The following is a 72,089-nucleotide window of genomic DNA, read 5'->3' as shown; positions in this document are numbered from 1 at the left end:
CAAAAATTAATATAAGATCCGGTATTACATTATTTATATCATATCATATCATATCATATCATATCATATCATATCATATCATATCATATCATATTGAGACCCGGTCTTATATTATAGTAAAATAAGACCGGGTCTTATATAAATTTTTGCTCCAAAAATGCATTAGAGCGGATGGTCCGGCTAGCTCTTATTTTCAGGGAAACATGGTAGGAATCTACTTAAGATAAATGAAAACGTATGCCTACACAGACTTGAACACCAATGTTCATAACAGCACTATTCTTAATAGCCAAAAAGTGGAAACAATCTAAATGTCTATCAACTGGTGAATGGATTAACAGACTATGGTATGTCTTTACAGTGGAATACTATTCAGCAATGAAAACCAACAAACTATCGATACATGCTACAACATGGATGAATCTCAAAAACTTCTTATGTGGAAGAATTCAGATACCAGAAAACTACATATTATAGGAGCATAAGGGAATTTTCTGGGGTGATGGAAATGTTCTAGATCTTGTTTGAGATGACGGATACATGGGTATATAAAATAATCAAAACTTGTGAAACTGAACACTCGAGATTTGGGCATTTTATTAAATATAGATTATACCTAAATAAACAAACAAACAAACAAATAAATAAATAAAACCATGTTTGATTCTACTATAAAAATCCGAAGTGGGAAATGCTTGGCCTTCAATGTTTATATTAGAAAGAAGAAAGGCTAAAAGAAAATTAATGAGTTAAGTACTTAGTAAAAATTAACACAATAAACCCAAAGAAAGTAGAAGAAAGGGAATAGTAAAGGTAAGAAAAAAAATCAATGAAATAAACAATAGAGACACAACAAAGCCCAGAATTTGTCTTTTGAAAAGACTAATATTTTGGAAAAAATAGGCCATGAGTCATAACAGTAGTTGATGAGAAACTTTGAGACAAACCAAAGATTGATGAATTAGTGCTTTGGAGGATGCAAACCACTCTACTAACCAGTTTTGTTGCATTTTTACAACCCTTTTGAGAAGGTTGAAGATGATTTACAGATCATAAGGTCCCTAGGACTTAATTTGCAAAGGATAAAGTTCTTAGATTAACTCTTTTGAAGTATAATACCTAAAGTTGTGATTCATGCTAACTCTTTATGTTTCTTGTTCGAAATGTATTTCTCACTGTATGTTTGTGATAGGAAATTGTATTTGATAGAAAGTATTTATTGTAGAAATATAGATTGTAATGGATATACCAGCCCAATAGTGATACACTTTAATGTATAATTTCACTGCGTTGTAAATGGCATGAATTCACTTGTTGGTCTTGGCTTTCTCCCTATAAACATGTTTGAGAAAATAAACTTGTGATTCCAACAGATTCCATGCTAGTAACGCTGACATGGAGTTAGTTCCTTTGACACTCCTCTATTCTTTTTGAGGTGAGAAACAAAAAATACTGTATTATTAATTCTCAAGGCACTTTAAATCAAATAAATTAGTTCCTCTCAGGGATTTTCATAAAATATTTTCAGGATCAATATTTTCACCTTTAATTTAACCAGGGCTGAATCAAAGATGGCTTATAGTTTTATTTCATGATAGAATGTACCACAAAATGTACTTAATCATTCTCTTTTGACTAACATTTAGGTATCTTACAATTGTTGCTATAATAAACAATGCTGGAATAAACATCCTTCTACGTAGATTTTTGTGAACATGAACAAATATTTCTTTATGATACATTCCCAGATATGGAATTCTGGGTTAAAAGGTGATAGACATAATCAAACTGTCCTCTTTAAAGAATGACCAGTTTAGGCCGGCCCGGTGGCTCAAGTGGTTGGAGCTCCGAGCTCCTAACTCCGAAGGCTGCCGGTTCGATTCCCACATGGGTCAGTGGGCTCTCAACCACAAGGTTGCCAGTTCAATTCATCGACTGATGGGCTACGCCCCCTGCAACTAGCAATGGGCAACTGGACCTGGAGCTGAGCTGCGCCCTCCACAACTAAGACTGAAAGGACAAAAACTTGAAGCTGAATGGCACCCTCCACAACTAAGATTGAAGGGACAACTTGACTTGGAAAAAAAAGTTCTGGAAGTACACACTGTTCCCCAATAAAGTCCTGTTCCCCCTCCCCAATAAAATCTTAAAAAAAAAAAAAAAAAAAAGAATGACCAGTTTAACTATTTGCAATAACATGGACGGATCTAGAGAGTATTGTTAAGTGAAATAAGTCTGATAAAGACAAATACCATATGATCTCACTTATATGTGGAATCTGAAAAACAAAATAAATGAACAAACAAAACAGAAACAGACTCAGAGATACAGAGAACAAACTAATGGTTGCCAGATGGGAGGGTGGTTGATGGATAGGTGAGTAAGGTGAAGGGATTAAGAAGTATAAATTGGTAGTTACAAAGTAGTCATGGGGGTGTAAAGTACAGCACAGGAGATACAGTAGATAATACTGTAATAGCTATGCATGGTGTGTGGGGGGGTACTAGACTTATTGGAGGATCACTTCTTAAGATATGTCTAACCACTATGCTGTACACCTGAAACTAATATAATATTGAATGTCAACTTTAATGAAAAATAAAAAAAATTAAAGAATGTACCAGTTTATACTTCTCACCAACAATATATCCTCACCAACACTGACTGCTATAAATTATTTTAATTTTTGCCAATTTTAATGAGTGAAAATGAATCACATTGCTAGTTTTCACTTTCCTTATTACTAGATAGGCTGAGCACTTTACAAATATGTATTGGGTGTTTGTATTTCTTCTACAAATACACTATATATACTTGTGAGATGGATTTTCCCTGTTGCCCAGAAGCTGAAGTCAGACATTGTTCAATAATGGTGTCTTATCCTGCAGAATACAGAATGATTACTCTGATGTCAAATGTTTGTAAACATTCCCTTAAGTTCAACCATTAAAAGGAGTATTTGTGTAAATTCTTCCTGAACGGTGATATAATCCAAGTATAAAAGTACAATGGCCCAGCACAAAACCAGTTTCCTTGATCCAGTAAGACTCTACCTGTTGTAGAGTCTGAGACAAAGAAAACTCCACGGAGATGAGATGCCGCACCTACTCCTGGCTGTAGGACTTCATGGCCAGTAACTTGTCTTTGCCCAAATCAAATCACTGGCATTTGGTGTGCTCTTCCTGCCAGTCTTTAGCCACCTAAAGTGATGCAATATATACTTTGCCCCATTTCTATTTCTTTTCTCTTACTGATTTGTACTAGAAATATTAATTTTTCATGTCATGCAAGTTTTGTGTATTTTTTTCACAATCTATCATCTTTTAAATCTGTAATATCTTTGGATGTGTTGAACTTTTATGTGTTAGATGTGCCAACTTTTCCTTCATGGCTTTTGGGTTTGTTTTGCCTTCCTCATCTGAATTATTAAAATAATCCCCTATATATTTTTAGCTCATAATTTTGTCTCAATGAAATCTTAAGATTTTAAATAAGAGATCTTTTATCCCCAAATGGCTAGCCATTTGGACTAAAAATAGTCATTTTCTTCACTGACATAAAATACTACAGATAGCATGTATTATTAAAATTTTATATCTGGTTGTAGTTTCTTCCAATTATTGATCTATTTCTGCATTAATACCATACTTCTTATATTGTGGCTTTATATGTTCTAAAACGTAGTATGTCAACTCTCCCATCATAATTTTTAAGTTTACTCTTGTGAATTTTCTTTTCCAAATCTTTATTATCAACTGGACAAATTCTTTAAAGTCTTATTGAAATTTTTATTCAGATTGCACTGACTATAGAAAAAAATGGCAGTCACATGTGTAATATTGAGTATTCCAAGAATATTGCTTAGTTTCTCATTCCCCTTTTTTCTTTCAGCAAATGTTAGTTTTATTCATATATACCTTGCAGTCTTGTTCAGTTTATACCTGGATACTTTACACGCATTTCATTTTTTGATTTGTGTATTTGTGTGTTGTAAACTGATTAGTAAATCAGTTAACTAGTAATTTTGCATGCTTATCTTGAACTCTGTCACTTCACTGAACTCTCCTAGCAGTTCAAGTTTTATAGTTTCTGGGTTTTCAGCAGACAATCTTATACCTTGTAAATAACGTTCTGTTGCTTCCATTCCCAATATTTCTCTCATGTGCTAAGCCCCAGAAAACCATGTTGTAGAACTGAAGTGGAAGCTGACATTCTTGACTCATTCCAGACCTTAATGAGAATACAGAAACCAAACAATATGAATTCTGGTGTAATGCAATTGATAACTGTTTTGCACCCTCTGAATTTCATCCTTTTTATTAACCTCACAACCACCCATTTTACCCAACTGAAACTTTTTACCCCACCTATGGCGGTGTGGACGTTACTGTGCTCCGATGTTTCATTAAAAACGATTCTGATAGTTTTCTAAGTACACTACTAATAGTTTCCTTCTCTACATTACCTGTTTTTAAAATTTTGAATTGCATCAAATACACCTTCAAGGTATGCTTTTTTCTCTCAATCTATAAAACATCTATGTGTACACAAGAATGCATTATTCCTTTAATGTATTGCTGAACTTAATTTACTTTTAGTATGGATTTTGTAACTTTGTGAGAATTGTCTCTAGCGGGGTTTTTTTGGTAGTCTTCTCTCCAGGTTTGGGCAATATATGCTTTTGAACAATTAGTATGTCTCTTTTTCCGTCCCTTTGCATTTCCTAATTTTCTGGAACAATTTAAGTAACAGAATCACCTATTTCTTGAAATTTAGAAGAATGTGTATTGTGAGTTTGTGAAAACGTACACAGAGTAATTGTTTAACCTGTTTTTAATTATCAGTAAAGGTATCTGCTTAGTTTTTGGTAAAATTTTTTAATGTATTTCCAGAAAAGCATCCATTTCACTGGAAGCTTCACCATATTGTTTTTTCTGGAAATGGGATTTCATAAGTTTTATGAATACAGCTATTTGCACTCTTATTAGATAAGTTTCTTCCTCTGCAAAAACCACACACACACACATCATCTTTGGAGTTTACATACAGTGAGATAGTGAACTTTCTAGGTCAGCCCGGAAATCATTTGGATGATGTCACAGCTAAACTGTCCTTATGCTCCCCATTTCTGTGAGACTAACTTAACAATTTATTATCAGAGTTGTACACAGCATTGCCTTACAAAAAGGATAATTCTGGCTATGTTGACAACAGACTGCAGTGGTTCAAGTATGGAAGCAGGGAGTTACAGGGTTATTGCCACTGGTGGCTTTGACTAGGATGGTAGGAGTGGAGATTGTAAGAACTGGCCCGATTCTGAAAATATCTTAATAGGAGAGCCAATAGGATTTACATATGCACTGTACTTTCATCAGCAACATTACATTCTAGGCAGATTCTGAACCAGATACATCTCTGGCTGACAATCACTGCACTGACTTCAAGTTCTATGAAAATAAGGCCCATTGTTTTATTTGTGTATTCCCATTTACACTAAGCAGTGCTCTGCAAATTTGTTGAAATTCATGTGGATGTTTGAAATAGACAAGAGACTTGTGGTTTCAGTTTTGACATGAGATTAATTGCAATAAATTAATCAACTATTACAAAACTCTGGGTCTTATGTTATTCCAGAATTTCTGCTAGAAGGTGCTTATAAAACACATGGGGACATGTTAAATATAAAATTGTTTGGATTAGAACCTAGCTTTATTTAAATGTGTTCCGCATGCTGTAACACAACCCTTCAAAGTCAATCAAGTATGTAACATTAATGTTTCCTCAAAATTTACATACTTATAACTCATAGCTACAGCTTCTAAATTTTTACAAGGCAGCAGCTTTAATCCCCAAAAGAGCACACTATTATGACTATGGCATCAAGTTCCACATTAAATGCAAATTTAAGAAAAGCAAACTAGAGAGTGTTAGCCGACTACCAAAGCTCAGTAAGATTCTGTTATCTGATATACCTACTTTTCAACTCTAAACTTGTTTCTCAACCCTGGGGAGTTTTTAAAAATATCAAGGGCTGGGCTCCACCCCAAGCCAATTAAATCATAATCTCTGTGGGGCATCTACTTTTTTTTTTTAAAGCTTCTCCAGCAATTCTAATGTCAGTGAGTTGAGAACCACTGCTCCCACAGAATCTTATGAAATAAGTAAAAATAAAAAAGCACAGGAAAAGTGTAGGAACACGGAGAATAAGTAAAAAATCAAAGGGCTCATCCTTTGCTTTCTCTTTTACCTCTTTAAAGGTCCAAAGATTACTAATATTAGAATTTACATATGCTTGTCAATTAAACAGTTAAGGAAAAAAAAACATAAAGCCTGGACAGGTCTGTTACTTATCTAGGATCATCTGGTGTAACAGTATTTTCCAACAGGGGAAGGCTGTTGGATTTCAGGTGTAAACCAACGCAGAAACAACTGCAGGGCATCACAGGGAGAGGATGAGAACTTCTGGCTCTCGTTTCCCATGTTCCAGAACAGGAAAAGAGGGGCAGAAAAAGGTATGTTAATGGAAACAAGCACTCATGCTCTTAAGTAGGGGTGTCCAAACTTTTTTCAACGTTTTTTACCAAGGGCCATATGCGGTAAAATACACAAACAGCCAGGCGACTCACTCAGGTGAAGTACGTATTGCCTCTGGTTTATTTAAGTAAACTATTTTTGGAATTTGCTGCGAGCCAATTAAAAATGGATTGCGGGCCGCAGTTTGGACACCCCTGCTCTAAAGGATAATTTTATTTGAACCTATTCATTTCTTTTCACTCAAATTGCAAAGATAAAGCAACACAAGATAGGCAAAAAGAAGCTGGTCTTCAAGTATTTGTTTTCTGACCGATCACTGCACTGTACACCTGAAGCTGAACAATAATGAATGTCAACTATAATTTTATATATATATATATATATATATATATATATATATATATATATATATATATTTACAAGAAGTGGAGTACAGCATTAGGAATAGAGACAGTGGAAATGAAATGGTTGTATGTGATGTCAGAGGCATAGTGGATGGGGGAGGGGGTTGTCACTGTGTGAGGGACATAAATGATAAATGTCTAGCTATTACATTGTTTTGTGCACCTGAAACTAATAAAAAGTTAAAAAAAAAGAATTTGTTTTCAAGTTTTTACTGGTATAACAATCCTTTCAAGCCTAGAGCTACTGAAAGATGAAGCATGAAAATAAGAAAAACTTTATTTCAAATAGGTTTGGTAGTATGTGTGCTATAGCAAAGGCTGGCTGTGGCGAAGAGTTTCATTTCAAACCTACATTAATACATAAATTAGACATTACTTGGGAATGGTTAATTTCTGGTAAAATGTAGACTCCATCCAACATTATGCCAATTTTTAATTTTATTGTAGACTCTATTTTAGTACCAGAGGTTAAATTTTCATCACCAAAAAATGACAATAACAGCTACTACTAAGGTAATGAGCTGTGAAATTCATTCTCCAGTATTGCTTTGAAAATACACCCCTAGGTGGTTAAGAGAAAAATCTGACTTTATCCAAATGCATTATTTAACTGGAATTCTTCAGTCATCATCTACTGTTGGCTTGATTGTCACACCTCTTCTTATTTGACCCCAACCAATTAAACTGCAAAATGAAAACAAAAGAAACTGTGAATTTCATGTCCATTTTATTATCATTACTACATAATCATTTGACATAACTAGTTTTACTTACCTATCTGCTGTATCTGAATTTGTTTCCAAAACCTGCTCCTGCACAAAGAAAGCTCACACTATCTTCTTAGAGTCTCAGGCCCAGAGAGATGGGCTCCAGCCAAAATGAATGACAGGAAAGCAAAACAATGTTGCTACTATAAAATGCTCATCTTCACTCTGTTAAAATATACCTACCCCTTCAGAACTGCCAAATAGCCTTCCCATCCACCTAAGGAACCATGCGATACAAAACCATCTCAGTCTGATTTGTTTCAAAAATCTCATTCTCTATCCTTTTCTCCTTGACAAAGTGCTTCTTTTTAAACCTTTTACAGCACCTACACACATCACAATGACCTCAGCTGGTAAAGGAAACTAAATACGAAAGGACTAGTCTACAGGCAGTTTACTCTCAACAGCAGAGGCACCTCTGCTCATACTTCCAATGTCTGCTCTAATCAGTGAACACCAGGCTGGAATGCTATCCCAACTGTAGCTTCTAGAACAAAACCTACCTAAACATGGATTAAAACCACAATTGTAAAGAATGTAAGGATCTTTCAGATGCTCTCATTTCTTTTAACAATTTTAACATACTTGCTAATTTTTAAGCAAAGTCCTCTCTTATTAGTGGAAAGACAAAACAAACCAACCAACTCTGTTTTAAAATCTGTTCTAATCTAGGAAATGTACCATTCTAAGTGAGAATAATATATTCCATGTTGAGTTTTTGAAAGTGTATTACTTAAGCCTATTTTAAAATACACTGCAAATCAGTATGTCTATAAATGGCAAATAGCATAATTATACAAAAGAGTAAAATCAAGTGGACATAAATCACCACAAAGCAGGATTACTTACTTAAAAGACAACAAAAAATTTAATTCTGTCTAAAGTAGAGTAATAATTCAGATCTTCTGAACAATAAGTGATGACAGACCATCATGGGGCAGAGTATCAGAGAAGGCTTAATAAGGGAGGTTAGGTAGTGAGGAAAAAAACAAAGAGCTAAGGGCGATTTGAATAATTATAGGGACAATCAGGACACGGAATCATTAGAGGGTTTATGTGAGACAAAGCAAGAGGAAACGTAAAATGTATTGAAGCAAGCTTCCAGAAAGGTCCTAAATATCAGAAAGCAGTGAGAAGCTACTAAAAATTATTGAGCAGGGCATAATAAAAATGGTTGACTCAGCTGTTACGTATCAAAGAGGCAAACTAGGAACCTTCTGCAATACCTTTCAAGTGTGGAGTGATGGTAGTACGGGCTATGAAGTCATCACACCGAATAGAAAAGAAAGGGTAGATTCAGTAACTAACCAGGGAAAGAGCAAAGTCAGGAGCCAAAAACTGTAGGTTTCCTAGCTCTAGCCACTAAAAGGGCCCAGAAGTAACAACATCTTAAATGATGAGCACACCTAGTGCCCAGATCTTCATTTCTAAATAACATTTCCCTCTAAAAGGAACCAGGGTTCCTCAGAGAAATGGCCAATTCTAAATTGGAGCAAGGGAGGTACAAGATGACTCTGGAACATCTTATGCCAGAAAGTAAGGAACTCTCCAAAAGAACTGATGGGGACATGTCAAAAGGACACACAGGAGCCAGCTTGAAGGGTGTCTGTTGGATAAATCCTGGACAATTTGGGCATTAAAATAATAAAAACAGTAAAGAATCATAACCTATTGAATAAAATAGGACTCCATGAGTCCATATAATAACTAGATAAGTAAATAATGGGGAAGAAAGAATGTCCACTGATAAATAAGGAGTGGTGGAGTTGGGGGTGGGGTGATCACCATTTTACAATCACTAGAGTCAAGCTCAATTTAGACAAGAATCATCCATGGATGCTAAATTCAGCGGGGTGGGATATATTGAGGAGCAAGCTATCTGCATAGTCTGAGTCTCCCCACAGAATGCTTAGTAGTTGCAAAGGTTAAAAGGAGTTAACTATAGAGTGGGGAAACTGGACAACACCTTGAATGCATGATCAAAATTAACCTCATGTGCCTCTGGCTGTGATTCCCTGAGGAGACATCCCCACCTATGTAAATATTCCAGCCAAGAATATAAAACCAGAATCTAAACTTGGGAAACATTAGATAAGCCCAAATTGAGGAACAATCTATAAAGAAACTAGCTTATGTTCTTCAAAGCTGTCAATCTCAAGACAAAGAAAGGCTGAGAAAGTTCCAGATTAGAGAGCAAAGAGACATGAAAACTAAATTCAATACATGACCCTAGACTGGAGGGATAAAGAGGACATTATGGGATGAGGGATAAAACTAGAATACAGACTGTAGATTTCAGTAGTTTTATCCATGTTAAACTTCTTTAAGTGGTTATGTAAGAGAACATCCTTGTTTTTAGGAAATATACACTGAAGTATTAAAAGATCAAAGGGCATGATATATATAACCTACACTTCAAATGGTTCAAAAAAATTTATTACATATAAAAAAGTATATATACACACACAAATAAATTGTGTATCTGGGAAAAGGGAATACAGGTCTGTGTGTAATTCTTGTAATTTTCCTGTTAAGCTTGAAATTATTTCCAAATAAAAAGTTTAATAAAGCCAAAAACAAGGGAAATACTGAACCAAATACATTGGTTTTTGCAGAGGTGTGTCTATCACAAATCAGGGCTAGAAACAGATTTCAAAGTTATCCAAGGAAAAGTGTGTGTGTATGTGTGTGTGTGTGTGTACACCACCAAGAACTTAAGGAAACTGACTGTGTCTTCTTTATCAGACCGTGACAAAGGCTAATAAACTTACCGCCAGTGTTTTTCAACTCTTCGGCTAAGGGCAATTTTTTCTCCTACTTCTGTGCACACAGGATTAGTCAAAACGATTTTGCCCAAATCGGCCTTGACTGCACTAACTCTTCCTCCTGTAGACAGGGATCCTATGTTCACCATGAGCACTTCATTCTTAGACAACTTTTGCACCTAGGGAAATAAATTGGGGAAAAAGAAACCTCCAAATTAAGAAAATGCTTTCCACAAAATGGCTGCTTATCTTCCTACATCCTTGCCAACAGATGTCAGCAATTTTCCATCTCTGCCAACCTGATCTTACTGAGACGTTTTTTAAAAAATCATATAAATAATAGGAATATCATGTCATTGTCACATGTGATATTTTTCCCTGTTTCGTTTCACTTTAAACTGATTGCCACATGGAAGTTCTCAATTTTCAGAAAGTCAAATGTATTCACCTTTTCTTTTTTCTTAATCCCATGTTCACTATAAAAGAATGAACCTCAAAATTAGTCTTAACATCACTGTCACTGTTTCTGAAACAGGAGTTACAGAAAGCACTTACCTTTGCTGCTTTCTTGTCTCCTTCAGTGCGTACACCTAGCAGCCGTCTAAGCAGGAAATAGGAGATTTCCAATTCTGTGAAGATCTCAGGTAAAGCTCCAACTGCACCGAGTACCTGCCCCACCATTCTGTCAGCCCGGCACAAAGTGGGGTCAATTTTGGTTCCAACTCCTAATGTAAAATAAGACATACATATATAGAGAGTCCAACTTTTTCCCCCCATAAAGCTGTTTACCCCAAAATTTAGTCAAACAAGGACAGCATATACCTATACATTTTAATACATACTTAAATTTTCAGAGTCATGCAACAGCTACATAGGTGTGACAAGATACCTGTTTTATCTGAAGAAAAAGAATCGTAAACTCATGGGTTAGTTGGGTATTTGACAACAGAAAGACTCTCTTGATTTAAATTCTAAACAAAGGGCAAACAGAGATAATATCCTAATTCAAAACTAAGTCTGAATATCCTTAATGAAGATTGAAGAGATACAAAATTCATGAGTAGTTTGCAGAATATTTGCCTGCCATTTCTCTCATGGAGGCTGATCAAAATGATAGCTTAAAGATTCCATATATGATTCCTGGGATCCACTTCAAAATATTTTAGCAGTGTGTCTTTTGAGGAGGACAGGGAAGAAGATATAAAGATGAAGACTGGGAAAGTATTGATAATTGTTGAAGCTGGGTGGTGGCTACACAAGAGTTATTACATCATTCTCTCTACTTTTATGTGTGAAAAGTTCCATAGGCTAAATTGTAAAAAACTTGTTTATATATAAAAAAATCACACACAGTAAATTCCTAATTACAGGAAAAAGTAAAAAAATGAATTACATAGCCAAACACCAGAGAAGGGAACGACAAAATCCTTCACCAAACATTTTCTTCTTTAATCCAAAGGCACAACACCTCTAATTCTGAATTTTGACTTCTTATGGATATCTGGCAATATACTAAATTGTAAGGGACCAGAAAATCCATAAATTATCTCAGTAATTACTACACAATTATCTTTTTTTATTTCCACCTCAGTAAATATGATCTGACATGATTCAACTGACATTTGTGGGTAACTTTCCATTTGTAAAACATACATAAAAATCAACTCTCTACCCCTCAAATCTGTGTAGAACAACAAAAAGTATAGCAAGGTATTTTAAACACTAGGTCATAAAATTTTTTTTGTTATTGCTAAAAAGGAGCTACTTTATATACTAAAGTGTATTTTTCTTTACGTTTAAAAATAATTTTTACAAACACATGAAACCATCTCATGACCTAAAATCAACAGCTTAACCACATGTATATTGCCCTACCCCATTCAATTATTAAAATATCCAATTAAAAATCTCTATCTTTTTAGATAATCCATCTCCCATGAAAAGCACTATAATATACACAAATGAAAAGACAGGGATAAGAGGAAAATCCTTACCAATAAGACCTCCTGGAGCAGCATACTGAAGATCATTATGTTCAGCAAACAGTGATACAATTTTGGAAAAGATTGGTTTACACATGAGTTTTCCTTCACTATCTTTGGAAACAATACCAGGTCTGACTTCTATCTCTTGGCCCACCTGTAAAAATATAAATTAGTAATTAGAATTACTACGGCACAACACAATTTCCATTTACATATAAAAATACTAACAGGAAAACCACAAAACTGAAAAGGCAATCCTTTCTCTAGTTCAAAGATCACTATTTTAAAAAAAAAGAGAGATGTGAAAGAAAGCTTCAACACCAGAACCATCCAACTGTTTCTAACCACCTACCACACAGGTCTATCCCCATATAAAATGTGCTCCAGACGCATGAGGAGTGTATAAAGTTAGAGGTCAGACACATAAAAGTATACAAAGACATCCATACTGAGTACTAGACACCATGAAAACAAATTTATTTTTCAATTTGGAGTATCCGTACTATTTTCCTGATTAAGACAATGGAAAAACAAAACAAAAACACAACCACTACTAGACTTTGGGTGGTGAGCACACAATGAGAATACAGATGTTGCATTATAAAGTTGTACATCTGAAATTTACATGTTATTAACCAATGTTAACCCCAATTAGGGTTTCCGGGTGGGAATTCCCACCTGTTCTCAGGAATTTTTTCCGCTTTCCCATTCCCGAATCCTGAGATGTAAACTGTTTTCTGTTCTCTATGATGAGTTGTTTCCACAAAGTGACGGCCGATACTACCAACCACCTGGGTTCAAGGAGCCAATTTTCCTGATTTCCCGACCAACTTTTCTTGGGATTCAGGAATGGGAAAGCGAAAAATATTCACGAGAACAGGTGGGAATTCCCACCTGGAAACCCTAACCCCAATTAAAACAAGAAAACCACAATAACCAAAACCCAGTTTACCTTTAACACTCCTTTCAGAATACTACCACCAGCTACACCCCCCTTAAGGTCATCAACTTCACAGCCAGGTTTGTTGACATCAAAGGACCTAATAACTAAAAGAAAGCAAAACCAATTAAAGGCCATTCTGTTCATTTTTACTTTCAAAGAAATATTATTTTCTAAGTTAACTTTCCTAAAATAGTAGACACAAGATTTACACCATAGGGATGACTTTGTGCCAAAAACCTAATTTGCTTACGATAGAAAAGTGGAAATAAAAATAGTAGATACAAGATTTATACCACACAGGTGACTTTGTGACAAAAATCTAATTTACTTATGATAGAAAAGTAGAAAAAACTTAAAACTTCATTGATAGGAGGCATATTATGGTACATCAATACTACGGAATATTAGTCAGCTATTAAAAAAGAAATGTTAGAGCCATATGTAATGATCTGGAAGGATAACCCTCACATACTGTTAAGGAAAAAAAAGGTACCAAAATAACATGCATAGTATGATCCCACTTCCAGAAGAAAAACTAAAACAAAAACATGTATATGTTTATACATGATGATATGAAAAAAGAGAGGCATGAGGATAATACATAACAATTGCGAACTTTGGTTACTTCAGGGCTAAAGGGCTAAACGTGGGAGGTACCTCTTTATATACCTCTGTATTATGTGACTTCTGAAATAAAAATTTAGTTTTAAAACTACAAGACAACTCTAGGACTACGTGACCTGCACTTAGGTTCTGAGAACAGGGACCCTTAACAAGGGGTACCCATCACAATCACCCAAGAGAACACTTCCCACAACACACAGGGGGACGCTGGGTGAGGGCCCAGAGGGGCTCACATTTCTGTTCTGAAAAGGCACCTACATCTCTGTGTAGGAACCACAAGCTCAGATGATCAAATTATACCAATATTGGTACTCTGAACTTAAAGTGAAAAGGATATGAAAATCATCATTAATGGTACAAGGAAATCATTGGTATGGAAGTTCTAATATCCTGTTCCTGACTAAACCATTATCATTCCTTAGAGAATACTGTATTAACTCCATCTTGATCACATAACGTACCATATACTAAGCACAAAAAGGCTAAAAGTTCCTTCTGTATTCAGGACTCTGTCCCTTACCAAGTAATGCAATTTAGCATTGCCAATACAATCTCAGAATTCACTGATCTCAAAAAAAATTTTATGGAGCTTATAATTTATTCACACCTCTGCAGAAAGTGGAAATAGTAATAAACCCCCTTAAGGGGGAATCACCAATGTGGAAAAGATCTAATTAAGACTTAAAGAAAAATCCTATCACTTACCAATAAGTCGGGGTTCTGAAGTAAAGTCTCTTGGGGGTACTGGAATTTTCTTTACTATGTACTCACAGACAACCTCAATATTATATTTCAGCTGAGCAGAAATTGGAATAATAGGAGCTCCTTCTGCTACTGTACCTATGACAAAATTCAGAAAAATCAAAATTCTTCCGTTTTACAAACTTGTTCTACACATTACTAGTTAAGATTACTGAAACAGATGCCTAAACATCCCCACACAAATGTCAGCAACCGGTAGAAAGTGATGATTTTGTTTAGAAAGGTGGCAGTATTCTATGTTTGCTTTTACTCCTGAAAATGAACACTATTCCCTTTAAGGAAAAAATGTTAAAATATATTAATAGATATATTTAATACACTAAAATGATAAAACTGTTTAAAGGAATAAAATACTAATACTCCTGGGAAAGAGCGTTTTACTAGTTGAAAGATTTCTAATAACATGTAATTAACCTCCCAATAAATGTCAAGATAAAATTACAGACTCTGCTAATCAAAGACTGCTGCACATATAATATTTGCTTCTTATTAATTATATGTCAAACAGACTGGTCAAAGAAGTAAAACAAAATAATTAGATTTTAATCAATATAACTTATTCTTTTTCGTTATGATAGAACTGGGTTCATGAGAAGTCAGCCTAACGAGAAAAACAAGGCTGAGAGAGAATCAAATGCAACAATAAGATGCATCACGTTTTCCCTGAGAGTAAAAACACTACGCTGTTAGAGGAAAAGACTATAAAAATTAAATAAATGATTGTCAGTTCCAATTCTCAAAGTAGCTACTCAGTGAGAATAAATAGTATAAGACTTGTTTTTTTTTTTTTAAATTCTTTTGCTCATTTTACTATTACTGAGGTGTTTTGTTTTTTTTAAAATCTGATAGTTTCCAGAATACAACTTCAGTTCTAACTTTCAGTCAGCAAAAAAGTCTATACAATTCAGAAACACAGATTTCACTAGTTCTAGCAGGTAACTAACAAGTACATAGGTAGAGAAAAATAAGGCCTAAGATCTGTACGTTTACTCTGTTTTAATCTATAGTTATTCTAACATCTGGTATCTGGATTAAATGCCTCTCAAAGTGATTCATATATGTATCAGATATTACGGCTTCTTACCTTGTACAAATGCAAGGATCTGTTCATACTGTTCTTTAGCCTGGCTTTCTTTTACCAAATCAATTTTATTTTGTAGAATCAAAATATGCTTCAGTTTCATGATTTCTATAGCAGCCAGGTGTTCAGAAGTCTGAGGCTGAGGACAAGACTCATTACCAGCTAGATGATGAAGATGGAAAAAGATGCATGAGAATCAGCTAGAAATATCTGCCAAAGGAGGCAAATCCGTCATAGACAGAAAGCAGATTAAGGTTGCCAAGGGCATGGAAAGGGGGAATAGAGTGACTGCTTAATAGAGTGAAAGGATTTCCTTTTGGGGTAATAAAGATGGTCTGGAACTAGAATGGTGATGCTTGTCCAACACTGTCAATGTACTTAATGTCACTGAATGGTACACTTTAAATGGGTCAAGTGGCAAAATTTGTTATGTGTATTTTACTACCAAAAAAAAATTAGCTGGCATCCAATAAAAGAAATGTTTGAATGCCCTAGCCCTATTCAAGGCAAAAGTCCTGGACAGCACCGCCAAGTGTCCACCATTTGCCCCTGCTTTCCCTCTGTGCGTGCATTCCCTGAGGCCTCCCGATCATTTGGCTCCCATTGCCGATCCTGCTAAGCAAGAAGCTTGGAATCAACAAGTGTGGCATCTTGGGGTCTGCCCTCAGCTTTTGCTCAGGCATAAGGCTCTATCCAGTATTAGAGATTTGCAAGGCCATCAAGCTCCTGAGAGGCAGCTGAGCAAGAGGGGAAGACACTTAATACAGTTTATGAATTTCAACTACTATCCGAGCCTACACCCTAACAAAGGGAAGGAACACTAAACGTGAAGATAACCAACAGTGTATTATAAAGAAATAGGAAAGGTATGTTGGGTACTCCCCAAGCAGTGAGGTTCAGGTATCCTATACCTGGCATACTTAAAAAATTATATCCCATAGCAACGAAATCTCTTGACAGCTCACAGGAAGGCAGCACAACGCTAGCTTTGAAAACCGCAATTCAGGTCTAGATTTCAGCACTGATTATGAATGAGATTTGCATCTAAATAAAAACATTAGGTTGGTGCAAAAATTGCAGTTTTTGCAATTTTTAACTTTTTAAACCGCAATTACTTTTGCACCAACTTAATATATGTGTTGCAGTGGACAGGTCAGAGACCAAAAAAAACAACAAAAAAAAAACGTATTTTTACAAATAAATTTAAAATTAAATCAAATCACTTCATGTCATCTAAGCAGGAAAAAGGCTATATTTACTTTTTAAAATATATACTACAATAAGAATTCTCACAAGACATCTCCTCAAGGTCTATCTTGTTTAGTATTTTCTGATAGCTGGTAGGCAGGGATGTCATCCTGGATGACATGTTAGTTTCCATTCATGTCACCCCTAGGTAATGGATATGGCCCTTAAAGGCCTTAGTTCCTCTTTAAATATTCCATCTTGGATTTGTTGCACGCTGATTTGTCCAAACCAATTCTAATGTATTTACCTATCAACAGAAGAGCTGCATCCATCACTGCTGCACCGTTCAGCATAGTAGCCATCAAAATATCGTGGCCAGGACAGTCAACAAAGGAAACATGTCTAACAATGGAGAAATAACAATCGGTCCTAAGATCAATCAATACTTTAAGATACAACTTACAGATTTCCTAAAATTAAATCACTTTAGATGTGGGATATGTTACATATGAATATGGAATAAAAATATGAAAATAATTCTTATTGCTAGAAAGTCAAGTGGTTACAGGACTTGGTGTTTCTAGACCTTGGAAATAAGATTACCTACTGGCTGAGAGTCCAAACACTGCATAGTATTATACAGCAAATGAAATTAGCTATGTATAGAAATAAATGAAGAGCCAGACACTCCCAGATTCAATGAAACTGAATAAGGTACAGAGTGTATATTGGGAACATCATCGATTTGAGAGCTAAAAGTGTTGACAAAATGGGCAACGCCATCTGAAAAAAATAATTCGCCAAAAATTTCTCTAGCACCTTGAAAAGCTGAAATTAGCTATCTGAAATGTAGAAGGCAGCACTATTTTAACAAAACCATGCTACTCATTGATAATCATTATGTTTAAAAGTGTATGCTCACACTGTCATGATCTAAAACGGGTCAGCAAACTATAGCCCTTAGGTCAAATGTGGCCCACTGCCATACCCACTCATGCACATACTGTCTATAGACATACAAGATGCCTTTCAGCATACAAGAGCAGAGTAGCTAGAAGAGGGAATCCGTGGCCTGCAAAGCCAAAAATATTTACTATCTGGCTCTTTATAGAAAGTTTGCTGATCTCTGATCAGGGCCACAACTAAGGTGAGGCAAATGAAACACTTGCTTTGGGTGCAAAATATAAGGAGGCACCAAGAAACTCAGTAATAAAGATAAATAATATTTAGATTTAATATTTTAAAAAGCCAAAATTAATGCAAAAAAAATCCAGGATAAACATCAACATTTTAAATGAAAAAAGGATCACTAACATTGTCATGCTGAGCCAAAAACAGCCAGAAAAAAAAGTGATATTGAAGCAAGAGGAAAAAAAACCCACCAGTAATTTCGAGCCTGTCTTTATTATAAAAATGATATTCTGTGTATTACAATTTCTTTGCCTTAATTTCCAAAAACGTTGCCTAAAATGCTACTTACCTTAACTACTGAGGGTTTTTTTGGCACCCATCCCCACCCCCTTAAATTTTGGGCTGAAGGCAGAGGGCTCATTCATCTCTCCCTAGTCCTACCCCTGCTCCTGATTTAAAATTTCCTTGTGAAGTATTCCCAACCCCTCTACACATCACTAGGTGGGTATCAGTTCTCTCTGATAAAGAACCAGGATATGCAATTCTATTTGGAAAATAGATGGATAACAAGCCCATTTACTTAAGAGAAGTAATTAAGAATGGCTTTGTTCCTCCCCTATCTAAGAAACAGAAAAAATACTGTTCAAAAGCAATTAGGAAGCCTGCCAAAAAGAATCCTTTAAACCCAATGAGCTGTGTTTCCCTCCATTCCATTATGCTTATGTGATACTTTTCCTTTGGAGAACTTGCATGTTAGTATCCTAACTTAGGTTTAAACACTTAACTCTTCAAATTACTGTCACTATAGACAATAAATACAAAATAATGGAAAAACAACAAAACCGTTCAGCAATTAGGTTCATTGTTTAATATTTCAGTTAAGCATTTCAAAAAGCACCAATCACAACACAATAAATATGAAGTATGAAGTGTTTGTCAGCACAAAAGAGATCACCTGACTAATTTGAAGTTCCCTTTGGTCCCTGGAATGTCTGTAGGAAACTCATCAGGTGTACTACTTCCACAGGATCTGTAACATTCTGGCCGAGGACAACTTGGGTCATCAAGTTTATAAATCTAAAGGTTTTAAAGAAAAAAAGATTTGGATTTGTTATCTGCATATTCCAATTAAAGTTAGTTTCTAGGTCCACAGTACACAGCTCACCTTAGCATTAGCATATCCAAGCTTGATTGTAATATTTCTTTCTAGTTCGTTTTTGAACCTGACAGTGTGAACTCCAGAAATAGCTTTTACAACTGTGGATTTCCCATGAGCTACATGACCAATTGTACCTACAGACAAAGAACAAAAATTGAATTCACGTGCACTCCAATTACACCAAATATTTTTTCAAATAATGTTAGAGTAGAAAACCCAAAGCCATAACTCACTATAAATATCAACATAAAACCAACAGTGACTTCAATTTTTGCTCCTATTCTTTTCTACCAAAAACTTATTCTGATAGGGAACCGAAGAGTACTTTCCATGTAACTGACAACCTTGTTCAAAAACCATACTTAGTATACTAAAAGCTATTCATCTTATGATTTTCATCACAGAAAAGACTGCCTTCACTTAAAATAAACACTCAATAAAAAATAAATATCTTGTATATTAAGAAATTTTCCAGCATAAAAGATATGATGAGCCCTGACCCAACCAAAAGGAATACATGAAAATAAGAAAACCCAGGTTTAATTACAGTAATGCTGTCAAGAGTAACATATCTTATAACTTTTTAATAGGTCTGATGGTAGAGCCTTACTTTTAACTAGGTTTTACTGTGCTGTTTATACAGACTCTCTCAAATACCGAAAATTTACACTCAGTCAACATAACTTCTCCTCTCAAGTTCTAGGTGTCAATTAAGAAAAAAATAGTCTACTTAATAATAGCTTATATATCAAATAAAACTTTCAAAAAGTCTGCCCTTGCAATAACCCTGTTTGGCAAATACAGCCGCATTTTTACCTCTTCCTTAAAGTGCTACATGACTACATATCACCTTATGCTATTAAACTTCTCATATGTCTGTATCTCTTCTCACCTATTCTGTAAGCCAGGGCTCAACGTCTATTTCTTTTTTTTTTAACTTTTATTTATTTAAACGTCTTTTTCCAGGACCCATCATCTCCAAGTCAAGTAGTTAGTTGTTTCAATCTAGTTGTGGAGGGTGCAGCTCACAGTGGCCCAGGTGGGGATAAAACGGGGAACTGGCAACCTTGTTAAGAGCACCGGCTCTAACCAACTGAGCTAACCGGCCGCCCCCTCAACGTGTACTTCTTGAATATTTGCAACCTCATATAGTTCAGGTAATCACACAAAGGTGATTAAAACTACTTGCTAGAGCTCAAGAAGTCAGGTCTCCAAGAAGTTATTCTTATCTTACCTATATTAATTGTGGCTTGTCTGCTGATAACTTCGTGTGAAAGTGGCGTCAATTTGGTAACATCCTGAAATTAAACATTTTATTTTTATTTTAAATCGCTGCACATAAGGCAAATCACAACTTTTCTTTGACTTTACATTTGACCTACAGCTCGCCGCCATGTGAAAAGCTCTCTCATACTTCTAAAGCGCTTTTCCTGTATAAGCAATCTTGTACTTTAATGACTGGGAAGCCCTAGAGTCCTTCATCATTACACAAGACTACACTTCCGATCTCTATGGGAGACGTGGAGGCCCGAGGCCACCCAACCTTGACAGCATTAGCACTGAGGAGAGTGTAGACACTCCCTTCCCAGATCTTCAAAAGTGAAAATCTTAATGACATTTAACATAATTTCGAGGTCCCACGATCTCACACCCCGCTGCCCAGCTCGCGGAGTTGCCGAGGTACAGACGGCGGCGGCGCGGCTTAAGGCGCTCGGCTCCGGAGCTAACCATGCTCTCGACAACCCAGCACTGCCTCGTCTCAACTCCTCCCGGGAGGCCCTGTCATTCCCACTCCTGAGCTCACTCCGCATCTTCTCAGAGCGAAACCTTACCAAGGTGGCGAGATCCTGACGAGAAAGATGCGGTTGTCCCAGAGTCACACCAGCCTCACCCCCCGCCATCTTGCTTGGAGAGGAAGGAAGACGCCCCAGCAACTGCCTGACAGTACGCAGGCTCCCGGTGCGTGGGAGGGGGGAGGGACGAAGGCGGGAAGGCCGACTAGAGCCCAGGCCTGGGAAAGAAGGATGACCGGTACAACAGGGCCTCACTGCTTGCACTTCTTTCCGCTTGGGTTTATATCGTACCTGCCAGCAAGCTGACTAGAAAACACGAGGCAAAGTTTCGGGATCTCTTCGTCGCACACCTGTTGGTTATTTGTGCAGGCAACGCTGAGGGCAGCCCCAGAAAAGACCCCCTGCTTTCTAGGCGCGTGAAACTCACATCGCGCGCGCTGGCGCGGGAGAAGTCATTTCCGGTTCCCGCGGTGATGGCCGGAAGGGTTTCCCAGAACCTGGGAATTTTACCTAGGGTGTGAGGGACAGACAGTGGGAATGTCCTTTTTCACTGAGTTTCCTAATTTAATAAGGCGAAGTCGGCTCGGGGTCCGGCCCACCTGTGACGGGGCTCGTGGCCGGGAGGGGGCCATGCGCTGAGCTGGCCACGTTCTCGGCGCCCCGCGTCACTTGGCGGCGGACGGCGGGGAGGGCGCCCTCGCGCGGAGGCTCGGCGGCCCAAGCATGGCAAAAGCGAAGTCTAATTTGTTCTGGGCGAGGACAGATTTCTAAAGCCCAGGAGGTGGTAGCGCTAGACTGTACTCAGGGTGGAGTTAACAGAATTGAAGCTAGGTGTCGGTATGAACGGCCAAAGAGGTTTTTTTAGACATTTATCATTTATATCCCTCACACAGCGACAACCCCCCCCCATCCACTGTCCCTCTGACATCGCACTATTACATTTTTTTGTGCAAAAAAAAAACACAAGTTTTTTTAAAAAAATATGATCCAAGAAAACCCACTTCTTTAATGGAAAGGTTTCCAATAAATCGGTATTTTAAAACTTAAAGGGTGTTGAAACTTTAACTTTTTTCATGGCGTGTTAAAAAGAACTCGAGTAAATTTTGTTTCTCCTCATGCATTTCTATGCTTTACAAATTTTCTGTAATGAATAGGTATTCATTTCTAGTCAAAAAATGTAAGGATTTAGGTTACCTGTGTTCATTGAATAATTAAGATTAAAATGAATGTTTTCTATCACGTTTTAAGTACAACAGTTTACCTCAAGTAGGATGTTTCAATAAATGCATTCACGGGTTCAGTGATGGTAGAAACTGTACAATATATTGTATTGGGGTGGAAGCATTTAGTTCTAAATTTAGGAACTTACAAGGTGATATAAATTTAGAATTTATCTTACATTGTAAGTAGTTGTACCAGCCAATTCAGAATACCCATTGAGCTGATAAAAGTGTTGTGGAATTGGTGGTGATGGTTGCATAACTTTGTGACTATAATAAAAAACAGTGAATTGTACATTTAAAAGGGTGGATCTTCTGGTATGTGAATTACCTCAAAAATATAAAATTAAAATTCATTGATAATAAGTAGACTGTAATAATGCATCACTGTCAGAAACTTTTGGAAGTAGAAATGTCACAGGAAATAATAAGAAGAATAGTTAAACATTGGCACCGACTTAAGTATTAACTTTATTTAATCCTTACAACAATCTGATGAGGTATATACTATTACCGTTTTACAGCTGAGAAACTGAGTCCTAAAAAGATTAGATAACATGCCCATGATTCCACAGCTAGTGATTAGTACAGCTGGAATTCATAGGCAATTACAAGTATGCTTTTTTTTAAATGGCTTTATTGAGGTAAAATTGCATACCATAAAATTCACCCAATTTAAATATACAATTAAATGATTTTTAGTAAATTTACAGAATTGTGCAACCTTCATAGCAATCCAGATTTTGAACATTTCTATCACCCTCAAAGAGATCCTGCATGTCCATTTGCAGTCAATCCCCATTTCTATCTCTGGCCTCAGGCAACCACTGAATGATCTTTCTGTGTCTATAGATTTGTCTTTTCTGGATATTTTATATAAATGGGATCATACGTATGTGGTATTCTGGCTTCCCTCACTTAGCATAATGGTTTTGAGGTTCATCCATTTTGTAGTATTTATCAGTAGTAGTTAATTCCTTTTTTATTGCTGAATATAATTCCATTTTATGGACACCACATTTTGTTGATTCATTCACCAGTTGATAGATATTTGGATTGTTTCCACTTTTTGGCTATTGTGAATTAATAGTGTTATAAACATCTATGTACATGTTTTATTATTTGTAAATAATGCTGCTATGAATATTTGTGTACAAGTTTGTATGGAAACATGTTTTCATTTCTCTTGGTAAATATCTAGTTGTTCAGTTCCTGAGTCCCATGGTAAATCTGTTTAATAGTTTGAGGAACAGCGAAACTTTTCCAAAGTGGCTGTACCATTTTACATTACCACCAGCAATGTATGAAGGCTGCAGTTTCTCCACATCCTCACCAACTTGATATCACACTATCACAATATCACAGCTTGATATTCTCTTCTCTTATAGACATTCTGGTAGATGAGGTTTTAATTTGTATTTCTCTAATGACTAATGATGTTAAGCAGCATTTCATGTACTTATTAGCCATTCATACCTCTTCTTTGGTAAAATATTCAAACCCATTTTAAATAGGGTTGTTTATCTTATTGAGTTGCAAGAGTTTTTAAATATTTTGGACAGTCTTTATCAGAAACATGATTTGCAAATGTTTTCCTCCAGTTTGTAGTTTGACTTTTCATTTTCTTAATGGTGTCTTTGAAAAGCAAAAGTTTCTAACTTTGATGAAGTCCAATTTATTTGTTTTATGAATCATACTTTTGGTATCATATTTAAGAACACTTGCCTAACCCAAGGTCACAAAGATTTACTCCTATGTTTTCTTATTAAAGGTTTACAATTTTAGCTCTTAACATTTAGGTCTATGATCTATTTTGAGTTAATTTTTGTGTATAGTGTGAGGTAAGGGTTTAACTCCATCTTTTTGCATGTGCATATCCAATTGTCCCAGTACTACGCTGAAAAGAATCCTTACCCTATTGAATTGCCTTGGCACCTTTCTAGTAAATTGACTATAAAAGGGTTTATTTCTGGACTCTGTTCCATTGATCTATATCTCTGTCTTTATGCCAGTACCAAACTATCTTGATTTCTGTAGTTTTATAGTACATTTTGAAATGGGAAAGTTAAGTTCTTTATATTCTTTTTCAAAATTATTTTGGCTCTTCTATAGCCTTTGCATTTCTATATAAATTTTAGGATCAGCTTGTCAATTTCTGCATAAAAGCCTGCTTGGTTTTTGCTAGGGGTTGTTTTGAATCTGTAGATCAATTTGAGGAGAATCACCGTCTTGACAATATTGAGATTTCCAATCCCAGAGGGCCATTCTGCCTCACCTGTGCTTAGCATTCCAGTGCCCCTCCCCAGGGCAGTGCTGCTCTTCTCTCAGGTCTCTGGAAAGTGTGAAGCTAAGCTGTCCTTGCAGCCAAGCCTGGGCCCTTGCTGTTCACGTGTGCTTCCCCTGCTTCCACTTCAGCTACTCAGCCCCAAGCTGAGGTGGCCAGAACTAACTTACCTAAAGTCCCTCTCTGCCCTGTATCAGGACAAAGACATTTTGTCCTGAGAGCGATGCGATCACTGTTTTTTTAAGAACTTAGTTTTAGAACTAATAAATATCTTTAGAGCCTAGATTCAATCCCGTCTCTATCCTTAACCACAGTCCCCAAACCCTAAAGCTGTGCTTCTGGCAGTGGGAATTACTGGAGGCTTTTTCTTCACTTCCTTCATCATGCGAATACCATATAGTAGCTCTTCATTGCTCCCACTCACCTCAACTCTGGCTCTCACACTTAGGATGTGTGTTTGCGTGCACATCTACTGAAATGCAGTACTTATGAATGTGTGGCTTGTATCTTCAGGCTTCTAAAGTATAGTGTTGCTTTTCATTGGTTCATAAAGAACATAAAAATGATTAACTTTGGGGTGAATCTGTTCTTTTTAACACTTTTAATTACAAGGGGGCATTGTCTACATTGTGTTTCAAAGTAAATATGTTCCATTGAAATGGTGATATTAATTTCATCTTTGATTGATAGTGGAAAGAGCGTGAGGTGAGAGGCAACACGGGAGGAGAAGCCCTGACCGCCACCGGCTATACTCGGCAGCCTTCCTGATTTTTGCTTCTTTTCCCTCTCCTCTTTTTCTGTCCTACACTGTATTCCCTCCTAAATTATCAGTTCTCTAAATTAAGGTGCCTTGCTGCCACTCCCAGGCCTGGAACGCACTGCCCTACAGGTATCCTTTACTCTTTTTTACTTTTTCCTTTCGTTATTCCGTTTGGACGGAACTTAGAGATCGCTGCCTCTGAGAAGCCATGCTTGACCCTCCCAAGCCCAGATTACACCCCCCACTTTGTGCTAGCTCACATAGCACCCCATGTTGTCTAAACCTGTCACAATGTATTGGGGACTCTGAGATCAAACCTGAATGTTTCTGAACCCTTGTTGTCTGGCCCCAGGCAGAAAGCAGTTATTCTAAGAACTGCCAGCAGGGCTTTAAGGATGGAAGTGGAATAGGAAGAAGCATTTGGTTCCAGGAAAAATCACATTGTTGAGTCCTCTTGACCATGTTACATTATCAATTCATTTTCCTTGAGATAGCGCCCCATGTTAGTGAAATAACACAAATGTAAATACATTCATTAGACACACTCTGTGTCACAGGGGGATGCCCTTTGAGGGGTTTTTGTTTTTGCATCCACATCACTTTCAGATGTTTTGGGATTTGGTATTCTAGTTGAGCCCAAAGGGTAAATTTGGGGGTTCATGAGATTGAGGAAGACAGGAGATGGGAGAAACAAGTGATATGCTCAGGAAAGGGTTCCCACCAAATGACTACAGATCTGACTCAGAGATGATCAGAGAGGATATCCCTGTGTAGGGATCTCTGGAAGCCATGACCTGTTTAAAGAGATTGAAGTTTCCTTGTGATAGCTTTAGGTTTTTGCTTTTCTAGGAGGGAGGTGGAGGGAGGCTTAAGTTTGTGAGTTGGAAGTGTAGAGAGAAAGAGCTGGAGAAATGTGGAGAGGGGGTGACAGACCATAAGGCCAGCAGTCATAGGAGAGAAGCTAAGGGGAGCCATTCCAAGTGACAGGTGACCAGCGATGCCCAACATGTGTGAGCATTAGCCAGGAATCCGCCAACATTCATGAGGACACCAATTTCCTATTAGTCATGCAACGTAAAGGCTCAACTTATTCTATCTGGCTGTTAAAACAAACTTGAAAGCCTGGAAAATTAGGGGACCCTCAGACTATATTTTGAAGGTGCCATCTGGGCCAGGGGCCAGGAAATAATGCTTAGGACAACAGCCACCGTCCTATTGGAATGTGTCAGTGTACAGGTCTTGGTGTGAATCTGCAGAAGTTAGTACTGATTTGGGGGATACCGGTGGACCCTGAGGGACTGAGATGGATTGGACCCCATAAGATGCCTTAAAAACCCTAACGAGCTATAGAGCATTTAGCAAAATAGTTTTCAAAAGAAAAGAGAATGCATATGCAGCTTTATTAGAGTTTGCTGAAGATATAACTCTTCAATTCCCAGAGACTGGGGTGGGGGCTAATTACATGAAAAGTGATTACCAAGATAATTACCACAGACTCTGGATTTCTGAAAAGCCTTCTTTTAAAAAGAGGAGGGAGGGTATACAGTATCCTAAATCATAAGACTGCTGGATAGGAATTTCCTTCCAACTCCACTACCACTCCCAGTCCCAAGCCTCTAGCCTGCCTCCGGACATCTGGGACTGCTAGATATCGGATTTGAGGACTGTATTCTGAAATACTTAGCTAGTGGGCTAAGAAAAGACAGCTTCCATCTGCCCCATGGGGCTCTACCAGTGTGAAAGCATGTCCTCAAGGTATTTAGGAACTCCCATTATTCCAGTAATTGGTGGGAAAAATAATTGAGGACAGGAATTATCTGGAGGAGTTCGTTTATTTAAATGATGTGGTTTTACTTTGCCTGGTCTTGAGGAAGCAGAATGTTTCTTACTGTACCAGACCCTTCTATAAAACACTTTTTTTTAATGAAAGAGGCATCACTGATTAAAGATAACTTTCCCCCCCCCAAGGGTAGGCTGTACATAGTAGTAAATATATAACTGGTGGAAAGACACAGCCCAGTTTCAGAAACAGTCAAGTAAAAAAAAGTATATTTTGGATGGTAATGAAATGTCACATATGTGACTATGTAAGGTCATCAGGGGGTACTGATCACAACATCACTGTAGATATATTTATGATACCCAGAACACAGACATTTCAGTTCCTGCTGATTCAAGATCTGACTTGACGTCTCTCTCTAGACAGGTTAGTTCCACACTATGTAATAAATGTATAGCTCAAAATGTTACGTGTTAGCCAATGCACAAAAATATAAAATCAGCACTTTTAGATGTTCAGGGATAATGTATGAAAACTCAAATACTCAAAGTTGAATGCATGCCATTTTAAAGTTTATTTTATGGCTAGTAGTTTTTTTAAAGCTTGTTTTATAGTTTAAACGGGAAAAGGGGCGCTTATTTTCCTATTTCCAGAAGATTACGGTGTTTCTCTATTTTTTTCCCACGAAGCAGCCTACTTCAGCAAAACAGTACACCATGTGCTGTTTTGGCCTCTTGGGAAACATGACATGTTCAAGTTTGCTAGAAAGAGATAATGATCGCTTTTAGCCACACATCTCACTGCAACTACATCGGGATATTGGTCTAGAAAGAAAATGGCGGCGGGGGTGAGGGTGGGGGTAGGGGTGGGTAGGAGAAATTCCTCAATTTAGGATCAGAAATGGGCACTAGACTCAATTTAAGGTCAGTTGTAGAACCACTGGTCTCCAACTGTGTATTTCTGTCATCTACACTTTTCCCACAAAGAGATTTCACAACAATAAATTTACAAAACAGTCCTATAATGTAGGTTTATATTCTAAATCAAGAAGGTATTTAAAAAGCATTAGCTAGAATTCCACAGCAGGTTTGTTAGAAACGAACAACCCCCCAAAATCACTGCCCTCTAAATGTCAGTTCTTGCCATCTTATTTTGACGCAAATAGAAACAGAACGGCGTTTTTAGATCCAGTATTTCTATATGCAGTGCATACGTGCCGTTTTTTATGAATTTTCCCGGCTCTGGGAAACGTATTTCTGAAACGTGTAATTGTTGTGCAATAAGCCAAGTGGAACTATGACGCAATAATACCCTGCAAGTTGCCTGACAAAAATGATGTCATTTGGCGCAGATGTGGCCACTTTTATAACACAGGTAGATATAGCAAAGCTCCCTCCGTGTCGTCCCCGATCCCCCTACCCCCAACGAGTGCAAAACGCCAAAAGACGTTTTCCGGGCTTCCTAACCCTAAACTTGTTGAGGGGTGGGAGCACCGCAGTAGCTAGAGCCCACTGCTCGTGCAGAGTAAGAGGGACGTCTGCGCGTGGACTAGCACAGCCAAGCATTCCTAGCCCCGACGGCGATGTAAGCCGCGTCAGGCCGGGCCCGAGGCCGCCTGAGCCCTCCGTGGGGCCCGCTGGCGTGGCCAGCCGGAACGTGGGGCCTCGCGGGCGTGGGACAGCCCTGCCCCCACCCCGCTCCCACACCCGCTCCCGCTCCCGCAGCGCCGGAAATGACGCGCGCTGGCTGAAAGATGGCGGCATTGGCGTTCGACCAGGGGGAAGGTAAACACCCTCTGGGCCGCCGCCCGCACGCGGGCCCCCTTGAGGCACCCGCGGGGGCCGAGGGCGCCTCCAGAGCCTGATCTGCAGCTTATGGCTTCCTACCCTTCGACCTCCCTACCCGCGTGGCAAGCTTCCGCGTTGAGACGACGGCGCACAGAGCCCCCTGCCGGCGGGCCCCGCCTCCCTGGGCGGGCCCCGGGCGGCTCCCGTGGCCCACAGGGGGCGCGCGGCCCGGAGCGGCCCCTGGCTCGTGGCCCCACACGCCCCGCCCCTTTCCCGCCCCTTTCCCGCCTTCCTCCACCCCCGGCGTGGGTGATCCCGAGGCTCGGCGCGCTTCGGGGCAGAAGCCCGGAGACGCAGTCGTCGACGCCTCCACTGCCGGCTTTTCTGCTGCTACCCGCGGCCCCCCAGCCCCTTTCCCCGCCCGCGGCCCCGAGTCGGCCCTCCAGCCGAACCCCGCCAGTCGCTGCGAGGCCCCTGGCATTGGCAAGGTTGGGCCCGGCCCCGACGCCGCGCCGAGCCCGACTGTCTTGACTCGCGACTCAGCGCTGTCTTCTTTCCCAGGACTGGTTTCGAGGGGACCGCAGGCGCGCAGACTCGCCCCCCGCCGGAGCGCCCGAGCCCGGCCTCGGAGCGGCCCCTTGTAGACGTTCGAGAAGCCTGCCGAGTGCCGTCCCGGCGCCCGACCGCCCACCGCCCGGCCGCCGGCCCGCTTCTTCCTGATGCAGACTGCCGTCCACTAGAGGTTGGACAGACCCCCGAGGTGCGTAGCCGCCCCTGGCCCTCCGGCCTGCGGGAGCCCGGGCTTCGGCCGCGGGCCCGCGGTCGGAACCGATTCGGTTGCCCTTTCTGCACAGATCCGAGTCAAACATTGGGTAGGCGCTGGGACCTAATTTGTCTTTGAGTTTACTTAAATTGTTTGAAATTTAATTTTTTTCAAGGAGGGGAAAAAAAAGGAAGAAGCATAATTCAGCCATTTTTTGCAGCACACAGCTGCAGGTACCATGATTATTTTCTCCCTAACCCGTTCCTTCCCTTTAAAAATTCTATTTATGCCTGAAATAAAACTATGCGAAATACGAGGCATAAAACGTGGAATCAGAATGTCTGGGTTCGACCGGGTGACTCTGAGAAAATCCCTTACCGAGCCATGGTTTCTTATCTATGAAATCTAGTTAGTAATAGCCACATCACAGGATAGTGAGGACTATATGAAGCCATATATATGAAAATAATCTATAGCTGTAAAGTGTTAAAATGGAAGGCAATTTTTAAAGTAACCGTTGCCAGAGTGGTTAATGTTGTAGTGGCTAACTGTTGCTGCCTCTTTATTTCTATATTATGAGTATAAGCAATAAGTCCGGAATATCGAAGCAGTGCTGTGAATCGACTTGATAGATATATAATAGTCACATTCCTTGGCCTTCTTCCTACGAAATGCTAACTGCTTATTTAAATAACGGTATTCTTTAATTCAAATTTAACGTTACTGTAGTGCTTTGCTTTTCATTTTTCTAGGCCGCTTATGTCCCTTTTCTTACTCGCAATATTTATTTGGCACCTTACCTTTGTTTAGCCTTTTATATTTACCGAATTTATATTTTCTTTTGTTAATCTGATTAAATTGTAATTCAGAAAATGCTTTTAAGTTATATATCCTAATTTTAATGCCCATTTTTCATATCTTGGGAACAGGATGCCTTAATATCTCTACTAATATGAAAATTGTTTTGAAGAGATTATAAATGCATTCAGATTTCTATAATTCTTAATAGATCTAGAAATGTTTGCAAAATTTCAACTATTTGACAATATTAATATCTATGTAATTTAATTCTCTTAATCATCAAAACATTTAGGTGCTTAGAACCAGTTTTTCAGTGGTAAAGGATGTTAATTTGCACTCTTTATTGCTGATTAACTTGGAGGGATAGTAGGATAGTAAATATTTGTGGTTTGAAAATTGGACGTCAGAATTTATAATATGTGTAACATCAGTATAGGATCATTCTTACTCAACACATCAAAAATGTATGGTTTGACTTTAAAAATGGTCCACAAAAAGTGAAAAAGAAGCATTTTTTACTATATTATTTTTAGCTAACAAATGGTTTTTTGAAATGTTTTGTTAAATTATTAAATTTATAATCCGATACCAGTTATCTTTCAGAGTATGCTTTTGTGTTTTCTAGAAAGGCAGAATATAAGGCGGGCAGGATTAAATTAGCAAAAGGAAGAGCCTACTTTAACAGGCTAGCTAGCTTTTATGCATTGGATTTATCGCTTGTCTTGAAGGCAGAATTTTGCTAAATCATTACTTTATTGGAAATTTTAAGGTTTGACCTCTCTGCCTTGGTTATATGGGGCTAAAATCTTGGAACCAGGGATAGCTTGGCTTCGTGGGTGTTCAGATGGGCTTCAAACTTGGTTTAATAATCTGCGTATAAAACTGGCATTGTACAATATAAAGGTGAATGGTAAAATTCATGCTAATAATTTAAATTTTTAATTTTTCTTTGCTTAGAATGAATAAAACAGCAAATAAAAAAACACCACGACAAGTCAAGAGAGACCTCAGAAGAAAGGACAAAGCTTTATGTTTTAGTACCTTTAATGATACTTTTTTCTGCTTTTGAACAGGGACCCCACATTTTCATTTTAAGGGGCCCTGCATTTTCATTTTGCCTTGGGCCCTGAAAATTATGTAGTTGTCCCATTGTCAAGGTTGCCCTTTCCCATTGTAAATGTTTTGAGAGTGAATAACATTAACTGAGGAGAATGAATCTTTAGCTTATGAGGGGTTGGATTAATTTATTAGCATGTATTTCCTCTGAATTGGAATGTTGTACCTTGTGTGGGGTTTATTTTTCTTCAAAAAATGAAAGACAGTCATTGGTAGGATAGATGGTTAAATGCGAAGGCTCTGAAGTCAGGCAGACCCCAACTCTACCACTTATTAAGAATCATAGCTTTGGGCAATTTATTTAACCTCTGAGCTTTGATTTTTCTCATCTTTAAATCAGGGATGGTTACAGAACATGGAGGGTTGTGAGTATTAAATTTATTCATCCAACAAATATTTATTAAGCACTTATATGCCAAGCGCTATTCTTTCTAGGTTTTGGGGATACAATAGCCAATGAAACAAAACACACAAAAAAGAAAAACCAAACAACAAAGAGTAAACTGAATAAGGAAAATAAGCCTATATCTCCATTTAATATATACTACGGAGAAAAATTAAGCGGATAAAGAAAGTGGGGATTTTCTGGTTGATGGGGCGTATGGGTGGGGGTTTCAATTTTGAAGAGAGGATTTGGGGAAGGCTTCATTGAGATGACACGAGTAAAGATCTGAAGGGAACCATATATGTCTGGGGATAGAGTGATCCAGGCAGAGGGAGTGAACTCCAAGTGCAGAGGCCTTAAGGTGGGTGTGTGGCTGGTTTTCAAGAAACAGCAAAGAGGCAAGTGTATCTGGGGCAGGGTGAACAAGGGGGAGAGTAATAGGAGATAATTACGGACATTTTAGGACTCATTGGAGGGGCTCTCATAATTCGTCTTTGCCCGTGGTATATGTTGTACTGCTGCTGGTCCAAAAGTGGAAGGCCTTTTCAGAATTAGAAATTTTAACTTTGGAATAAACTGGAAAAGACATTTCCTCAATTTTTTTCTTTTTAATATAAGACCTTTAAAGCTCATCTAGCTGAATCACTGAAGCAAATAAGAATGGATAGAAAATTTATTCGTTGTCTTGGATAAGATCATTGAATTTAGTTAATGATTCTGCATCATTTAAAGATTTGCAGGGAATCTGTATCATAACATTGAGACCTTCCAAAAGGTCTAATTCTTGGGGGAAGACTAAAATGTTAACATTACAATATCGGTGATTTTAAGTTAGGATATATAACTTACAAGATTTGGGGTTATTCCCCAATAGAGGTTTTTCCTAGAATTCTCACTGGATCGAATCTCTAAAGGCTAGGGAAGCTGTTTTCCATGACATCACCCTTGGATTACTTCTACTTGTAGTGAGGAATGAGCAGAGGAGCATTAAATTAAAATCTTCTGATGAAAAAATAGCATTGAAGCAGGAGTGGTTTTTTTCTTACAAGGTTTTGTGTATTATAGGGCTCCTAAATGCTAAACATACCTGAAAAGTGAAGTAATTTGGATAATAGGTGCCAGCCTGGAGGCTGGAGGACCCAGAACCTTCCCAAAAGCTTAGTTAAACGGTCATTTGCAATTCGGTACTGACTTATAAAACCATTTTGATGGACAAGGAAGAACTTCCAGTATTAAACAAATTAAAGTTAACTTACACAACCGTTTCTCCCATATTAAACAGATGTTTCTCAATTTGAGTAGTGTATCTGAGGGTAAAATGAGTGCTAATCATTAGCCTGGTTTCAAATTTTTCTTTCCTTTTAGATTGAGAAGTTGGCCGCTTTGAGATTGTTGAATTTAAAATTTTTACTTTATAGGTTACAGAAATTGTGAGAAATTTTATGACTCAGAAATTAATTCTATTTTTGTCTGTAGTAAGCCTTGCATTCTCTTTTTAGTATGCAAGTGTGGCATTTTCTGCATAGGCATCAACTTGGGTAGGCTAACAGTTTGAGGATGAAGGCAGTATGAAATAATTTAAAATTTTCATTGAAGATAAGTATATCAACCTCTGAGAATGTAGCTTTTGTACTGAATAACTTAGGGTTTTGTATGAATTTTCAAGCAGCTGAGGGGGACTGTGAAAGCATTAAATTATTGCTTATGGTGTAAACATGGAAGTTAATTTTGAAACAACTTCTATTTAATTGCCTAGAATTTTGTCTTCAAATCAGAATGGCGGCCTTCTAACTGAAAAGGAAGCATTTAATTTCTTTGCCTTTTATTTCCTGTCCAATTTTACCCCCACCAGACTTCTTTCTTTACTAGTCACTAGAGAGTTTGAACTGTTAAAAATTTTTGTGATATAAATAGCAGTAATAGTCTTCCAAGGCAGAGGTAGGAAGAGGTAGTTTGGTGTGTGTGTGTGTGTGTGTGTGTGTGTGTGTGTGTGTGTGTGTGTGTTTTATCTGTTATCATTGTATTGTCAGTGGTACTCAAACTTTTTGGTCTCAGGACCTCGTTATAGTCTTAAAAATTATTGGGATCCCAAGGAGCTTTTGTATATGTAGGTTGTATCTATTTATATTTATCATAATAGAAATTTAAAGTGGGAATTTAAAGAAATACTTATTTGTAATTCATTTTAAAAAACCCATTACACGTTAATCTAAATAACATTTTTTATTAAAAATAATTTTTCTAAAAGAATGAAAAACTTGGTGAGAAGAGTGGCATTGTTTTACATTTTTGCAAATTTCTTTAATGTCAGGCTTATTTAATAAAAGACAGTGGGCTTCTTACGGCTTTTAGATTCAGTCTGTTAAGGTATCACACATGTAGCCTCTGGAAAACACTGAGAGAATAAGTGAAAAAGACAAATTACTTTTAAAATTATTATTATGAAAAGAGTTTTGACTTTGCAAAGTCCTTTTAGGGAACTAGGACCCCAATTGTCCCTGGACCACACTTTGAGAATCACTATCTTAATCGTTCTTATGTATAGAAAATGTGAGACTTTTTTTCTTTAGTCAGTGCCAAGTTTATGAAACAAGACAAACTCTTCAGTATTTCTTTCCTAGTAGCATAAGTATGCTTTGTCATTTAGTTTAATTTGAGTTGGTTCCCCTTTTGAAAAAACCTACCACTTCAAATTCTGAAGGCCAAGTGTAGAATATATACATGTACAGGTTTATAAACCATGATTTCCCTTAATATGATCTGTTTTGAAAAGTGAGAATATAGGAGTTCTGTACATTGAACATTTTTATGTCATTAAGTATCTTTTCTCAAAGTCCCTTAACGGACTTCCCCCTCCCCCGCCAAGTCTTCATTGGTTTATAGAATTTTTATTTGAGGTTTGTTTCGTTTTACAGTTTTTGTAATTATTTATTCCTTAAATTCTAAAATATAATTCTTTAGAGAATTCTTATGTGTAAGATTTTGCGTATTTTTCTTTTTGTATTCTTCTTACACTTTGCTTTTTCTAGCTATTTTTTATTTGATTATATGTGTGTTTTTGTGTTGTTTTTGTTTTATTTTAACTTAAGCCTCACTTTTTTTCCTTTCCTTTGTAGCTTCCAGGGTATGGATTATGAACAAGTTGGTTTTGTTTCACGTGTCCATTTGTAAGTTTGGTTGTTTGATATCTTACACATTGATGTTGTAGATCCATGCTATCCAACAGAATATGCAAGCCACGTATGTAATTTTAACTTTTCTCATGGCCACAGTTTAAAAGTAAAAAACAGGTGAGGTTAATTTTAATATGTTTAAACCAGTATATCCAAAATATTTTTCCAGCGTGTATTCAATATAAATATTTGTATAATGAGATATTTTACATTTTTTTTGTACTAAGTCTTCAGAATCTGGTGTCCATTTTACACTCACAGCACATTTCAATTGGGACTAACCACATTTGCAGTGCTCAGTAGCCTCATGGCTGGTGGCTTCCATATTGAACAGCACAGATAGAGAGAATAGCTATTCTGGTTAGGGTAGAAAAGCATAAGGAGCCCAGAAAAGTTAGAAAATTATACTTGTGTGATGAGATGAAATGGAAAACAATGTCACTGCAAAATGAGGTCATGTTTTGACTACCAGTACATCTCCTGATCTCTTATAGACTTGCATTGTAATCAACCCTAGGGAGCTGTGGGGTCTGCATAGGGGCGCTGGAGGAGTGTCAAGTTCCTATGGTCCTGTGGGTGATTGGGAGCACGAGGCAAGAGTTGGAGGAGGGAAGCCAGCGTTGATTGACCTCTGGTGGGGTGCCTTGCTCTGGGCTAGACATTTAACTTATGTTAATTTATTTAATGACCACCCTAACTCAGTAAGATGATGATTATTCCTAATATATGGATGGAAGCTGAGGTCATGAAGTTTACTAAATTTCTCCAGGTCAGATGGGTGGTAAGTACTAGTAAGTTCTCTGATTGCAAAGGTTTTGCTCTTTCTAAAAACACACTTGTATTTTTGTTTTTGCAAATCAGATTCTAGTCTTAACTTTCTAACTAGTTGTAGGACCTTGAAGAAAAATTTCACCTGTGGACCTGTCTTCATCTATCTAGTTATAGTTGAACTGGGTCCTGAGAGGCTTTACTGAGAAGGTGGGCTGGGGTTCTAAGTGCTGTTGCTAGGGAGAAAGGTTTCTCCAGAATTAACTGTTAGAGGGTCTGGTTTCTAGTAGCACCAAGTGAAGGGGTATAATAATAAGCCTTAACATTGTGGTATACTTAAGGACTGTATGCTTTTGTAAGTCTTAACACGTATTAGCTCATTTCATTCTCACAGCAATCTATGAGGTAGGTTTTATTAATACTAGTATTCCTTTTTTTTTTTAACAAATGAGGACAGTAGAGCTCAGAGAGACTAAGTAGCTTGACCCACGATCACAGAGCTAATAAGAGGTAGAATCAGGATTCAAATGTATGTATCTGACTCCAGACCTGTACTCTTAGCTCACTACTTCCATTTAGAGAGTTGTATCATTGTTGGTCAGTTAACCGCTGAGTGTTTTATCACTTTTTACTTATATATACATGCTTCCCATAAAAGTATAAAATACTGCTGCTGCTCAAAAGCTGTTAGTCTTATTGATAGATGCACCAAGCTTTTTCATGTAGAAAAGAAGTAACTGTGTACGTCCCAGCTATCACAAATTAGTTTTAGAAGTCAATTTAGATTAGATAAACTTCACAAATGCATTAAGACTTGAAAAATAGCAGTAGTTTATTCTGCATATCTACATAAGTGCATTAAACATCTTTAAAATCATATAAAAATAGAATAAATGAGAATTTAAAAAAATTTTCAGAGATCATCATGTTGAATGCTTTCATTTTACACGCAGCGATAAGACCAAGAAAGTTTGAGTAACTTAGAAGTATAGCTATTTCTGTTCTAAAACTATTAGGGATCTTGGTTATACATAGGGAAAACCCACCTCAGGTAGTAAAAAAGGAGAATTTATTCTAAGAATGTAAAGATTTCTCTCAGAACCCAAGGGTAGAGATAGAGCTGGACATAGGAACTTGAAAAATGAAGGTGTTCTGGAGCGCTCCCTGTCCCCTCGGCTTGGCTTTCTTCTTCTTTCTCAGTTGACTGGCTTTCTCTGCTACTCAGCCCACAGAGCAGGCAGAAGTTGGTGCGCACAGCTGCTCTTTGATATGTTCCAGTTCCAGTCATACACAGTCGGTGCACGTCTTTCTCCCTTTCTTCTCTTTTCTAAATTCTTGACAAAAGAGTGTTCGTCGTGGCTCATGTTTCCCACCTGGGTCTGACCACATGTGATTGGGGACAGGATCACAGAGTGGAAGCCTGCCTGCTGGGAATCTCCCTTGGTGGGCTGTGGGTGCCCAGCGGAGAGTCTTTACATACTTATGTCTGTTGCCTCACAGCTTATCAGTCCTCCTCCTCTTCTTTTTTCTTCTTTGCCCTGTGATGTTTTCCACCATAGTGAGTATCTAGGAAGTATCTAGAACCTTGATTGCTTTTTTTTGAGAAAGCATAGTATCTCGTTTTTTAAATTTAATTTAAAAATTTTTTAATTTAATTAGAAATATATTTTTTAATTTAGTTAAAAATTTTTTTTTAATTGGGGAACAGCATGTTTTTACAGGACCCATCAGCTCCAAGTCAAGTCGTTTTCAATCTAATTTTGGAGGGCGCAGCTCAGTTCCAGATCAAGCCGTTGTTTTTTCACTCTAGTTGTGGAGGGCGCAGTTCACTGGCCCATGTGGGAATTGAACCGGTGACCTGGGTGTATGAGCACTGCACTCTAACCAGCTGAGCCAACCGGCCGCCCCTAGTATCTCTTTTTTTAAAAATTTCCTTTAGATGGAATCTTTTTTAGAAAAGTGAGTATTAGCTGTTTGAAACCTTATTCAGACAATGATAACCATTGAATAGAGAGGGTTACTTTGACAGGAAGTGAAATATTTGGTGTTTTAGGCCCTGTCAAAATAACAGATTAATGAAACACAAAGCAGTCTGCTTTCAAGTATATGAATGCTGATGTGTAGCCTTCTATTAAATCTTCATTGAATGTGACCGATATGCCTTGAGTCAGTGATAATCGGTGTCCATAATGATCCTGAGAAAGATAATGAAATATATTTTTCATCCAGTTTTAATTCATTACTTTTTTCTAATTATTTTGAAAATTGGTAATTAGTGTGATGTTGATAGTCCTCAACTAACCAGAATGTTTAATTATTCAGACACCATACTGTATGCTGTTCCTTTTGTTCCCAGTACGCATTTGTGTACATATGCCTCATGTCACTTGGAAAATTCTAAGCTCATTAATTTTACCTTTAAAAATAATTCAGGAAAAAAGCCTGATCGCTTACTTTAATCTGGAGTGTGTTAGTAAAGTAGTTCTGGCAAGCATTGATTACAGTGTCTAAAATATGCTATATCGATTTTCCAAATTACAGCTAGCTTTCTTGTGCTCTTGTGCTCCACCTTTACAAAATGAAAGTATATAGCTTTTGGATTAATGGAGTACTAAAAAAATTTGATATTAATTTCATCTTGTGCATACTTTGTTGTCTTGGGTAAGTGAACATATGGTGTACAATCAATAAGACTTAAAGGTAAGTTAGGGACAAATGGGGAGAAAGGCTCCTAGAATGCCTCTTGATAAGATAGGGACTACAAAAGAAGGAACTGATGGGGGGAGGGTAGAATTAGGATTCTGTTTAGAGTATGAGATGATTTTGAGATCCCTCTGGGGTGCCCAGAAGTGTGTAACAGGTAATTCACTATATAGAGTACTGGTGGAAGGATAGAGATTTGGACAGAGATTGTCAAGATAATGGTAAAGGTAGGTATTAAGGAAAACCATGGGTTTAGATGAGATCATTTGGGAGACACAGTGCTTAGATGAGATGAGAAAAGGTGCAAGAACAGAATCCTACAGAACACCAATGTTTAAGGGATAGCTCGAGAAAAATGAGCCCAGGAAATAGAGAAATAGATTGAGAAATAAGCCACCCAAGAATAGGAAGAGAATCAGGAAAACAGTGTCATGAAGCTGAGAAAGTGATGAGCCGAGGGAGGACGTCATGCTGTGCTGCAGAAGGATCCTGAGAAATGGGGACTAGGATGTAATCATGGGATTTGGCAATTAGGGATTTTTTGTTGTTATTTTTTTAAAATGAACTTTTAAAAAACAATAACATACTGTCATTCCAGATAGATTAGAAAACACAGATTAGTGAAAAGGGAAAAATAGTAGAAGTGCCTGATACTCTAAGTTAACCATTTTTAACGTTTTGTTATATTATCCTTTCGGACTTTTCATTTGTTAATAAAGGGGTTTTTTTGAGTTGACCTCAGACGGGGGTAACTACTCAATACATGGATTAATATGTCAATTTAAATACAGGGTATCATAGACAATATATTGATGAAACAAAACAGTAAAATCTAGTGGTAGCCTTCTCACAAGAGTGGAGAAGTAGTGCCTTTAGCGTGTCCCTGGAAGCAGCCTTTTCACTCAGCACCTGGAGGCTCTGCCAAATCCAGGGTGCAGAGGAGATTCCTGAAAGGCACACACCTCTACCTACATAGCGCCTGGCACGCACAGATGCTCTTTCAGTAAATCAAGGGAGAGGCGTTGATAATAGAATGGTGAGATTGGCAGTGCCAGCTTCCCTGAAGAAGGCGGTCGAGCAAGGGACTGGTGCCGGTTGCTTCGCTGGAGGGCTCATGGGCCATCCAAACACCCAGCTGGGGGAAAGAAAGAGCTTAGGAAAAGAAAGAGCTTAGGAATTGAGCCATACCATAAGGTCTAAGCTGGAGAAGGACACAGGTGAAGTTCAGAGATGGCTGACAAAGTGAAAGAGCCAGAGAGTGGTAAGTGGACAGTTAGGATTTCAGATGTGGACCAGTTCTGGATTGTGGCAAAGTCCAACGGGTTTGGAAATAAGGTTTTAAAATGGAGGAAGAGGGGAGGTTATAGGAGTTGAGGTTGTTAGAGAACTTCGATTCTTGATTTTTGGATGAGTGATCTTATGTGAGCACTGAGAGGTGGAGAAGAAGACGCTTAGCCAGGTGCCAAAGTCGCAGGGAATGCGGGACAGATTGATCAGGATGTGTGTATATAGTGAGAAGGAGTAGATGATGGGTTTTTAACTTAGTGAAAGGCCATGTTTTAGAAAAAGGACAGTAGAAAGAAGGTTTAGAAGGTAGGTTTGTACGCTATAGGAGAGCATTTTGTTCTATGAAGAGCATAGAAGAGTGTTTTCCTAATTTAAATCAGACTGGAGAAAACTTTCTGTGACCAGCGGGAGCCTGTAGGGGAGTTTGTTTACACTGAAGTGCAAGGTTCAACTGGGCACAGTGCAAAGGGTTGGGAGGGAATTTAGGGATGGGAGGATGTGTTACTAGGGAGGAAGCGCCGAGCTGTGTGAGGATGACAGTCGAGGAGAGGATAGATGGCCTGGGATGGGGTTGAGTGAAAAGGAGAAAATTACTTCATAAACAGTCCAATAAACTGAATTACTGTGTTCTACTTTACTTTTTCACTGCATTCATCGATTTCAAGTTTTTTTTTTTCCAAAATGTGTCAAAAATCCAAAAAAAGTTGATATTTTGACTATTTTATGCATTTAATAACATTTTGAGCTGCTTTGTACATAAATGACATTATTTTTATTTTAAACCTTTGTTGTATGGTAATTTACCATTATGTTGAATTTTAGCAAAAAATACTCAAAACATATTAAGTGGCATCAATTAGATAGTGCAGGCCACAGGAAAACATATCCGAACGTCGCAGCAAGAGTTAAGAGATCTAATTATAGTTGCATTATCTTGGCTTCATTTTTCTGATATGTAAAAATAGGGTTTAATTTCCTTTAAAGTGCATATTTATATTTTAAATATATAAGCAGTACATGGTCATTTTAAAAAATAAGGTAAGTAGGTAAAAAGGAAAAGATAAACCTCAAAATGTCTTGGAATCTGACTACCCAGGGACATCATTTTTTTTTTTTTTTGGTATATATTTCTCTAGACTTTTTCTCATCTAAACTATGCATGTGTATTTAATTTTTGAAAATATAATGAGTATACTATAGTTGCCTGCTTTTTTTACATAACAATACCTAATATCCTTTGTCAGAATAGGTAGATTGCTGCCATCATTTTTCGTTGTTACAGTAATCCATTATAGGTCTGTACCATATTTATTTAATCTATTATTGGGCTTTTGAATACGTGCCAATTTTTTATTATAAATAAGGATAGAAAGAAAAACCTTGTGTGTACAACTTGGCATATTCTTTGGATACGTTTCTAGGAGTTTTCAAGGTCAATGGTGCTTTTGGTTTAATTTTTGTTTTGTTTTTTTCTCATAATTTAGTATTTGGCTGAGAAATCCTTTTTGTTTGATAATTTGGGGACATGTTTAAATATATTTGGTGAACAGTGTAAAATCAAAGGGATGGGCATATGTTGTTTGTAAGTTAACAATTTGCCATTTTTTGATAGGTATTTAATAGATTTTTCTCCCCCGGGTAGGGAAGCCAAAAACATTGGTCTTCAAATCTTTAGGTTGTCTTCTCCCAAAGGGCTTGTACATTTAGGATTTAGACAGTGGAATTGAGATAATTGTAAAAATTGTTTAAGCTCTAAGTTAATAATGTCTTCAGAATGCATGGAAATGATTAACACAGTTTTCTTTGATTACTTTTTTTCCAGGTGATTCATGGCAGGGGACATGGAAGGATTCTGTTCCTCCATCCATGACACCAGTGTCTCTGCTGGGTTCAGAGCACTGTATGAGGAGGGATTGCTTCTTGATGTCACTCTGGTTATTGAAGATCATCAGTTCCAGGCCCATAAAGCACTCTTGGCCACCCAGAGTGATTACTTCAGAATTATGTTTACTGCAGACATGAGGGAGCGAGATCAGGACAAAATTCATTTAAAAGGTCTAACTGCTACTGGTTTCAGCCACGTTCTTCAGTTTATGTACTATGGAACTATAGAACTGAGTATGAATACTGTTCATGAGATTCTTCAGGCTGCCATGTATGTTCAACTTATAGAAGTGGTGAAGTTCTGCTGCTCCTTTCTGTTAGCGAAAATCTGCTTAGGGAACTGTGCCGAAATTATGAGACTCTTAGATGATTTCGGTGTAAACATCGAGGGAGTCAGGGAGAAGCTGGACGCCTTTCTGCTAGACAACTTTGTTCCACTCATGTCCAGGCCTGACTTCCTGTCTTATCTGAGCTTTGAGAAGCTCATGTCTTATTTGGATAATGATCATCTGAACAGGTTCCCAGAGATAGAGCTGTACGAGGCTGTGCAGTCTTGGCTGCGGCATGATAGAAGACGCTGGAGACATACCGATACCATCATTCAGAACATCAGGTTTTGTTTGATGACCCCATCCAGTGTTTTTGAGAAGGTTAGTGCATTTGAAAACAATGGACAGGACTCCTCATTTAGTTAAGGCAGTGTGTCTTTATAAATAAGATTCCTAGGTTGGTCAGGAGTCAAAAAGTGAATAGTTTATAAGAATATGTTTAAGAAGTCTAATTTGTTGTAGCTTGTGCATTTAGATTTTTTAAAACACATTTTGTGGGTGAAAGATAAACCAGGTAGGTAGTGGAGTAGTCTCATCTTAAAAGTACGTTTAATGTTGAAGCGTAATTACTTAACCCAAAATAATACAGGTTTGCTTTAGCATTTCTTTCTTTTCACAAAGTAATTAAATCTGAACTGGGTCAGGCTGGTTCTCTTTTTTAAAAAATTAAGTAATACATGCTGAAATTAGAGTTGAGGAGTTTTACAGTTCTGAATGATACGCATTAATACAGTTTCATATTCCTCTAAAATGTAGTAAGGAAACATAAAATAGCTCTTGAAAACCAATAGGCCCTCGTGGTGATTTTCTTCCCTGCTGTTACCTACTTCTGTTTTTTCCCCGTTTCACTGTGCACACTAGCTAACCATGAAAACTATGTTTATGTCTAAAACTGTTTGGGCATTTCTAAACAAATAGACTGTAAATCCTCTGTCTGTGTTGATCAAATATCCCTGTGCACGTTTTACCATGTAACAGTTCTGCCATCTTAAAAATGGTCTTTCTCCAAAACAGCCTTGGCCTTTTTACATGTAAGCATTTTTCATTTTTATATCAAGAGTCTCACTTGTGATCCTTTCTTGCCCAAAGGAGGGAAAGCAGTTTCAGTAATTGCTTAACTTAATTGGTTTCTAATCACATGGTTACCTTTGGGGCTCTGTTTACCCCTTGCATCTTTTCTTCTTTCTAGAAAGCACACTTAAAGCTTTGGTCGACACCCTTCATGTTAAATAGTTGTTCAGTTTTAGTTACCAGACCTGGTGATAAACATAAAATATTTGCAAAGGAGGGCTATTTACATCATTTGAAAAATAAACAAATTTGCGCCGTCGAATAACACTCAGCAACCTGGCATGTTTTTTTCCCCCTTCTGAAATGCTTTGAAATATTAATTTACACATTTAATAGAACTCTGTTTTATGGGATTTTATTTTTATTCCCAGAATGTACTGATAAGGCAGAAATAATTGAAACTAAGGAATACATTTCTTAATTCTTTTTGTTCAGTGATAATCAGCCCCGCACTAACTATGTAAATCATTTGTTTTGATTTTTTTCCTTCTGTTTTTATTGCTCTCTTTCCTTGGGGAATCCTGTTTTGTCTTTATACATTAAATGCAAATGTTTTTCCACTACTAAAACAAAAACCCTCCAACTAGAAGGAAGTACTTGTGAAATAGAAAATAAAATTTCCCCTCTAGTGGCACAATGGGATGGATAATTGATAGCAGTAAATGAGTTTTAAGTGCTGAGCTGCAGAGCCTTTGTATTCCAATTATCAGTTCAGGGTAGTTAATAGTGATAGTGGCTGAAAGTTAATATCATCGGGTAGTTTTGTAAATCGTATAAAAACATCAATTGTACCTTCTGATGGATTGTTTGCTTGCACAGCATAGGGGCTGGTTATTACCCATTGGCCAGGTATTGTGAATCTCATCTGAATGAAAATGTTAAGGCTTCATTCTTGAGTTAATTTCTTAGGAAAACTTAAATAAGGCCCTGAAGATAAATGGAAGGTAGTCAGTGATTCTTGTCTTGGTGTGTGAGAGTTAATATTTATCAAAGGAATCTATGGCTTTCTAAATGTTGAGAAACACTAAGGTAGCCAGATCTGAGAGCTTATCTCTAGAAATAAAACTTCAGAAACCAAACTAAATGGAAAATTTGGTTGGGAAACAAGAATTTGGACTATTTTGCACCATGAGGCCCATCTATTTTTCCTGTGCTCGGTACACTGCAGGTCTCAAACAAGGCCGTTTTAATGTCCATTATATATGCTTGGTTCTAGAAAGGCCCAGAATTAAAGACATTTACATCGGTGCTGATCCTTTTCTGGTACGAGAATCTGGGGGGAAAAACGTGGGTGGTCTTGATTTGTGGTTTTATCCTATTTGCTGAAAATTAGAAAAATGGAATATTGATACGCGCTTTTTATTTTTAGCTTTAATTTTTTTAAAGCTTTGTATTATGAGACTTTCTAGACGTAACAAAAAGCTGAAAGAATAATAGAATGATCACCCGTAAACATACCTTGTAGGTTAATAGTTGTTATCGTTCTGCCAAATTAGCTTTAGCTAGATAGATAGGTAGAGGGTGTGTGTGCCTTGATGTAACATTTTTTTAATTAAACTATTTCAATGAAAGTTGTAGACATTATGATGCTTCATTCCTAACTACTTTAGCAAGCATCTCATCTCCCAAGAATGAGGATATTCTCTACATAACCATAATACCATTGTTGAAATTAAGTCATTCCTTAATGTCATATAACATCCACTCCATTTTCTGATTTTCTCAGTTGTCTCCAAATGTCTTTTAAAGCTATTTTTAAGGATTTAATCAAGGTTCATGTACAGCATATTTGGTTATGTCTCTTAATCTAGAATTCTTTCTCCTTTTTCTCATTTATGATGAAAATGTTCAAACATGCAAAAAGATGAAAGAGTAGTATAATAAATGCCTGAATAGCTTATCACCTAGATCCAAAAACTGTTAACGTTTTGCCATATTTGCTATATGTAGGTTTTTTTCTTTGCCGAACCTTTGAAAATAGGTTGCAACATCATGATATCTCATCCCTAAATACTTAACATGCCTTTCCTCAGAATAAGGACTTTTCTACCCAAGTTCAATACCATTTCACTAGGAAAATTAACAGTAAGACCCTAATATCATCTAATAGCTAGTCCATTTTCAGATTTTCCCAGTTGTCCCCAAATTGGCCTAGAATCCAGTTATGGTTTATGCATTGCTTTTGGTTATCATGTCTGTCTAATCTTTCCTAATCTGAAACAGTCCCCCACCTTTTTTTTTTTTGGAGCCAGATCAGATCCCCTTGTCTTAGTGTGTGCCACATTCTGAATTTATCAGGTTATTTCTTTGTGTTGGTGTTAACTTAGTTCCTCTAGTCCTTATATTTCCTGTTAACAGATCCACTTTTTAGCATCATGTTTTTTCAGGAACAATCACAGGAAAATACTGTTGCAGAGCCAGAGAAAGTCTTAGAGAACCATTTAGTAACCCTGATGAAACTTAGAATTTACCATTGTTTTTTGTACTAGGAGGCTAGATAGCCCAATCCAAGAATTTTATTCACACTATTCTGTTGTTTCTTTTAGACTCATAAAATTTCCCTCCCTTAAAAAACATTCAGATCCATTCAATTACTGGGATTAAAACTAGCTAAAGTGTCAAAATTAAAAGATTCATTCTTATACAAAAATTAGTATATATCTCTGACTCGAGAACTACACTGTTCAATATGGTCGCCACTGTGGCTATTGAATACTTGAAATGTGACAAGTCTGAATTGAGATTTCAAAGATTACCATGACAAGATAGATGTAAATTACCTTATTACTAATTTTTATATCGATTACATGTTCAAATGATATTTTGGATATATTGGGTTAAATAAAATATTAAAATCAGTTTCACCCTTTTACTTTTTAAAATGTGGTTAGTAGATTGTGAGCCATCTTTGGCTCGCATTTGTGGCTCAGATTATATTCTGTTGCACAGCGCTGCTCTAGACATTCAAGGAGTGAGTTGTTCATTAGGAACTGTCTGAGTATACAATAAACAGCTTTTCTCACATGTTTAACCCCTCTCCTGGAGTCCCAGCCTCCGTAGAAATCTTCCGGACAGCTTAGTGTTAGATGAACTTCACCTGTTCCTGTGCAGTAGCTGATGAAGAGAACTTGAGCATAGCATCTCTTTGTCAGGATCCTTTCCCTGGCCTCAGGAAAATGGCAAGTGATTGAACAGAGCTTGGTGAAGGAACCCGTGGAGATTTTAATTCTTCCTTTGATAGTAACCGTCAGACCTGAGTAGTGGCTTCCTCGTGAGGGGAGGGGACGTCCTGCCTTTCCCCAAGGAATAGACCCCCTGATTCCAGGGACCTGAATCATGCCCTCTACCTGTGCTTAAATATTTGGGTTTATTCTTCCGCGGTATCTTTTCCCCTAGTCCTCTTCTGGATTTTCTCCCCAGCTGAAAATAGACTGTCTTAACTTTTGTACTGAATACTCTGTGGAACCATCACAAAAGCGACCAAGACTTCCACGTTTCCTCACCGAGTTCCTTAGAAGCAGTGATGCTGCTTATGTGAACACTATATGTGCCAGGCCGTATACCGAGTGCTCTACACGGAGGTAGACTCTACAGGCCTCCTCCATTTTATAGATAAGAAAACAGGCTTGGAAAAGTTCGGAATCTTAGCCCAGAACTGCTCAGACTGGAACCTGGGTCTATTTGCCTCTCAGTCCCAGAGCTTCCAATTACAGCTGCCAGAGGAGAGAGGATCCTGAGACGCAGGAAGTATACAGTTAACCCTGTGGCTCAGGTGGGTTGTTTCAGAAGTTGTTATAGAGTTGTGAAAATTCTGAAGTGTTTGCATGAACGAAATACAGCCTAAGAAATTCAGTGGCAGGGAAAAAAGTACAAGATGTGGGGAAAAGATGTGAAAGCACAATTCCAGGGTTTTCACTGTATAATCAAAGCTGAAAATAAATGTAAGAATCTTGTCCTTTTAGCATAGTTGTTTAAGAGATTTTTACGATTCATTTTATCTGTAGTGGATTCCTAGTTTTAAAACTAGACTTCAATTTCAGTTTTTACTTATGCAGATGTCTGTGGCATGTATTTTTATTAGCTCTGATGGTCTTTGCCAACAGAGATAAGGCCTGACATTTGTTATTCTGCATTTCAGTGATGTGAAGATTTAAATCATTTAAACTTTGCTCTCTTTGGTCTTCTGGTTTTGTAAAAAACAATTGCTATATTAAAAGCATTTTATGAAGTAAATGTATATTTGACAAAATGCATTACATACTTGAGTTTTTGGACAGAAAAGGTTTTTTAAAGCAAAATTTAGTTAAGTTATTCATTAAAATAGCTATATGTTGATTCTTTAGTGCAGTGACATTTTAATATTTTTGAACCTAGGGCATTTTCAGTATCATAAATATGCATAAGGTAAGAGTCATGGTACCCGTGATCCCTTTAAAAATTATATTAATCAGAATCATAAAATCTTTCAATTTTTCAAAAGGAAAGAAAATCTCTTTTAAATCTTATAGGGGTAAAACAGTGCATTTACTTAGCTTGTATTTAGGATTTTACAGTTGATTTTTCATTGGCTGTTTATTAAGGAAGCAGATTATACAGATGTATTCTCCTTTATTCCAAATATTTTGTATTACAAACCAGCTCATGGTATTTGGACTTACTAGTGTGATTTTTTTACCCCTAATCTGTTAACTGTAATTCACCATATCCCCCCAAATTGGATTTACATAACTTTTAAAGAGCAAAGCTAATGTTTTAATGAGAAAAGAATGTTAATTCTCTTTCACTGAGGATATATTTGGATTTAACAAATCATATATGCCTTTTATAAAAGTTATTGTTATAAGAATATTTAAAACTTTGAGACAATTTTGATAGTCTGCTGAAAAAAGATGACTCCATTACTAGTGAAAATCAATCCTAGGATCAGAGTAAAATGCTTCAGAAAAGCTTTCTAACATTTAAAAAAAAATAAGGAGCAGAATTTGTGGCCTTAAAAGCTGCCTTTTAAAATGGGAATGAGGTGTTCTGGACTCACCTTGAAACTGATGGAATTCAAGGATTACAAAGTAAGCACCCAAATATACCTTGGATACCTTACTAAGAATGTAGTAGCTGTCAGAATGGTCTTCACAAATCACTGATAATCTTCCAAATATTTTCTGTATCAACATTGTTGATTTGTATAGCATTAACAATGGACTATAACCCATAAGAAAATTTATTCTTAATATAATGTCATGCTTGGGTGGTGTGATAGTTGGTTAATTGAGGTACAACCCACTTGGTAATGAAATTTGCCTGTGCTAGGACACATCTATGGAAAGTGTAGGTGCAGTATACTCTCCAGAATTTCTCCACTTACGCACTGTAACATGTTTTAAATAATCTAGCACTTGATTGATCCACAAATGTCTAACAACGGAACTATTACCTGTACTGTTACCACAGTTTAGCCAAAAACTCGAAAACAGTTTATTTCTAATGACTTCAGCAACAGCCAGACAAATCTAGGGGAAAAAACCAGAAATTTCCCTCTAACCTTCACAGTTTTAGAAGTACATGAGAAATGTAAGCAGTGCTGTATTTGACAAAAATGTTTTTTAAAAGGCAAGTAACCTGGAGTTCAAATGTGAAAGTTGATTAGAATTTCTAATAAGCTTGAGTTGTTTTTGAAAAGGTTTAAAACCCCTTCATATATTAAATAGCACTGGTATAGCTATAAACTTGAAATTGCTTAAATTAACAATCAGCTCACTTGCCCCTTGGCATGAAGGCACAGATTAGCAGGTTTTCTGTTGGAAACTAGGTCAGTGGGTTAAGCATACTTTCTCAGTTAACTTAATGTCTTTTTCTGCATCAGTCTCCCTTTTGCCAACCTCTCCCCAGCCCCATGGACTTGGATGATTATAATTAACACGTGTGCAATTCTTTAAAAATCATCAAGCTGTTTTTCTCCTCTCCAGTCTTCTGCCTTTTATGTATAGATGTAGAGGGCTTTTATTTTCTACTTTGAACTTGCATTCACTCCAGGTACACAGGTTCCTGAAGAGCGCAGGTAATCTAGGGTGTGGACTGCTGTTAGATCCCCTGGGAAAGATTATCTCAGAGGGTGTATTAAGCAGGTAGGAACCTATTGAAAATGGGAGTAGAGAAATTCAATCTTACTTGCTGATTTTTCCTTTTAAAGAAAAATGAAAACAAAAGCGTAGAATTAGAAATTAACTATGTAGTAAAACAAAGACTTGGAATGGAGACAGCTATATTAACTTGTAAAAGGAGAAAACCTTTTTAATAATTTGGAAAAAGAGGGAAACCAAATGATAGGCAGAAATTGGAAAGGAGCAGAGAAGTCAGAAAATGACTGGAGAAAGGTTAGGAGCAGGGAAGGAACAAGGGAAAAATATTAAGATTTTAGGCTTTAGAGTTTTAATGCTCAAGTTAAAAACTTACCCAGAAAATATTACATGTGTCATAGGTAAGCCTTGGTCATTCAGAAGTTAGTTTTAGGATTACGTCTTTGATTTGGCTTTCTTTCTGCCCTACTGTATTTATAGATAAAATATTTACATGGTTGAGAGTATTTCCATAAATAGAAAAAATTCCTCCTAAGTTATGAATTCTAAAAGTTAGTTGTACTAGCTAAATATTAGTATAATCAGGTAATAAGATGGTCTTAAAATTTTTGAAAATTACATCATTTTCTACCTTTTAGGCTTGTGTACTCTTATTTAATTTCCAGTGGTACTTTATTACTGTTGCACCAAGATTGGAAGGACATTAGACTTTCTAAGCACATTTATTTTGAATTAAGTATTTTTCACTCTATAGAAAAGTTGAAGGGATAGAGGACTAACCCAATTGTGCTGAAACTCTTATTAGAATATTGTTCTGAAGGGGCTTCTCCCTCGCCCCCATTTACTCTGGTCATTTTACTTGTGAAGCTTTTAGACACTGGCCTGCTAGGAGAAGAGAGGATGGGTAAATCCTTATTAAAATTTGTGTCTACCATTTGGTATTTGACTGCAATTAGAGTGTCACTGAGAGGATTTGTGCTTAACGGGAACCGATTTTTTTATTTATAGCCATATCCCTGGTCATTAACTCAGTTTTTGAGGACAAAGGGATTAATTAAAGGCATTTTGCACCTAGCTTTTTTTGTGATTTTGTTTCACACAAATCAATATAAGCTTCAGTTCTGAGCATGGTTTTATAAATAGACTTCTCATACCAGGGTAGATGCTTTTGCAATACAACATATAAAGACTGCTCTATGTTTTACTGAATATCAGAATTTTAGCAAGTGTAGCTGTAGTTCCCAAAGAATTTGTTTTTGCACTAAAGCCCCATGATAATAATTGCTTTGTTTCTGCATATTTCTTTTGAGGAGATTGGATCATGGGGAAGGGATGATAAAACTGACAGCCAGGACTCAGTCTTCCTTTCACACGACACCTTATACTCATCATTCCGAAAAGGAGGTTAGCATTTTGGATGTAGCAAGGGCCAGAGAGCTGTCTGTTCATGCAGCTAACTCCTTTCATGAAGGGAAACCTCTAAACTGGAGGCTTGTCCGGGGCCTGACACCTGGGATCTTGAGTGCAGGGATTATTCTCGCCCCATGTCCCCCTCTACCTCCCACTGATAGATAAACTAATGAAAGGCATTTTGGTTTTTTTTTTGTTTAATATAAGTATATTGGGCATTTATAAATCATTTTGAAAGGTGAAACAGCTAATAATATCTTGAATTGACTGACTGAAAGCCTAAAATAATTTTAGACTAGGTGGTTTTAGTAGATATTTAAAATTGCAGATTTTTAATCAAACAAAGGTAGTAAGCTCTGTGGAAATGCCTATTTTAATTAACTGCCAGTTCCACTTTCAGAATTCTCTCCAAATTAAGAGTGTATTTACAAATTACCTTTAAAGGTTAAAAATTTACTAAATGGGTTATGTAACATTTTGACAATGAAGGGGGAAACATGGAATTTTTGCTCAGTGGTAATGCCTAGCTATTATTTCTTTGACTTAATATGTATTTACAGGAACCACATTCAAGATTAATTTCTCACATTTTCTCCTTTAACTACATGCATATGTGCATGCACACAATTACATTAAAAGAAGATTAAAGGAGGAAATGGGCAATTTAAAATGTTCAGATCACTGTTTTTAAGAGGCAATCCATGCTTTCATTTTGTATTCAGGATAAGACCAAATGTCTTTCATAATACAATTTTTTTAAGTATCAAAGCAAGAAAAGTGATAAAGAATGAATATATTCTTTCCAAGTTTTAAAACAAGACAGCTTTTTTAATCCTATGAAAGGATAAGGAAAGTAGTTGAGAACATGAAAGAAATGTTATTCTTTCCATATCTGTCTTTTGAGAGCAACTGATATACACAGATAGTTAAACTGTTACATGAGGAGCGAATGATGGGAGAAATGGTTTCTCTATGAAAAGATGAGCCACGTTTCTTTCTGGACAGCTCCCTTCATTAATGCACTTTAAATGATTCCATTCACATAGAAGGTTTTCAGTCCTCCACCTTTTGTTTTAAAGCGGAGTATATCTGTATTACTTTGTCCAGGATTATCAGAGAGGCATTCATTCCTCGTTTCTATAATGAAAGGAGAAACTAGTTATGCTTATTGATAATTGTGTGGTTTTAGAGGAAAATTGCAGTGGTGAATAGCTCTGGGAAAAGGGCAAGGTAGATCTAGAACTTTGGTCTTGGCAGAGAAGTAGGAGCTAAATTTCTTTGGTTAGATATTTTCTGGTATGACCAGCTATCTCAAGAGGCACAACTTCCACTGTCGGGGGCTCAGAGGTAGAACAGACTGGATACAGATATGTAGCTTTGTTTGGACTTTAACAGAGAGTTGAGATGGGTCTTGGAAACTCTTTGGAACCCAGGTTTCAAGAGAGCACAATAGAATGGAGAAGAGGACAAAGGGACCCGAAGATGGGGTATGAAATGAAAGACAGGAAAATGACTGAAAAACAGGCTGGCCCAGTTTGATGGGATCTGCAAGAACCTGTGGTTGGAAGGTGAAAGGTCATTACAGGCCGTTCTTGTGGTTCACGTGTGACACTGGAGTCCCTCTCCCGTGCTCGTGATAGGTGGTTACACCTGGACTACCTCCAGTGGCAGGCTGTTCAGTGACTCGAGGTAGACAGTCCCTGACTTGGGAAAATAGTACCTTTACCTTTTTTACTGTGGTCCCTGTAGATACAGACCTATATGGAACCTAACAAGGGCAAGTCCCCCAGGAGCTCACTGATAACCGTTTTCCCCTGCATCTCCTGCCGACTGTGAAGCGGTTCAGTTTGAGTTTTTGAGAATACTACATAGACTGCTCTGCAGATTTTGTCATTTGACATTTTGAATGTCTGCTAGTGCATATGGATTACCCTCATTCTTTTTAATGACTATTGCATATGATACATACCAGCGTTTATTCAAGCCATGTCCTATTGATAGGTACTTGAGTTGTTCCCAGTTTTTGTGGTCTTACGCATAATGAATGAACATCCAGTATCTTGACAGTTCTAATTACAAAGCTTTGTTTGTTTTATATTGGCCTAAAATCTTCCAATTTCCCCTTACTGGTCCTGAAAACAGTTGCCACGTTTCTGCAGACCTGGTTCACTGTGTCCATGTCTGAAGGACAGCGATAGAACTGAACATGAGCATGGTCTTAGTTGTAGTCTCACTCAGCTGGAGAGTGGAGGGTTGTCTATTCTTTTAATTCAGCCCGTGATTTCATTACCCCTTCGGGCTGTCATACCACAGAGTTTATAGTGAGGACAGTCACTTAAAGCCTTTGGAGTTCGTGGCTCCCTGGAGCATCTGGTCAAAGCTGTGGACTTCCCACCACCTCACCCTATCCCCCAAACGCATTAACACGATTATTGCTGCAATTTCAGGTGGTTCATGGGTCCCCAGTGTTTCTCATTTATGATTAGACTTTGTTGATTACTTTGCTGACATCATAGTTCTCTCGTTCTCTACCCGTGCTGTGACATTGTCAAAAATTAAACCGAAAATGGGCAGTCTTGGCATTACTTGGTGAATCTGTGCTGCCTCCTAGTGTGTGGCGCTTTTTTATTTGCGAGAGCTATTTTTTAGCAATCTGGGATCATCCTCGAGCTAACCAGTCTGTAGTTGGGAAATCGGTCTGGCTTCTAGTCCTCTCCCATTCTTCACGATTCCACACAGATTACAGAAAGCAATTAAGCAGCCTTATCTGTGAAGCCTCTCAGGATCCTAGGATGTGATTTGTGAGATCAAATGACTTGAACCCGGTGAGAATATCTAGCTGGGTTTTCTTGTTTTTCTTAGCCATCTTGGATTTAAGTTTCTTCTTAGTCATTGTATTTGATCTTCAGATTGGAAAGAATAAAACATTCTTAGCTGAGAATGGAAATAAAATAGGAGTAAGGTTGTTTCTCTTTGTCTTCGTCATTATTAACATTAAACCCCATGGGGGGGGAGGGGCTTCACTTTTCCCTCTACTTCTTTTTACTTTAACCTCTAAAATGCCATTTATTCAATATCTGGCACTTTGTAAAGTCACAGTTCATCCTGGGGCTTTAGCCTTGTTCACAATATTCTTACAGCTCCATTCCACTAATACTTGTTTTATGTGCCTGTTTTTTTTGTTGTTGTTTTTGGGGTTTTTTTTTTACCATCTGTTATAAGTGTTTTTTTTAACATCTGAATTCCAGAAAGCTCTCTGCAGCACATCAGATTTTTAAGATGCTTTCCCTTTTTCTTCCCCTCATCAGTGTGTGTTGCAATTATGCAGTCAGCATTATGCTTTTGAGAGCCTCCAAGCTTTCTCAAGCTTCTTTACACAGTTTATGGTCTTGGAATTGATCCTAATTTTCCTTTGGAAAACTTGAAATCTGCCCATCCAATATGTGCAGCATTTCCTTTCTTTTCTGTCTTGATCTCCAAACAACACGGGTGCTTTCTCTAAAGCTTCCTCCTGCTTGCATGTTACCAATCATGTTTTACTGGTGAGTCTTAGGTCCAAAGTAACAGTTTCTCTCATTTCTCCTGTACTTTCTGAAAGACTGAATTTTTACACAGACTGAAAGCACATCATCAGATGCGTTGACTTAAGTTGAGTGGCACTTCCACAGATGTCCCCTGGTCAGTAATAATAGTAACTGCTGTGGTTTTTGTACACTGCCGCATGACAGGCACCATACTGAGTCCTTGCACATAGACTGTCTTGCTCGTCTCCTGCCTTAGGGTTGTGAGGTATAGGTGCTGCTGTTACCCGGTAACCCAGACGAGGAAACAGGCTTGAGGATGTTGAGTTACTTGCCCAAGATCGCAGGGCTTGTGAGTGCCAAAGTCGGCTATTTCCTAAATCAGATTCTTAATCACCAGACTGGGCTGCGTGACGTGGTGCTTAATTACTATGCTGGACAAGATTCTATTACTTCAAAACCTGTGTAGCTCTCAGACCACTGGCTGTGCACAGTAGGCACTTAAATATTTAATTTGAGGTCTGTTTCTTGTGGATTTCGAGGATATTGCCTTTTAGCTCTTATAAATCAATAAGGAAAAGATGAGAAAACGGGTGAGTCACACTAGTAGGCAATTCGTACAAGAAATGAATGGAAAATGGAAAAAAAGGCTCATTTTTACTAATCAGATCTATTTTTGATGGTTTTAGGAGACCCATTTTTAAAATGGCAAGCCTCTTTATAAGTATACATGAAAAACAAAAAATGCAAAAATGTGTGAAATTTTCCATTGTTTCTCATAAGAGATTGAAGCTCAGTTTGTTTCCTTTGTTCTTTAACTTTTTATATGTGAAGTAAAAGTAGTAAAGGATAAGACCTCAGATCTTATGTTTTTTCTTTATTATATTACCTTTATTGAAATTAATTGTTTACCATTATTATCTGCTGTGATTTCTTCCACTTACTGTTTTGCTAGGAACAATTGGGTTGGATGCCCATTCATCGTGATCTGTATGATTGATTCTTTGTACTGAGAACAATTATCCTATCTTTTCTTTGAAAGGGGTCATTAGGCTAATTCATTGAACATGTTAAGTGTTTTCATAAATGAGTATGTCATTTAAAGAGTTTTCTAAACAGTAATGGAAGCTGTGTTCTAACATACTGGAAATTGATTCAGCTTTGGAGCGAGACTATCCTGGTTCAGGCAATCGCAGGTCTACTAGTTTCAGTCATGTAAACAATTTGGGCAAGTTACTTAACATTCTAAGCCTCGGTTTTCTCATCAGGAAAACAGGGATGGTTATTGCTCTCATGGAATAGTTTAACGTGAGATATTACACTTAAAGCACCCAATGCGGTAATGTCAGTTTTCACTCTTTTATGTGGTTAGACAAGGAATTCTCAACCTTTTTTGTGCTGTTTACCCCTTTGCTAGTCTGATGAAACCCACAGAAGGACTCCTTCTCAGAACAATGATTTCAAATGCATAAAAAAATACTGGGGATTATGAAGGGAACCAATTATATTGAAATACAGTTAGCAAAATATTTTTAAAATGTGGTGCTTTCTTTATCAAATACTTTTTTGGCCTTAAGGTGGGGAGTGAATGAGAAAGATAGGAAGGAGGGAAGAAGAAGGAGGAGAGGAAGGTAAGACAGTTCATAAGTACATACTCCTGGTTGGGCTCCCTCCCAAGCTGTCATCCCAGATTTCCAACGGGCTCCTAGACGCTTCCGCCTTAGCATCCTACCAGCATCTCCGATTGACCACCCGTGAACGAGCATGCCTCTCCCAAACCAGCTTCTTTCCTGTTCCCTCATTAATGCCCTCTCCCTTATCACCTTGTCTGCAACCTCACATCACATTGGAGTCCCCACTTTTTTTCGCCCTATCCCTACTTCAAATCAGTCATGTACTTCTGTCAATTTTATCTCTACAAGACCTAATTCCTACCATTAAGACTCTTATCCTCATCATTACGATACAGGCTTTTCCCGCTTGGTCTTCAACTTCCTACCTCTTTCACAAAGTGTCCTTTGAGTGGTTCGGGCCAGTTTGCTATGCTCTCTGTCTAAAGTTCTACAGCACTCACAGATGCGCTGTACAGCTTCATAGCTAACCGTCAAGTGCCTCATTTACTTATTGGTAAATGTGTATTTGTTCTCATTTCCCCAAATATATTCTAAGTTCTTTGAGGAAACAGACAGCTTACTTTTTTTTTTTTATCTCCCCATCGCATTAGCACAATACTTAAAAGTGCTTCATAAGACCTTAGTATGTAATCATCTGGATTAGGTAGGTCCAGCTTCAAAAACCCAAAGGAAAAAAAATTGACTTTTTCTTGTCACTTGAATTATTACGATAGGAGTTTATGATAACAGACCAAGTCCTTACGTCAAAAACCTACTGAGAATTTTGTGTATATTTAAATTTTTACTAACTCACTAACTGAATTCCCTAAGTTATTCAGTCACTGTTGTTCTTACAGTGTTCCTTGTGGTTAAGAAAACCATGGTCATGGTTTTCTCCACTGTGACACGTCTGTTTGTCCTCATAGCCACCACTTACTTACAGCCCAGGGCCTGACATACAATAGGTGATTAATATATTTTGTTAGAGGAATGTAGCTTTGTGCCTGGAAAGCAGCTCGTTTAATTTAAAAAGCTTGGGAATGTGCATAGGTTATTACAAATACAGATTACAAAAACAAATATAAAAGCTTTGTAAAAAAATAAAAGCAGTTTTAGTAAAGTAAGCTGAAAATCTTTCACTGATCATGTTAGTGAGCTCTGATGTTTTGTTTGCCAGTGCTGTGCTTTTGGTTAAATTCTTTTACTTGTCTTCTTAGGTTAAGACGTCAGAATTCTACAGATACTCCCGCCAGCTTCGCTATGAAGTTGACCAAGCACTGCATTACTTTCAGAACGTTCACCAGCAGCCTTTGTTGGATATGAAATCAAGCCGCATCCGCTCTGCCAAGCCGCAAACTACAGTATTCCGAGGCATGATTGGACACAGCATGGTCAACAGTAAAATACTTCTCTTAAAGAAACCGAGAGTCTGGTGGGAACTGGAGGGCCCCCAGGTACCTCTGCGCCCGGACTGCCTTGCTATTGTCAATAACTTCGTGTTCTTGTTGGGCGGGGAAGAACTGGGCCCAGATGGTGAGTTCCATGCTTCTTCCAAAGTGTTCAGGTATGACCCAAGACAAAACTCTTGGCTGCGGATGGCAGACATGTCTGTGCCACGTTCAGAATTTGCAGTTGGTGTTATTGGGAAGTTTATTTATGCCGTAGCAGGCAGAACCAGAGATGAGACTTTCTATTCAACAGAGAGATACGATATCACCAATGATAAGTGGGAATTTGTGGATCCTTATCCAGTTAACAAATATGGACATGAGGGGACAGTGCTCAATAACAAGTTGTTTATCACCGGTGGAATCACCTCATCTTCCACCTCCAAACAAGTGTGCGTGTTTGACCCCAGTAAAGAAGGAACCATCGAACAACGGACCAGGAGAACCCAAGTAGTTACCAACTGCTGGGAGAATAAAAGCAAAATGAATTACGCAAGATGCTTTCACAAGATGATTTCTTACAACGGCAAGCTTTATGTCTTTGGTGGTGTCTGTGTGATCTTGAGGGCCTCTTTCGAATCTCAGGGCTGCCCTTCCACAGAAGTGTACAACCCAGAGACTGATCAGTGGACCATCTTGGCGTCCATGCCAATTGGTAGAAGTGGCCATGGTGTGACCGTGCTGGACAAACAAATAATGGTTCTTGGAGGCCTTTGCTACAACGGTCACTACAGCGATTCCATTCTCACTTTTGATCCGGAAGAAAACAAATGGAAGGAAGATGAGTACCCGCGGATGCCCTGCAAGCTGGATGGTTTACAAGTATGCAACCTGCATTTTCCAGAATATATACTGGATGAAGTCAGACGTTGCAACCAGTGACATCTTTCTCCTTTAAAAAAAGCCAAACAAAATGTTTGTTTGTGACAAAGTAGTTAACTAAAATACATAAAGAAAAACCTCACCAGTTTTACTATCAAAGCCATTGGTCTAATAGCATACAAATGTTTCATTCTGTGCTAGCATCCTTTTTTTTCTTTTTAGTGGCCTCAAACTCATGCAATAAGTTAATTCTAAGCGCTAGCTCTTGAAACTACTTCCAGAAGCAGTTTAATAGAATGATCCACTTATCTGGGAAGTTGATTTTATGCTTTAAACATTTCTTTCAGATGTCAGCGTAGGAGTCGTGCATCTTCTAAGAGCAGACCTGATAAGTGTCACTTGATGTAATTTCAGAATAACCAGGGAATGGCTCGTTCAAATTGATGCCATTTTTTCCTGAAGTAGAGTCTATATCTGAAATCTTTTTGAACATTTATTTCAGTGTATTTCAGTCCGTTAGACCTTTTGGTTTTATTGTTTAAAACTCTTGACCTTTTTTGCATGGCTTTTTGCTGAAAATGCAAAAATATAAATTTTCTACAAAATTAACTTTTTATATTCAAAACACTATTTCTAAGCTGCCTTCTCTTATCTGCATTGTGTTAGTGAAAGCATATCCATACTTGCATACATCTTATGACTATATAAGGCACATCCCCTTTTGTGCGTGGTTAGGATTCTATATTTTTAAGCTAGTGCACTTGCACACACGGTTTGCCATACTTGTTGAATTTTAGATGTAATGTCTTTTCATGTATTAACGTTTTTAGAAAGTTATAATAACTGGAGTCCTCATTTGGTATCAGAGTAGCCTATCTTTAGTCCATACTGATTCAGTAATATTTGAACTCCTTATATTCCTGAAACATGTATGGATTTATGAAAACTAACATTTTATATTTTCTTTTCAAAAGTTAACGTTAGTGTTCCTTATCGATGTATGTCTTGTTGAAAATGTTTTTCTTTGCAGTTTGTTTAACGTTGCCCTGTTTTTAGTGAGAATCGGAGTGGTATATGACAAGCCCTGGCCCCTGCAGCGTGCAAGCACTTTTAAAGAGAATTTAGGTAATACCAGACTCCTAAGTAAAGGCCCCTAAAAGTAAGTGCAACTCCCGTTCTTTACATTCAATAAAGCTGCTGCATCTATTATTGAATGGAAAGTAGCAACTTGTGGAAAATTGAAGCTCAGTTTTGACTTAGAGGTAAGGAGTAGGATTATAATCTTACTGGTCATATCTACTTGTTTGTTTAGTACAAAATACTTAGCGGCACTGGGCATGTAAGCCCTCAGCTTTTGTTTTATTTACTGAAAGCTACTAGCATGAAGGACAGTAACCTCAAAGTTCAGAATGGATCAAGAGTAATTGTTTAAAAGCATTTATACTAAGTGTTTTAGGATTAGCCGCACCTTTCAACTATTTTTGAACTTGAAGGAAAAACATAGTTCACAAAATTAAGAATAACCAGGGAATGGCTCATTCAAATTGATGCCATTTTCTCCTGAGTAGAGTCTATATCTGATACAGACTAGATCTACACTGGCAGAACCTGCCAGACCTTAGGATATCGGTGCAATATTGCAATGCCTTCTGTATGGCTGTTGTAGAAGTTTTCTAGTTTCACTTTTTTTTTTTTTTTTTTTTTTTTTTTGCTGCTGCACCACTGAACATAAAATGGAAAAGTGAAGTCATGGAAATGTGAAGACTTTTGTTGTTTTGCAGTTACATTAGACAACTATGAAAAAAAAAACCCTGATTTTTAAAACTCCAAAACTGGAGGTGTTTGAGTTTAAGAAACAGGTACACAGTAGTTTTTGAAAAAGAAAAACATTGTCATTGGTTTTAGAAATCAAGTTAATAATGTTCTTTTGTATATGAGACTTAAATTTTTATTAAATGGTTCTATCATTTACTTTGTTTTTAAAAGTGGAATTCGATACCATGTCCCATGGTAATATGGGTAAAAGTCTTTTTTTGCATTTTAAAAATCATTTCTAATTTTATTTTTGAAACCTAGGACTAGGTTAGTCATTTAATTCTTTTCCTAATATATTAGTTGGTTTAGTGTTTTGTATGTGTGCTGTCTTACTTTAAAGAAAATAACAGTAATGTCTTCATTATTTTCCTTGTGGTTGTCTTTTGCTGGAAAAGACCGAGACAGGGTACCTCTAAGCAAGCTTTTACACTCCAGTGGTGGTTCTCTTTAATTGCTTAGATATGACTTCATAGCCCTAGTTAAGGTAAGATCTGGGCAAACTATTGCAATTCTTGGTCTTCTATTCTAAAGACAAGGCCAAGCTCAAAGTTCATGTTTTGAGAAATTTGTGAAATCTTAACTTGAACTAACTGAGTTCAGCTTCACACATAAGTCATGTCTGAACTGATGTTAGCAGTAATCAGTTTGGAGCTTTAAGAATAGTTGCTGTTGTTTGGGTTCTTCACGAATATATGAGAAAGTTCTGTTTATATGTAGCGACAATTTAAGGTTCCTTTAAATCCATGAATAACTTACATTCCCTTTTCAAACCATGGTTTAATTGCTGAAAGAGATTTATTTTTGTTATACTAAACTGTGGAAAATTTTTTCATAGTTTTTTTTTTTTTTTCAAGTTTATTTTTTGTGTGCTTCATTTGGAACCATTTTTGTTTATATACATTGTTATGTGTTCAGGATAGTAGGTTTTTAAAATTCAGTAAGAGATTTGAAACTAAAGTGCAACTGTTGTGACCTTTGTGTTAATTTTCACTTTACATTTTAAATGCCAGACTTTACAAAAATAGCTGATCTTCGTTAATTGCATCTTAATTAGAAATGTTTGTTCTCTTCCATGTCTCTGACCTAAGTTTTGATTTTAATCTGCTTAAAGAAAATCCTTGCACTACAACCTTTACATAAAATTCAAAATTCTCCCATTGAAGGTTTTGTATTGGAAGAAATACTACTGGTTTTTGAAAAGCAAAGCTTAATAGAATTATTAGCTTTTCTTGAGACAGCTTTCTCTGTGTCCTCATTACTCTGCTCTGTGTGAGTGTTACTATAATTTGTGAAATACTGACTGAGCCCTTCACTTACCTTTTCTAAAGCAGCACCTTTGGACACCTCATTCTGGGAAGCCCGCTCGAGTCACAGTAAAGGACACACACATTTGTGTGGGGAGAAGTGGTAAAAATGGAGAGTTTTGTCTTAATTACATGAAACTAAGCTTTAAAATATTTTATAACAAATTATTTGAGCTGCATAATCTAAACATGTCAAACGTTCAGTGGGACTATTTTTATATATGTATATGTGGTGATAGGTCATAACATTTCAGTTCATAATATAAATTGTTATTTCAGTTTATAAGCTATCTCTCAAAAAAGACTAGCTCTTTTGAGAATACATAATTTAAAGTTTTAGACTAAAGTAAAATACAACATAGACAATAGTGTAAATTAGATATAATTGAGGGCTATATGGCAGTAAAACTGCTAGTGCCATTTTTCTTGTTTGCCTATTACACATTTTTGATTTTTTTTGTACTCTGAACATTTTTAGGGATCATACATATGTTTGTTTAATCGGATTAGAGTTGGTTTGGGAATAAATATCTTCTAAAAAGAGATTTATCTTAAAAAATGGAAGTCCTGAAAAATTTATCGAGAGTTTATAAAGTCAAATATTCAATAGACATAGCCCGGAATAGGTAAACTCATGGGAGTCATATCCTTTCAGGATACCCGTATAACTTCAATATTACAAGAGTAACATTGAGAGAATGCCATCAGCTTTGTTTGTTCCCCCTTAATATTCTTGGATTTTCTTTTTACATCTTTGGGAACAACGTTACATTGAAAACCCTATTAATCAGTATATCAATACGGATTAGGAATTTGCTTTCTGAAGGAATGTTCCAGTGAGGTGATCGGAGAGGTTATTTTCTACCTAACTTGTATATGCTCTATACCTCTTGGGCATACTTTGTCTATAGAAAAATATTTTGACCTTTAGGTACATTTTGGGCCAGTAGTCAAATAATCCTAGGGCCGATTAAAAAAATCTTAGAATAATTTAAGGTTTGCCTTTTATACCTGTTTTGAAAGCCTTTACATTTTTGTCAGGTAATTTTTCCCAAGCCGTGAATATAATCTATTCAAACATGTTTATGCTATCCATTCTGTTTTTAAATTGAAAAAAAATGTTAAAAGTGTTTATGAAGAAAAGTTTAAATAAAATATTTTTAATCTTTAAAATATACTTCTTTATCTCTCATTATTTACTATCTTTATATAATCCCTCACTTTCAAAGTCACTCATGACTTGATTAGCCGTCTTCATTTTGTTTTCCTTCAACGTGCCAAGGAAGTGCCACAAAAATGTGATTTCTACTGATGCTTTCAGCCACAGATTCAAATGAGAGCATTAGAGTGAAATTGTTTACACTTACATGCAATGGAAATTTTATAATGAAGCCAAGTAATTAAAGTTCCACTAACAGAGTTTTGCAGGATGGAAATACAGAATTGAGAGAAAACATTTATAAGCCTCAAGCCTTAGTTTGGTGATTTTTAGATTTCCTTTAGCATTTTTGACTCATTGTTCTTAAAGGCATTTCTGAAATTAGGGAGTAGGCAGGAATGAATCTGCTAGTCGCAGGCACTTGGATAGACAGCCATGTGTGTGTCTCCTTTAAAATGGACTCCTGAGAACCTCGGCAGGATTCCCTGGATCCTGGCCCCAAGCCACTTTTCCAGCTTCTCTCTCTATCACTTCCTACACTACATTCTGTTGTGGTCTTCGTGTGTTAATTTCCAGCCTCAAATTATGTGCCTTCTTTTCCCTTCCCTGCTTGCAACATCCACTTATTTTGCAAAGCCCAACTCAAATGTCTCCTCCCCTCCTGCAACCTGTTCTCTCCCTTTGAATTAATTGTCTCTTCTACACTCAACACATTTATAGCTCTTATATCATTTCATTTTGCATAATAGTTGGGTATAATGCTTTCTCCACAACTAGAGCATAGTCTCCTGGGATAAAAGGACCTTCTTTTATTCTTTGTACCGTCATATCTAGCATGATCCTTTCTGTACACAATAGCACTGAGCTCTAAATGTTTACTGTGGCATGTGACAAATTCCATATGAGTTACAGATGCTATAGGCATTCGGAAGAGGGAGATACTAGTTCCCCGGGGTTTTGGCTCTGTTTCTCAGTCTACATGCTCCCTGCCCAATCTCATCCACACCTATGGCTTCACCTACAGCCTTTATTCTGATACCTGTCAAATTCTGTATTTCTAACCCAGAGTTCCAACCATCTCCTGAACATCGCTCACATGTTTTATCGGAATTTCAAACTGAACAAGTGCCAACTTGAATACATTATCTCCTTCCCCAAACCCTGCCCCTTGTCCTTTATTCCCTGCGTTACGGTGTGGCTCAACCATTGCCTGGGATTGCTCAAGTCCGAAACCTGGGAATTGCCTACCAATGGCTGTCACCCCCACGTCTGGGTTAATCCAGCCCTGTCAATTGGAACTCTCACCTGCCCTCTCTCCATCCATACTGCCCTCATTTAGGCCCTTGTCATTCTTGCTGGCCTTCTGGAGCTTTCTCTTTCTGATCTTACCTACACAAACCATTTTCTACACTGCTGCTGGACGGAGCTTTCAAAAGGTTAATCTGATCCTGAGATTCAACAGCCTTTAATAATCCCCCTACACCTTGAGAATAAGATCCAAACTGCCTAGCCTAACACACAAGGCCCTTCGTGCACCTGGTTCAGTCGCCTCTATACCCCATATTCTAGCTTTGCAAGTTCCCTGGAGTTCCCTGAGTGTGCCATGTTTTCCCCTCTTTCCTGGCTAAGCCTTTCTTGGCCTCCAAGAACCAGCCTGGACATCATGATCTCTGCAAGTTTTCTTGAACCCTTCGGAGCAGGTTGACTGCCCTTGGTCTTCCCATAGCACTTGTGGATACTTGGATGCCCACCTCCTCTGACACTTTACTACTGTCTTCTCTATCCCACCCTTAACTGGACTCCTTGAGGGCAGATACTGTGTCTTTTTATTTTCTAAGAGTCTGACTTAACGTCTGGCACCTGGTAAGTCCTCCTTAATAAAAATAGAACCCAGAAACTTGGAAGGTCACCAATGAAATGCTCCTGGTGAGGAGGGGCAGCTGTATTAGCTTGATTGTCTGCCAAACTTGACCTCCCTGAGGAATTTCCCTCCATTCATTTCCACTACTACTGACTGCTCCCATGTCTAGAAGGTTGATGCAAATCACTATCACAGTTGTCAACAGATACTTCTACCCTTAAAATCTCAGTATTCCTGGTCCAGGTTGAAAATTTCCAGTGAAACAGACCAAAGGCAGATCATTAATCCTATGAAATGGTCTGTGGCAGAAAAAGTATTCGGTGGTCACAAGCTAGAGAAACACTACATAAAATTTCTTTTTTTTTTTTTTTTTTTTTTTTTAAAGATTTTATTGGGGGAAGGGGAACAGGACTTTATTGGGGAACAATGGTCAAATTGTTGTCCTTTCAGTCTTAGTTGTGGGGGGTTCTGTTCAGCTTCAAGTTGTTGTTCTTTCAGTCTTAGTTGTGGAGGGCGCAGCTCAGCTCCAGGTCCAGTTGCCGTTGCTAGTTGCAGGGGGTGCAGCCCACCATCCCTTGCGGGAGTCGAACCGGCAACCTTGTGGTTGAGAGGACAGGCTCCAACCAACTGAACCATCCGGGAGCTCAGCGGCAGCTCAGCTCAAGGTGCCGTGTTCAATCTTAGTTGCAGGGGGCAGAGCCCACCATCCCTTGCGGGACTCGAGGAATTGAACTGGCAACCTTGTGGTTGAGAGCCCACTGGCCCATGTGGGAATCGAACCAGCAGCCTTCGGAGTTAGGAGCACGGAGCTCTAACCGCCTGAGCCACCGGGCCGGCCCCATAAAATTTCTTTTTCTTAGAGAATCTCAACAAACAGCATATTAAAGGATTGAGAAGTCCTGAAGTGAACTCATTTTGATTTTGTTGAGCTCAGTGTAAACCAAACATTTGACCACTGAGCTTTGCATGGGATATATATGATCCATGAATGTCCTTGAAAAAGCCAGGCTAAGGAATAAGGGGAAGAAAACAAGTACAGAGGACTACTAATTCAGGTACTCTGGACTACAAAATAGGACTTCCTCCTGCAGGTCCAGTTACGTAGTTTCCAGGCTGAAGTCAACATTTGGCCAAGGTGACATTACCCTGGCGATTTCACATCCCAAGGAAGGTCCCACCTCTCCCCAGGAGTAGGACGAAGTTGTGTAATTATTTGCACAACTTGCACGGTTTAAGGAGCAGGACTTCCAGAATGGCCAAGGAAAGAGTTCAGCAAATCCTCTCCCACTAAACAGCAATGATAAAACTGAACACCACAAGATGGCCACGGGGTTTTGAAAATTAATTTGGGGAATGTACAGAGGGATAGTGGGTGGGGGGAGGGGGGTTCACACAGTGTGAGGGATATAAATGATAAACGTCTAAGTCTTGCTTTGTCTTGTGCACCTGAAACTAATAAAAAAAATGAACAAACTTGTCAAAAAAAATGTAAAGACATTTTTTGACCAAAGGCATACAAACAAACAGAAGCGTTTATTCAAGAAAATGTACTGAACCTCACTAAGAACTGTGATATTTTTGCCTGGGGCTGTTCCCATCCCAACTTCCCTTCCTCCAGCTCTGTGGCACAGAGGTTCTACCAGGGCCCTCGGAAGGGCCTGCCTTTATTCGGAGTGGAGTGTGGACAATCCCATATGTCGTTGTGGCCAACACTAGCTAGCCTGAGGTCCCAATAATGATCAGGTTTAGCAGTAGACTGGCAGACACACCAGCCAGAGATATAACAGATCTTGGGAAAGAGACACCTACTTTATCCCTAGTGGTCTGGAAGGCTGTGCTCATGGACAGGGCTGTGTGCACCTAAGGGGACCTGCAAGAGGGCTGTGGCAAAGTAGTTGCCCCTGGCTGGATGTGACGCCTTCCAAACAGAAAATACAATCTGGAATAGACTTGGAAAGTGCTCAAACTTTGAATACATCCCCCAGGCCACACAGATTCATCAGCAAAGGGTGGACGCCTTACTGGCTCAAGGTGTTTGTGTGATGTCACCAGTCATTGGCTGACCACCAAGCTGTGCTGACTCGGGTGATCTCGTAATCGAAACTTAAACGTAACAATTTTTAACCTAAACTGAACAGAGACATCAGAGGCTGTACACTGGGGTGGGGAAGGGGGGAAGTTAGTGGGACAACAGACTACAGAATTTGTCCAGGCAAATCACTAAACAAACACACCAAAAACTAGCAAAAGCAACCACATGGAATCTAGAGTTGCTACAATATGTTATCTAAAATGTCAAGTTTCCAAAAAAAAAAAAGACAAGCCATGAAAAAAAATACAGGAAAGCGTGACCCATACCCAGGAATATAAGGAGTCAATAGAAAACTGTGTGTGAGGGATCAGTGTTATGGAGAGCCATATATGTGTGTGTGTGTGTGTGTGTGTGTGTGTGTGTGTGTATGTGTATATATATATAATATACGTATATATATAATATATACATATATTATACGTATATGTAACATGTATAATATACATATATAATATATATTATATACTATTATATAATAGTGTATATATAGTATATACTTCTGATTATTTCCTGAATGTAGTTTTCTAAAGCTGGAATAAAAATAAACTATTTAAAATCCCTGACAAATACTGCCAGATTAAGCTCTAGGAAATTTGTTCTCTATAAACCCACGTCAGCAGTGAGTATGAGATTTTAAAAAATATTTTTATTAAAATATAGCTAACAATATTCTGTTAGTTTCAGGTGTACATCATAGTTATTCAACAGTACCCACCTGGCACTATACATATTTATTACAATATTAATGATTGTACTCCCTTATGCTAAAGAAGTGATCACCATAAGTCCAGCAACCATCTGTCACTGTACCACAGTATCACAATATTATTGACTATATTTCCTATGCCGTACATTACATCCTCAAGATTTATTTCTTTTACACCTGAAACTTTGAACATCTTATTCCCCTTTATCTTCCCCCCCTTTTTAATTTTTCAATTACAGCTGACATTCAATATTAATCTCAGGTGTACAGCACAGTGGTTAGACATTTATATAACTTACAACGTGATCCCCCTGACTAGTCTAGTACCCACCTGGCACTATACACAGTTATTACCATATTATTGATTATATTCCTTATGCTTTACATCCCCATGACTATTTTATAACTACCAATTTGTATTTCTTAATCCCTTCACCTCTTTCACTCTGCCCCCAACACCCCTCCCATCTATCACCCCAATAAATCTAGTACCCATCTGACACCATACATAGTTATTACAATATTACTGACTGTAATCCTTATGCTGTACCCTACATCCCCATGACTACTGCATAACAACCAATCTGTACTTAATCCCTTCCCCTTTTTCACCCACTCCCAAACCCCTCCCATCTGGCAACCATCAAAATGTTCTCTGTATCTATGAGTTTGTTTCATTTATTTTGTTCTTTAGATGCCACTTATAAGTGAAATCATATGAAATCTTTCACTGTCTGACTTACTACACTCAGGAGAGTACCCTCTAGGTCCATCCGTGTTGTCACAGATGGCAAGATTTCATTCTTTGTTACGGCCGAGTAATATTCCATTGTATGTATGCACCACCTATTTTTATCCATTCATCCATTCAGGGACACCCAGGTTACCTTCATATCTTGACCATGGTAAACAATGCTGCAATGAACATATGGATGAGCACGTCCCCTCAATGAAGCTTTTGGGTTTTCTTCAGATAAATACCCAGAAGTGGGATTACTAGCTCCTTTGTCTCTTGTTAACAGTCTTTGTTTTAAAGTCTATTTTGTCTGGTATAAGTATTGTTACCCCAGCTTTTTTTTTTTTTTTTTCATTTCCATTTTCATGAAATATCTTTTTCCATCCCTTTACTTTCAGTCTGTGTGTCTTTTGATCAAAGTGAATCTCTTGTAGGCAGCATATGTAAGGGTCTTGTTTTCTTATCCATTCAGCCAGGTTAGGGAAGTTTACCGTCATTATTTCTTCAAATAGGTTTTCAATTCCTTGCTCTCTCTCTTCTTCTGGTACCCCTATTATTCAAACATTGGTATGCTTATTGTTTTCCCAGAGATCCCTTAAACTATCTTGATTTTTTTGGATTCTTTTCTCTTTTTGCTGTTCTGATTGGGTGTTTTCTGCTACCTCATCTTTTAAATCGCTGATTCAATCCCCTGCTTCATCTAATCTACTGTTGATTCCCTGTAATGTATTCTTCATTTCCATTATTCTTTATTTCTGACTGGTTCTTTTTTATGTTTTCTATCTCCATTTTTATGTTTTCTATATTTTTGTTGAAGTTCTCCCTGAGATCACTGAGCATCCTTATAACCAGTGTTTGGAACTCTGTCTAGTAGATTGTTTGTCTCCATTTGTTTAATTATTTTTCTGGAGCATTAGTCTGTTCTTTTATTTGGGACACGTTTCTTTGTCTCCCCATTTTGGCTGCCTCTCTGTGTTTGTTTCTGTGTATTAGGTAGGGCTGCTGTGTCTCTTGGTTTTAGTAGAGTGGCCTTATGTAGTAAGTGTGCTGTGGGGTTCAGTGGCGCAGTCTTTCTGGTCACCTGAGCCTTGTGCTCCAGGTGTGTCCCTTGTATGGATTGTGTGTGCCCTCCTCTTATTGTTGAGACTTGGTTGCTGTTTGCACATCAATGGGAGGAACTGACCCTTGGGCTCATTTGTGGTGAGGACTGGCCATAACTACAGTGAGGAGCTGTAATGCAAGGGCTGATCCTATGGAGCAGGATCTGCCTCAGCAGGGCTCTGGTGCCTGCCCAGTCCACCCTTTGGGTGTGTTGTTCTTGGAGGAAACTGGATGATGCTCCAGCTCATTTCAGAGCTTGCCACTCAGAGTGCCAGCCCCAGAGCCACCTGGGAGGGGACTTGCTGCAGGTCAAGTTCAGCTGCAGCCCGTGTCCCACCTGGGGCCACTTGGCATGAGCCACAAAGCACTCCACAGGTGGCCACCACCCATACCGTGCTTGGAAGCGCCTTGAGAGGCCAAGCCGTGAACCAAGGCCAGCTGCCCCTAGTGCCGGCTTAGGGCTGCTCAGCCAGAGGTACAGGACACACTCAAGCCAGATGCTGCTTGTCTGGGTTCCGTGAACCTTTAAGAGACCCTAGGAAAGTCTGCAGCTTAAGCCAAGGCAGGTGGTTCATAGGAAAAAGCCACTGGAAGCGGCTTGTGTGTGTCTGAAAGTTGGGGCGTGGCAAATGATTGGCATTAGAGACTCAGATATGGCAGCCACCTGTGTCTGCACGCCAGGAAGGGGAGAGCGCAACAAAAAAACAATGGCTTCCACCAGCTACTCTGTCCGGGAGAAAGCTACCCCTCCAGCTCTTGTGCTGAAGCCAGACAACCCAGTTCCCCCCATATGTCCCTGTCGCCTCTTCTGCTGCTGCCCCAGCGCTGGAGCTCAGAGCCCGTGATACAGGTGGTGAGTAAGTCTGTGCGCGGTCCCTTTAAGATTACCTGGGACTCCAGCCACCCTCCGTCTCACTCAGTCACAATCTCCACTGGTTTTCACAGCCAGAGAAGATGGGGACTTCTCTCCCTGGCACTGGAACCCTGGGCTGGGGAGAGGGTGGGACCCCTTCCTCCTCTGGGGGGTACCTCCGCAGCTGAGCTATTCCTTCCTATTTTTAATGGTCTCACAGGTGTGGGACCAGCCTGTTCCCCGTCTCTGCCCCTCCTACCAGTCTTGAGGTGACTTCTTCTGTATGTCCTTAGTCGTAGGGTTTTGGTTCAGCAAGATTTCAGGCGATTCTCAATGATGGTTGTTTTGGAGTTTAGTTGTAATTTCGATGTGGTCATTGAGAAGAGGTAAGCACAGCGTTTACCTACTGCGCCATGTTGACCGGAACTCTGAGTATGAGTTTATTTCCATACTATATGGATCATACATATTAAAAAAGAAAGAAATCATTAGCAATCTAATAGGTGAAAGTTGCATTTTTAGTTCTACGATTATAGTGAGTGTTGAGTAATTTTTCACGTCTGTTTGCCACACGTTCTGTGAATTCCTGTTCGTGTCATTTATGCAGTTTTCAGTGGAATTTGGTGTTTCATTATGGATCAGGAAGGATTCCTCATCAACTATGCTTGTCACACTTGAATATACTATCTCAAACGATGACTTAGGTGTCTTTAATTATTAAGGCAATTAAAAAATATCGTATAATCTCATAGACACAGACAATGGTTTGGTGGTTGCCAGAGGGTAAGGGGGGTGGGGGGTGGGGGGTGGGAGATGAGGGTAAGGGGGATCGAATATATGGTGATCGAAGGAGAACTGACTCTGGGTGATGAACACACAATGGGATTTATAGATGATGTAATACAGAATTGTACACCTGAAATCTATGTAATTTTACTAACAATTGTCACCCCAATAAATTTAATAAAATAAAATTAAAAAAAAATCGTATAATCAAATTTCATTAAATGTGGAAAGTGAATAAAACAATTTAGAGAAAACAAAAGGGATGGGAATTATACTGATGGAGCATAATGATTAAAAATCAAATATATTTAAGAGATAGGAGAAGCTGATAAAGATATTGAGAAAGGCATAGTATACATTACAGATTCAAATGAAACCCTATTCAAAAGTTAACAACGTTGTCCTTAGATCTGGGGTAGGAGAAATTTCTTTGTAGGGTTCCATTTTCTGTAATGGAAATATGCATTCAAACTTTTATTGAATACCTGCTATGTGTGTTAATGGGAATGAAGTTAGATGGGAGTGAAAAAAAAAGATCCATTGTGCTCTCAGTCTAATGAGGAAACATAAGCAACTAAAAATCACTTAAGGCAAGAAATAAAAATAAATAAGGCAAAAGATAAATAGAGGAAAAAGCAGAGTGCTGTGGGAGCTCAGAAAGTTACTATTACTATTGATGAGAATCAGGGAAAGGTTTATGGAGGAACTGGCATTTCTATATGGTCATGGAAATTAAGTAGGATTTCTCTAGGTGGAGAACATAGAAAAGGGTTTTCAAGAAAGGATGTGCAAAAAAGCACAGGAGGTCACATGAGGCAGGAGGTTCTAACCCAGGCATGCACCCAGATTCAATCTGTCAGTCTTCTGTTCAAGCGGATTCTAGTACTGGTAGAAATAACATAAAACAGCACTTAGTAAAATTTGTTATGAATGAAAAAAATGGCTGATGACCCATTTTAATTCATTAAAATTTTTTTTAACTCTGAGAATTTAAACACTAACCATGGAAAATTTAGACTCCATAAACATAATCAACACAGTAAAACTGACAATGGCTAAAACTTTATACAATTAAGCTTCTCGTCTTAGGTTGGGCTCCCTGGAAGTTGACTCCAAGACAAGAATGAGAGTAATTTATTTGAGAGGTCATTCCAGAAAGCATCAGCAGGGAGGGGGAAGTAAGACAGGAACATCACGCAATTTTCCACTGGGGGCGAATGGGTTCAATCTCCCCTCATCAGGTAATTGGGAAAAATGGTGTAGAACATAGCTCACAATTATCCCACCAGAGGATAAGGAAGTTGGGGTATTGATCTTCCAACTACCATCTGTCATTAACTCCCAGCACTTCTGGCGCTGGATAACTCCTCAGGTGGGGAGTTGCAGGTATTTGCACTGAGAAGCTAACCACCATTCTTGTGTACTGAAGGGTGAGTGCCAACGGGGCATGGGGGGGCCACCACTACTATCTGCTATGTTTGTTACTGACTCAAAACTATTGGAAGGATCACATCTTCTTGACAAAATTTAGACCCAGAAAA

General features: G+C 38.0%; 2 protein-coding genes across 4 annotated transcripts; one reads left to right on the top strand and one right to left on the bottom strand.

Moving 5' to 3' along the window:
* Positions 1-7,358: 7,358 nt before the first annotated feature.
* EIF2S3 (eukaryotic translation initiation factor 2 subunit gamma) lies at positions 7,359-21,530 on the bottom strand. The gene is made up of 12 exons (XM_019713802.2): positions 21,176-21,530; positions 20,578-20,641; positions 19,350-19,477; positions 19,140-19,261; positions 17,361-17,455; positions 15,869-16,027; positions 14,728-14,862; positions 13,408-13,502; positions 12,465-12,609; positions 11,026-11,195; positions 10,477-10,649; positions 7,359-7,622 (listed from the first exon to the last, which is right to left on the bottom strand). Exons 1-12 carry the CDS (start codon positions 21,242-21,244, stop codon positions 7,559-7,561), a joined length of 1,419 nt encoding a protein of 472 aa, XP_019569361.1. The 5' UTR covers positions 21,245-21,530; the 3' UTR covers positions 7,359-7,558.
* A 6,283-nt stretch (positions 21,531-27,813) lies between these two features.
* Positions 27,814-62,431, top strand: KLHL15 (kelch like family member 15). 3 transcript variants are annotated; one of them, XM_074324120.1, is made up of 4 exons: positions 29,313-29,727; positions 35,149-35,199; positions 41,786-42,497; positions 57,083-62,431. In XM_074324120.1, the coding sequence occupies exons 3-4, from the start codon at positions 41,793-41,795 to the stop codon at positions 58,193-58,195; spliced, it is 1,818 nt and encodes a 605-aa protein (XP_074180221.1). In that variant the 5' UTR covers positions 29,313-29,727; positions 35,149-35,199; positions 41,786-41,792; the 3' UTR covers positions 58,196-62,431. The 3 variants fall into 3 exon arrangements, with proteins under 3 accessions (XP_074180222.1, XP_074180221.1, XP_074180220.1); XM_074324121.1 differs by lacking the exons at positions 35,149-35,199; positions 41,786-42,497 and adding an exon at positions 27,814-28,964 and having other exon boundaries at positions 29,529-29,727; XM_074324119.1 differs by lacking the exon at positions 35,149-35,199.
* Positions 62,432-72,089: the final 9,658 nt, after the last annotated feature.

This window comes from Rhinolophus sinicus, chromosome X, assembly GCF_036562045.2.
Source record: "Rhinolophus sinicus isolate RSC01 chromosome X, ASM3656204v1, whole genome shotgun sequence".
NCBI classification, from domain to species: Eukaryota; Metazoa; Chordata; class Mammalia; order Chiroptera; family Rhinolophidae; genus Rhinolophus; species Rhinolophus sinicus.
The sequence above is the reverse complement of the archived record's forward strand: the minus strand, read 5'-3'. Positions and strand labels throughout refer to the sequence as shown.

What these genes read in the sequence shown, in the direction of transcription:
- EIF2S3 (XM_019713802.2), bottom strand. Translation starts at nt 21,244, where the DNA reads ATGGCGGGGGGTGAGGCTGGTGTGACTCTGGGACAACCGCATCTTTCT. An exon ending in TTCTGAAAGGAGTGTTAAAG is followed by an intron (nt 12,610 to 13,407) that starts GTAAACTGGGTT and finishes ATATTTTTACAG; the next exon opens with GTGGGCCAAGAGATAGAAGT. An exon ending in AGAGTTGAAAAACACTGGCG is followed by an intron (nt 7,623 to 10,476) that starts GTAAGTTTATTA and finishes TTCATTTTGCAG; the next exon opens with TTTAATTGGTTGGGGTCAAA.
- KLHL15 (XM_074324119.1), top strand. Translation starts at nt 41,793, where the DNA reads ATGGCAGGGGACATGGAAGGATTCTGTTCCTCCATCCATGACACCAGT. An exon ending in CATCCAGTGTTTTTGAGAAG is followed by an intron (nt 42,498 to 57,082) that starts GTTAGTGCATTT and finishes TTGTCTTCTTAG; the next exon opens with GTTAAGACGTCAGAATTCTA.